Below are 72089 nucleotides of genomic sequence, written 5' to 3'. Positions count from 1 at the left end.
TAGAAAATCTTGTTAAAAATATATGGAAAAGTTTCAAACATTTGATCATTTTGGATAATTTGGATCACTTGGTCTTTGACTTGGAAGGATTAAGTAGTTGGAGAGAAGAAAAGATCGAAGATATAGAGGTCAAACATATGAACTAGAACAAGTTCCTCATCTTATGTGACTATTAATGACAAGATTCAACATAGGTGCCTTAGAATTTTAGGTAGAAGAAGCAATATAAGTGGTGCTAGAAGGAGCCCCCCTTAACATTCATAATAGAATAAAACAACTTACAATTTCAAAATTCTGCATTTTTTTATAAGTTCAATATTTTTTTCGAGCTTCTAAGCTTTTGAGGTACACTTCGTCAAAGGTGTGTCGAAAGTTTTTGAAGAATTTAGAGATGCACCGATAGTTAATTGCCAATTCCAAATTTAAAACTTTCCATGCACTAAAAATGCATTCTAATCATAGTTTAACTCCTACAAACATCCAAAGAAGGTTGAGATTCTATTGTTTGGCCTCTCCAAAGACTCCTACATCATCTAGTGGCTTTCTTCTTCTTATATTCTCATGCTTTCTTTGTTTTAAGACATGTAAAGTCTCATGCATCCATTAAGTGATATAAATAAGGATGGAGTCCTACTTAGCACCTATTAGAGAGTTATTTTGTACATAAATAGATTTTTTTTATTAGTTTAGAAGCATATATTTGCATAAAGAGATCTCTCACTCTCAACACAAATTGAGGAGATGATTTCCTATAAATTTAGTAATGTTATATGTATTCCAAGCCATCATTATTTTGATGCAATAATATATGCTATTGATGCTCACATTTGGAGTGTAGTGATTCTTGCCTAAGTGTCTTATATTTTGTGGATGTATGTTCATGGAATGCAATTGAGCTAATAGTTTTATTGCATTATTCTAGTTGTGTGATATTTTAATTCTTGTGTTTGCTACATGTTTACAAATTTTGTTGAAGTACTTGGTTTGAGAAGAGATCACCCTATTGTTCTTGAATAGCTTTTCATCTCACATGAGCAAACTTTTTGTGTCCTTGCAATTTGATGAAAAGTGAAACATCTTACAGTTACTAAATTTGCATCAATGATTGCATTAATGGAAATAAGGAAGTGTTGCTCCTATTTTCATTGGTTACCCACCAATCTTTTCAAAGACTTAACTTGTAGACGCTTTATTTTCATCGCTTATGTCTATTAGGATTTTACTTTTCATGTGATGTGGTGCAAGGTAGGAGAATCCTCAAAGGATATGTCCTAGCCCCCATCAATTAACTACAAAGTGGAAAAATAATAATAGTGCAAGATCTGATACTGAATCACAACTCTTTATTCATAGAAATAACTAATTATATACAATATACTTGGCTATAAGGCCTTTCGAGTTAGGGCCAACTACCAACAAAAATTACAAAATCAATTCTGTTAGATCCAACAAGATCCAACCCATAAATCCCAGCTAGTCTAGATAAACAACTGGATAAGAACACCAAGAAGAATCCACAATTGTACCCTTAGCTCCACCAAGAAATCCTCTGGTTTCTAAGTCGCAGCCCTAGCTCTTCAAAATTTGCATCTACACTTCATCTCCTTCTCCATGCTAGAATGATCACACTTTTTTTTTAAAGACTCCAAAAAACCCCCTACTTATACCCAACTAAGCCACAAGTCGGCCCATCTCATTACAAACTAAATTAAATTCATTACATTAAATATAAGTTGAGTCACAAGTTGGCCACAACACAAATTAAATACCTATATATAAATTAAATGCCAAAAGTTGGATCACAAAGAACTCAACATGAATAGAACCAAAACCAATACTAGCACTTGATACATACACCTAAATACTTGACATCCACTAGCTACAATAAATCAACATCCACTAAGAGCTATAGGTACTCAATACCACTAGAGCCACAATAACTTCACATCCACTAGAACTACAGTAACTCGATATACACTAGAGCTATAGTAACTTGACACCCACTAAAGAAATAGGAACTCAACACCCAATAGAGCTACAATAACTCAACATCCACTAGAGCTATAGTAACTCAACACCCACTAGAGCTATAGTAACTCAACATCCACTAGATAGCTCAGCAACAACATAAAATTGAAATCCACTAGCACTCAGCTCTGACATGCAAGATTGCAAGAAAGCCTACGATGCTCCTACATCAAACACTCCAAGTTCAAAAGGATTTTCTAATAACTGGAAGAACATCTTTTGGGATTCAACACATAAATCCCAAACTGGTTCTTCACATACATATCCTCCAAATCTTCAACTTGTACACTATTTCCCTTGTTCTTCTTCTATTCTTCACATCCATCTAAGGTGTGCTATAGGTCTACTTTCCATACTTATCTCCAACATTCTTAGAATCTGCCAACTCAACTTGGCTGCCAATACTCAAGTTCCTCCTACTGAGCTCTTCATTTTGCAAAGGAATTAGGGAAAACTTTTTTCTACCTTTCTCAATAGTAAACACATTCTTGACACAATCATGCATAGCCCTACAATGATACTACCAAGGTCTACCAAGCAACACATGACAACTATTAATGTCCATAATATCACACAACACTTGATCCTTATACTGCCCAATCTAAAAATCAACAAAGCATTTCTCCCTCACTTCCAAAGCATGTTAATCTTGCAACCAACCAATCCTATAATGATGTCTCACTCTCTTCAAACCAAGTTTCTAAACCATCTCCTCAGCAACAAGGTTATCAATACTACCACCATCCACAATCACCTTGTAGACTTAACTAACAAACTTACAACAAGTCCTGAACAAACTAGTCCTCTGACAAGGATCCAATGTCCTCTCACAACCAGTACTTGCTAAGCCAACAAAATTTCTCCTTGCTTAGGCTGACTATCTTGAACTACAACATCATTCACAATAGAATTTGTCCTACCAGTTAGACATTAAAAAGATCTATGCCCTTCTTTACCACATCTAAAACAATTACCTCTAAACTCACCTCTACCTATCCTCCTTTTCTGATCAGTAGGTTTTGGTTCACCTTCAACTCTCAGTTTAGCTTGTATCAAGCAATCTTGTTTCTCCTTCCCTCTAACATTACTTTGACTTTTCCTTTTCAATTTAACCTCTACCTTTAGGGCATACTGATAAACATCCCCAACTGAATAAATATTCAACATACCAACCTCATCTTGGATATTTTATCTCAAACCATTAATGTACCGAGCTACCTTTTCCTTTGACAATTCTCTATGCCTAGACTAAATAGTCAACTTGTAGAACCCTGAGTATAATCCTTCACAGTCATATCCTTCTATTTTAGATTTTGCAATCTCTTAAATAACTCAAGTTCATAATCATTAGGAATGAATTTAGCCTTCAACTTTGTCACCATCAATCTCCATCTAGAGATATTTATTTCATCTTCCTCTTCTTTGTCCTTTTGTAGTTCTTTCCACCAAACAAAAGCATGTCCTTTCAAATTAGTTTGTGCCAACCTCACTCTAAGTGGATCCTCAATATCCTCAAGCTCAACGTAGTCTTCCAATTCACCAGTCCAATCAATCAAGTCTTTAGGAGTCAAAGTACTTAATAAATTAAAAACCTCCATCTTATGTTTCAGCTTCAACTGAGATCTAGGTCTAGGAAATTGTTCAGTCCTAGTTCCAATACATCTCTCCACATGATCAATTATGTCCTCTCCACTAGATCAAGCAACTTTAAAGTCTTCAACAACCTTCTCATAACTTCCTTTAGTTCTCACATGCCTAGGTACACCACCTAAAGTACTTACAATTTTAGCAATCATATCACTCTTCACTAATGCAATCTCATATTTGAACTCTACTCTAATATTTTCTGATATCCTTTCTTCCATAGCATCACTAAGATCATCAATTTCCCTTAGATCTAATAAGATTCAACTCACAAACCCAATCCAAACTAGTCCAGATACACAACTAGAAAAGAACACCAAGAAGAATCCACACTTGTACCCTCAAGTCCACCAAGAAATCTTTTGGTTTCTATGTTTCAGCCCTAGCTCTTCAAATTTGCATCCACACTTCATCCCCTTCTCCAAGCTAGAATGATCACACTTTTTTTTAAATACTCCACAAAACCCCTTACTTATACCCAACTAAGCCACAAGTTGGCCTAACTCATTACAAACTAAATTAAATCCATTGCATTAAATATAAGTCGAGCCACAAGTCAGTCACAACACAAATTAAATATCCGAACATAAATTAAATGCAAAAAGTTGGCTCATAGACAACTTGGCATGAACATAACCAAAATGAATATTGGTACTCGACACATACACCTAAACACTCGATATCCACTAGCTACAGTAACTCAACATCCACTAAGAGCTCCAAGAAATTGACACCTACTAAACCATAGTAACTTGGCACCCACTAGAACTACAGTAACTTGACATCCACTAGAGCTATAGTAACTCAGCACCCACTAGAGCTACAATAAATCAGCACCCACTAGAGCTACAGTAACTTGGCATCCACTAGAGCTATAGTAACTCGACACCCACTAGAGCTACAGTAACTTGACATCCACTAGACAGCTTGACAACAACATAAAATTGAAAACCATTGGCACTTGGCTTTGATATGAAGGGTTGCAAGAAAGCCTAGGATGCTCCTACATCATCATATTATTTTCTTAAATTTCTTGTTACCCTATCTTTGTTATTTTCTTTACTAACCCCTTGGTTAAATTAGGAGTTCATATAGTTGCATTGTTAGATTACATTTATTAAAAAATAGAAAAATAGAAAAATATATTTCTTTTTTTGTAGTTGTTATTTTGAAATAGCAAGTAGATTCAAAATTTTATCTGAATTGTTTAAAGAACTAGCAAAGGCCTCTTCATGAACACTCACATTTATCTTCTATTGAGTGGATTCTAGTAGGTGGCAAGATCACTTGGAACCTTGGAGTTGATCCTAGATTAATTTTTCAAGAGAGGAGTTTGAAAGGATTCTTGCCATTAATCATTGTTCAAAATGACATCTCAATAGTTATTAGTGTTGGAAATGATTGAAAACATCATGAATGAAGAGTGATGGAATTGGTAAAGAATGTTTTCAATCATTTTTTTGTCATTGATGTCAAACTTGCAACTTGTAGGAATGACAATTGCTTTAGTGATCCAAATACTATCAATTGGTTGATTGACAAAGAGGAGGCAATCAATAAGATGTAACTAGTGCACCTAGAGAAAGGTTGAAGTTATGATGTTATAATGAAGTAGAAGGATCAGCTAAGCCATTGATGAAATAGTGTATTGATGTCATATTCTAAGACACATAGAATGGACACACTAAAACACATCACAGATGTAAGGTTTAGCTAAGTCATTTTTAAAAGCCTAACTAAGTTCATTAGAGAGAGCCGAGCAAGCTAGTTAGTGCCGAACAAGTTCTCAGTTGAAGTCGAGAAAATTTTAACTTTAGTGAGTGCCAAGTGATCTTCAGGTGCCAAGAAGTCTTCAGGTGCTGAGTGAAGATTAGGTGTTGAGTGAAGAACAAGTGCCAAGTGATCTTCAAGTGCCGAGTAATGATCAGGTGCCAAGCATGATACAAGTGCCGAGTAACATAGAAGGAGCCAAGCATTAGTAAATCAATAATTTTGAGTTGCTACATTATTTTGAAAGTCAAAGATTCACTAGATCTGAGCCGACATGGTAGTTATCTAGAATTTTGTGAATTGAATAGAAGTTAAGAATGATGAGCTAGTGGCACAGAACACTATGTAAAACATTTTTGGCGAATACAACTAGATTCCGAACAAAGTTTCTAGATAAGAGAAAGATATGGGACAGATACATTATATCCTACCTAATATATTGAATACCTAAAGTGGGAAAGAAAGAATGAAGCAGGAAAGGTATTCCAAATTTCTATTTAAGGAGTCATAAGGTCACGAAGCAAAGTGTTGGTCAAGCATGAAAGCATGAAGTGCTCAAGCAGGTGCTAAGGAGAAAGAGAGCACAGATACTATGTTTCAATAGATGACCATAGATATGATTGCATTGGTATGATGAGCTAGAAGACTCAAGGAGACAAAGCTTGAGAAGAAGAAAAGCTGTCAAAGCTGCAGTGATTAAAGCCAAGCAAAGGATTGAACTGAAGTGTGATCTGTAATCTGCAAGATATGTTGTAAGTTGTATCAGATCAAAAGCCATTATTGTTACTCTCTAGCAATTGTAACAGCTAGTATAAATCCTATGGACTTAAGTTGGTTTAATAACCATGTTGTAAATCCTTTAACAGGGTGACATTCCAAGTGAATGTTCCAAAGTCCTTTGACCAGGCCCTTTCCTAATAGTATGGTGAAATCCTCTAACAAGGTCACATTTAACAGTGTGTTGTAAGCCTTTAATAGGGCATCACTTTAGAAGAGTGAGAATTGAGTAGCATGTTACTGGTGGTTTTTCCCAAATTGGGTTTCCATGTAAATCACTGTGTCATGTGTTGATCTTGTATGTTTTATTCCTGCATGTTGATTTGTTGTAACTTGCTAAGATGGGTGTTTTAAGCTTGGATAGATGAATAGTTTAATAGGCTCACTATAATTAGTGAAAAAGTATTATTAAGGAATTTAGACCTTGAATAACTGATTCACACCCCCCCTCCCCTCCCTCTCAGTTATTCTAAAGAATTCTAACAATTAGCAAGTATATGAGTCATCCAAGGATTGAACATTGGAATGCAATTAAATGGATTCTCATATATTTTAGAGGAACATTTAGTAAGTGTTTACATTTTGGGGGCTCTACTACTAATTTATAGGGCTATGTTGACTTAGATTTGGCAAGGAATATTAATACCAGGCAAAGTACTATAGGTTAGGTATTTACTATTGGTGGGACAACAGTGAGTTGGATTTCTCAGTTGTAGAAGGTTAATTTTTTATCCACTACAAAGGAATAGTATGTTGCTACTATAGAGGTAGCCAAGGAGATGATATGGCTTTATTTATTTTTGGAAGAATTAGGATATCCATAGAGGGATAATTATTTGTTCACAAATATCTAGAGTGCTATTCATCCTGCAAAGAATTTTACTCTCCATTCAAAGTAAAAAAATATACAATTGTGGTACCATTTCATTTAGTTAGTTTTGGATGATGGATAATTAAAGATGGAGAAGATACATATAGATGATAATCCAATAGATATGTTTACCAAGGTAGTAAAAAGAGACAAGCTAAAATCCTCTTCAACTTTGGTTGGTCTTATAGACTAAATGGAATAAAAGAATAATAGAGTCTAGGGTGGTTTGATATTCTAGTGGGAGTTGCAGGTTTAGCAATGTTATGACTAGTCTCCAAGTGGGAGGTTATTGATGTGGATTTTGATTAGTTTCGAAGTGGGAGATTGTTGTTATGTGGAGATTGATCAGACCTAGAGGTTTACTTGGCGGGATTTCCCCTTAGATTATTTCTATGAGGGTTTGGAGGTAGTGCCTCCAAGATGGGATCAAGGGTCACCACCCCTTGTAGGGTCCTAGAGAAGCACCCTAGGTGTGCTCCCTGGTGCAATACAAGGTGGGGTCGAGGGGCAATGCCCCTGTGGGGGTTTTTGGGGGTAGTGCCCCTGAAGCCAAAAATGACTCACTATTATAAAAGATGTCAATTTTTATTTTTACTATTGGACAACTTATTCCAACCATAATTTTTTAAGCAAAAAAAGATTGTATAAAATGGTTTAGGGTTAGGAATTTCATAATGTTTAATGAGATTGTAGCTTCTTGCGATAGTATTGAGTTGTAAGGGATTATAAATTTTAGTCATTGGATAATAATAATATTGGACTTTCTGTTCGTGGACGTAGTCTAGGGATTGGGTGAAGCATGTTAAATCCTTGTGCCTTGTGTTCTCTTATGTGCAATATATTATTTTCTAATATTGGTTAATTTTGTATGTAACTATTATTTATGTCTATGGTTAATCCTAACAATAAGGTACAATGGCTATGCCGATAGGTAGATATGAAAATAAAGTATAGAAAATGGAAATATATTTATTTGATCAATTGTATTTGAGTGCTTAACAAAATTAGTTTGAAGGAAAGGAAACAAGTGTATGAGAAAAAGAATAAACTAGTAATGTAGAGCACGTTTGTGTTCTTGGAGCATGCTTGTGATTATGTTTCTTCCTTAAGGCTTGACATTTTCTTTCTCACATACTGTCCAACAACTAAACCAATGCAGGAGCATCCAGTGGTGTAAGGGCAATCCAGTATCACCCAAAAATATGCTTAGAAATAGTTTCTATTTAATGTGTTTTCATTTGTGGATACCCACATGGGTCAAATAAAGGTTCCAACTCTCACAGTTCCACTATTAGTGTTCTAGGTTAGTGTTTTTAAACACCTTAGGATACGTGTAAATGCCAAAAAAGTAGGACTATGTAATTGAGCCATAATTATAGTGAGTTAGAGGGTACAAATTGGAGGTATGGTTATATTTGTAATTCAAAATACTTTGGAAAAAGAATTAGGTCAAAAGGCTTCACGGTTAGAAAGTTATTGCAATTTTTTGGTTCTTAGAGACCTCCTAAGATCACTCCAAAATCAGATATGGGGCACTAAAAGGCCTTGTATGGGTCCAAAAAATGGGTACCAGCAAAACTGGTCCATAGAGTTATAGAGTGCTTCAAGAGCTTTCTAGAAATGTAAACAATTTGTCAATTAGAGTTACGGTTCAAAAGTTATGCCTCCCGAAAGTTGGACTACCATTTCTGGATTCTTCTAATTTTACACTGACTTCTAACATGATTTTTGGAACCTTTTGAATTGGCGGTGGATGCCAAATAGCATATTCTAGAATGTATTCCTAACCCTAAACCATTTGGGGCTTATTTAAGAACATTTATAGCATTTTAAAGGCAACTCTTAGTGGAGTTAGAGAGAAGGTACTATGTGGAGGATTTCCTTCTCCAGAATCATACTGTTGTAAGCCCATAGGGACTTTTTCATTCATAATAATAATTCCCTTTTCTTGTGTGTTCATTCTGGTCTTTGGATGTGGCCTTGCATCATAAACTATAGAAAGGAACATAAAAATATTCAAAATTAAGTAATGTATTGGTCTATTTAATTAGTTTTTAGAGAGGAGTTTTGGGGATTACACTTTTTTTTATACGAGGTGTACTGAAAGGGTGATTTATGTAGATGTGATAATCAATACAACCACAATTCTTTTAAAATAGTGGAAGAGGGTAATGCATATTTGGTAGAAAATGTGTGTCACTTCTTAGGGTTTGCCACATTTCATTTTCTTTTTTCTATAAAATTTGTAGTCATGACAATTGATATCTACAAAGAAAGATTTGTTATTTAGATCAATGCTAAGCAATAGGTAGAAAAAATAGAGGTAATGCAATTAATTCTATAGTGAACTAAAAGAGTAAAATTCTCATTTATTCATTTTAGCAAAGTTAATGTGAAGTGGAATATTTGAATATGTATAGTATAGAATCTACTACCTCTATTTTTGGTACAGAGAAAGTTGTTGCAAGTGAGGCTCTTCTTTTTCTCTTAGAATTGTGCATGAATTTCCTAGCATTTTTCCATATTTTTCGTAACTAAAACTTGTTATGATATGAAGATTGTATATATATATCTAACTCTCGACATTACAATCAATGTTATCCCTTGTCTATCCACACTACCAATATGAATAGTTACTTTATCCAATGTTAGGCCTTGAGATTTATGTATGGTTATGTTGCATGCCATTGTGAGTGATATTTTCCTCTGAGTTCCCAATGAATTAGGCACTATAGGTACATTTCCAGGGTCATCTTTATTCCATGTTGGGTCATTATAATTGTCAAATCACCACAATGTACATTGGAATATCATGTGGTTTTAAAGTAGAAGTGTATACAATATTAATAACCTCAAATAAAGCACAATTGAAAAGTCTCATTTTAGTTCATATTTTTGTTGTAAGCATGACACATATTTCCTTTACATAGTAGCACATGATTCTTGAGTTATTCATGAATGCTCACATTTTCTGCTATATTTCTAGTGTTTTTTACCAAACTCAATGCAATAAGGTGGTTCAAAAATCTTAACATTTTGAGGTTATGGAGTTTAACTAAATCATTTGGGGAAAATAAATGAATTGAATTGTCAAAAATTTTCATTCTCCATGGAATTAATGTGTTTATCTATGTATGTCATTAGGATCTCCCAATCATCCAACTTTGGTTTGACATTTTGAATGTTTTGCAACATATTGAGATATTGTGCTTGTGTTGTAGACTATCCTTATTGACAGAAGATTAGTTGTAATGTGACTACTATTTTGAATTATTCCCACAACATTTTAGTAGTCAAACATGATGCATAAATAGGCCTGTCCATCACAAGAGGTGATTATGGAAGGTCTCCAATGAAACAAATAGAGGCACCACCGAAGCATAGGTGTTTCTTGTGGGGGTATGCTTCACAAAGTCTTCTATCAATTTTGAGATGCAACTTTGGTCCTATGAAACTCATTTCATCAATGAGAATATATTTGATCCCCTTTAAGTCTTCTTGGAATTTTTCCAATGCTTGTAGTTATTTGATATGAATATTGAGCACTAAATGCATTGTTGAAGCATTGATGTTGAAGGTTTAACTTTTGTAGGTACTAGTGTTAGGATCCTATGTTTTTGCTGGTCCAAGTTGTTGCTAAGTGCTTATTTGATGCAAGGTATCAAGTAAGATTCTCCTGTATTGATTATTCCTTGTATAGTCGTTTGTAGTTTTTTGTATAGGGGCATGCATTATAGTCTGTAATAATTTTAAGAAGTCACTTTTCCTCCTTTGATAATTTGTAGTTAGGTTGTGGAGAATTATGTGGCATGCGTTCGACTTGGTTTGATTTTTTTTCATGTTTATGTATTGTGTTACGATTTCATGCAACTCTTGAAGTACTGTGAAATGTTCCCATCTGTAAGTTCTATCAAACTCATGTCTACCAAGAAAGTCCAATTCATTTATGACTATTATTTATAGGGCCCATTATTCATTCATCTCTATTGACTTTGTCATATACATTTAATTTTCACCCTGGTCATCCTCTGAACATATCTCATCATGGGTGTTGTGAATAACATGCCACCCCCCATAATTGGTTTCTTTCATCAACTTCCAATTATCAATGATTGATTCCTTGTTAAGGTCAATAGTAGTTTGTAAATGACAAAAATGTTTGTTTAACAATAGCTCACTCCAACAAAATGTTTCCAATTAATCTCAATCCTCCTTTTGAATGGAATAAAACTTTGGGTACACATTGAAAATGTCTATTACATCTCTTTATTTTCATTTACATTTTCTATGGATTGCTGAATAGGAGTAAGATCTTGTAGATTCCAATAGTTCTAGTGTTTCCAGTTTAGGAGGTCACTCTATGTAGGCTCATGAGTAGATCTGATGGACGTGGGTCCCATTAACTATTCTATTTATGTGATGAAAAAATTTTCATCCAATACTTAGAGACATGAATGGTTGATTGCAAATGACAAGCAACAATGTGAGAAGCATGTGGCATGTTTCTTGTGCTCCTATGTTACATTCAGTCACAATATGAGCCATGAATTTTCAAAAAGCAAAGATAGATGGTTGGCTATGTTCATTCTTCTCTTTCATTTTTTCAAAAATCATGGGTCTAGGTACCTCAATGTATTCATTATCTAGGCAGTATGATGTAGAATCACCAATACTAGATAAGTGCAATCTCAACAAGCATTTCCATGCTAGGAAGTTCTCCTTGTTCAGCTTGGGTATCTTTCTCTTGTACATCTTGATCATTAACTTGAGTCTCTTCAAACTTTCCTTACAAGCACTAAAACTCTAATAACAATTTTTATAATGATTTAGAATAACTGAGAGAAGGGGTGAATCAATTATCCTTATGTCCAGGTGTATTGATTCAACTTTCAATAGCTTCAAACAATCTCATTAAATAGCTTGGTCCATTTAGCAATATATAAGCAATGTAACATTCTTTAAGTTTATTTTTTTGTCTATATGTGTGCCAAACTAAGAGTAAAATAAACAACTATAAAAATAGCATGCATAAAGTAACATCCACACATGTAACTAACACTTTGACACTAGGACTTAACTTTGAAACCCAATTTGGGAAAAACCACAAAGTAACATGTTACTAATTTTTCACTCTTCTAAAGTGAGCTTAGTTAAGAGCTAACCATGTTAAAGGTTATACAACACACTATTAAATGTGAACTTATTAAATTATTTAATCACCCTATTAGGAGTGGCCTTGTTAGAGGACTTTGGATAATCCATAAGAATGTCACCTTGATGAAAGGATTTAAAAAATGACTACTAGGTCAACCTTGATTATAGTATTTTGACTATCACAATGGCTAGAATGTAACAACAAGTTTGATCTATGAAAATAAAACTCACTTTGCAAATTTATATCTCCATTCCCACATCTACTTATTCATTGACTTGCATCTAGTATTATCTCCATCATGGATCTACTTGGCATCCCTTCAAGAAAACATAATTCACTAATCTCTTCACACTTCTCCTCTACTACTCTACTCCTCACAACTTCTCCTTATGATCACCAATAAACAATATTTAACCAAACTTAGAAAATATCTCTTGTGTCTCATTAAATAGGAAGTTTTGATATTTTTTTTCTTAAACATCATTGTAGATCTTACAGTTAGGTTAGATTCATCAAATCCTTCAATTATTTAGTTCTCCTTCTCCTTTCTTGATACTTCTAAAAACATCAGATCAAATCCTTGTCTTTCATCATATAAAAGAATCTCTTCATGCATTAACTAATCCATCTCATCAGTCCTTACCATCCACATTCTTTGACTCATCCAAAAAAATCAACCGAGTTGACCTCAAACTTGATTCTTTTACAAACTGTAACTCTCACTGTCACTCAAAAATCACTATGTTCTTCTCAGTCATCATTGTGTAGCTCAACATACACTGGAAATTTTCACTTGGCCATTACTATGCTCAATCACTACTAACCTTCCTTCATCAACATTCTCAGAAATAACTATCACTTAGCTTACATTGCTTGTTCGACTTCTACTTAAGTTACTTAATCCTCGTTGACTGACAGCATTGATACTCAGTCATGATTAGAATTTATCTCAACTCTTTTTAGTTCACTCATAATTTTTAAAAAAATTTCTTCTTCACTTCATGTAATGATTAAACAACATATTATCTTGTCAGTGACTAACTTATCAAGTGCCCATTGTATTTCCATTATACTTAACTTCTCTCATATTTGTTGGAAACAATTCTTCAAAGTGTATGTTGTCATTAATGTTACACAAATGTCAGTATTAATGAAGAAAATATCATTATTAATTGAGTAACATCAGTGTTAATTGAGTAGTTGGGCATCAAAGGAATCATAGTGTTAACCAAGTGGTAGGGAATCAAAGGAATCACAGTTTTAACTGAGTGGTTAATCCTAGTATTAAACGAGTATTGGTAGATTGCACTTATTAATTAATTGATTAAGTAAGACCAACTAGGGTATGTGCAGGATCATGGCCAATCAAACTATGGCCTTAAGTGGTAGTGAAAAACCAACAAATTAGGGTTATGTCAACTTGCCACATAATTTTAAAGTAGCTATGGAATTTATATCAAAAAGTTGTAACAAAAGAATCTATAGGAAACTGAATTTAGTTTCTAAACTACTAGGCCTTATTTGGAGAAAAAATTATTTGATTGGTCAAAATTTTGGATTTTGATGCAGTACTACAAAAATTATAGGGAGAAAATAAAAAGTATGTGTATGTTTGACCACCTTAATCAAAATCAAATGATAATATTTTTTAATATAATTATAGATATAAAAAATAGACTCGTGCCCAGATGTGATACATATCTTTGGGTATTTGTCAAATAAATAATTAAATATGAATTTTCTACTATATCTTTTTCAAAATTAAAAAACTCCTGTGTCTGACCACCTTAACTAATTGAAAAATTTACAATTTTTTTTCTTATACTAGGTAAAGCATAGAATGCAATGCATCTTTTGGATTTCAAAAATCTTATATGGTTTGAAAGATAAAGCTATTTTCAATAAGTATGTCAATCAACACTTTGTAGCTAACTCCATTAGAAAATAAGTAATAATTACTTACTAAACTCATAATTTAATAGAAATTATATCGATGGAAACCTGAGACAAGAAACCCTTTTTGTTTTATCAAATTTGGATGAAAAAATGTTGTTAGCTACGTGGTCAAAGTCAGAAGCACACAATAATAGGTCAAAAATGTAGTTTTGGGATGTTTTTGTAGTTGGCCATGGAGGGTTGGAATTTGAAGAAAAAACAAGCCTAATTAGGTACCTGAACATACTAGGTACCTGATTATATCAAGTACCCATTCCCAAATTGGATATCTATTCTCAAAATCAGAAATTTGACTTTTCCAAAAAAAAAAATTATAAATTTTTTTATAAAAAATGATTTTTTTTTCAATTTTTTTAATAGTATGAACCCTTTTTAGGATCCTTAGTATGTTTCTATAAAGGCTTTAGGACCCTTAACCATACATATAATGGTTCCAAAGGATCAAAATGGGTCACATTGTACCCTTTGACACTCTTTGACCCATTCAATCACAATATGTGTGGTTATGAGTCCTAAGACCCCTAACCACATAAATGATGTGATCTAATGCCTCAAAAGGGGTCTCAACATACCCTATGGCCCCTTTTGACCCATTCCATGACATTAAGTATGCTTAGGGTCACATGATACTCTGTTACCCCTTTTGACTCATTCAGACACATGATATATGTTCCTAGGACCCCTAGGAATATTTTTTTTTGTTTAATGGGTCAAAAGGAGTCATAGGGAAATTTATGACCCCATTCAACCGATTCAAACAATTAATGTATGTCCCTAGGGGTATTAGGACTCCCCAGAACATATTTTGTCCTATAATGTGTCGAAAGGGGCAATACAATACTCTATGACCCCTTTAAGCACATTTGAACACATGCTATATGTTCAGAGGGATCCTAAGACCCTTAGGTAACATATATTCACATTTAATGAGTCAAAAGGGGGCATAAGGCACCCTATGACCTGATTAGATCAATTCAAACACATGATATAGTCACTAGGGGTCCTAGTATCCCTAGGAATATATGTTGACGCATAATGCATCAAAAGGGGTTGTAGGGTATTCTATGACCCCTTTCAACTCATTTGAACACATGATATATGTTAGGGATCCTTGGATCTCTAGGAACATATGATATCATTTAATGGGTCAAAAGGGGTCATAGGGTATCCTATGACTTCATTTGACCCATTCAAACACACAATGTATCTCCCTATGGGTTTTAGGACCCCTAGAAGCATACATTGTCATATAATGGGTCAAGAGGGTTCACAGTGTACTCTATGACCCAATTTGATCCATTCAAACACATGATGCATATCCTTAGGGGTCCTAGTACCCATAGGAACATACACTATCATATAATGGGTCAAAAGAGATCATAGGGTACCTTATGACCCCCCTTGAATCCATTCAAACACATGATGTATGTCCTTAGGGGTCCTGGTACACCTATGAACATATTTTTTCATATAATAGGTTGAAAGGGATCATAGGGCACTCTTTGGCTCCTTCAACTTATTCAAACACATGATATTTATTCCAAGGGGTCCTAGGACCCTAAGGAACATATGTTCTCATTTAATGGGCCAAAAGGGGTCATAGATAACCCTATGACCCCATTGAACCTATTCAAACACATGATGTATGTCCCTAAGAGTCCTAGGACTCCAAGAACATTGTGTTGTCATATAATAGGTTGACAGGGGTTTCAGTCTACCCTATGACCCCTTTTCAGTCCATTCAAACACATCATGTATGCCCAAACATATGTTTCCATATAATGGGTTGAAAGAAGGTCCTATAGTACTCTATGACCCCTTTCAACTCATTTGAACATATGATATGTGTTCCTAGGGGTCCTAGGAGCCCTAGGAACATATGCTCTCATTTAATGGTTCAAAAGGGGTCATAGAATACTCTATGGCCCCTTTCGACTCATATGAACAATTATAATATGTCCCTAGGGTTATATGTTATCATGAAATGTGTTAAAATTGGTCATAGGTTATCCTATGACCCCATTCAATCCATTGTAATAAATAAAATAGGTTCCTAGGAGTCCTAGGACCCCTAGGGACATATATTGTCAAGAAATGTATGGAAAGGGGTCATCGGTTATCCTATCACCCCTTTTGACCCACATGAACAATTATAATATGTCCCTAGGGGTCCTAAGATCCTAGGTTAATGAAATGTGTCAAATGGGGTCATAGGTTATCCCGTGACCCCTTTCGACCCATTCAAACAAATAAAATAGGTCCCTTGGGTCTATATATTATCATAAAATGTATTGAAAGTGGTCATAGGTTATCCTATGATCCCTTTCAACTCACATGAATAATTACAAAATTTCCCTAGTGGTCCTTTGGGGACATAAGTTGTAATGAAATGTGTTGAAAGGGGTTGAAGGTTATCTTATGACCCATTTCAAGCCATTTGAACAAATGAAATAGGTCCCTAGTGGTCTTAGGAGCATATATTGTCATGAAATGTGTCAAAAGACCTATGACCTATTTTGACCCATATAAACAATTATAATACGTCTCTAGGGGTTCTAGGACCCCTAGGAACATATATTGTCATGAAATATAGTTAAAGAGGTCATAAGTTATCCTATGACCCATTCAAACAAATAAAATAAGTGCCTAGGGGTCCTAGGACCCCTAGAGACATATGTTGTCATGAAATGTATCGAAAGGGGTTATAGGTTATCTTATGACCCCTTTCAACCCATTCAAATAAATGAATAAGGTCCTTAGAGGTCCTAGGATCCCTAGAAACATATGTTATCATGAAATGTGTCGAAAGGGGTCACAAGTTATCCTATGACCCCTTTTGACCCATTTGAACAAATTTAATAGATCCCTAGGGGACGTAGGACCTCTAGAGACATATGTTGTAATGAAATGCATCAAAAGGGATCATAGGAAAACCCATGACCCCTTTCAATCCATTCAAACAAATGAAATAGGTTCCTAGGGGTCCTAAGACCCCTAAGTACATATGTTGTCATTAAATGCATTGAAAGGGGTCATAGGATTCAAAAAAATAAAATAGGTCAAGACATATGTTGCCATGAAATGTGTCAAAAGGGGTTATATTGTACTCTATGCCCCCTTTTGACTTATTTGAATACATTATATATGTTCTTAGGGGTACTAGGATCCTTAGGAACATATGTTATCATTTAATGGGTCAAACGAGGTCATAGGTTACCCTATTACCCCTTTTGATCCATTTAAACACATGATTTATGTCCTTAGGGATCCTAGGACCCCTAGTAACATATGTTTTCATATAATGTCTTCAAAGGGGTCATGTGGTACTCTATGAATCCTTTTGACACATTTGAACACATGATATATTTTCCTAGGGTTCCTAGGACCCATGTGAACATATGTTATCATTTAATGGGTCAAAAGGGGTCATAGGGAACCCTGTGACCCCTTTTGACCCATTCAAACATATGATGTATTCCCTAGGGGTCCTAGGACCCCTAGTGACATACATGATGTGTTGTAATGTTGGAAATATCCAGGATAAGATATGTTACTGAGAGGGGAGGGGTGAATCAGTAACTTATAAAAATTTTAAGCAATTCAACATTTTAACCATTCATCATTCATTTATCTAATCTACTACATAAATGAAAGATCAATCATTCATAACACATGAACACAATGATTTGGTGACCCATAAACCTTCCAATTAGAAAGTAAAATTGGGGTGGGGATGATGCCCACAAAACTTTGTTACTACAGTATGAAATTGGCTTGTTAAGGCTTACAATGATCACTTCTGGTGATCTTCCCTATTAGGAGCAAGTAGGACTACTAGATCCACCTTGTTAGAGGATTTATAAACATACAGTGAAGTATGCACTCTATTATGAGATTTACAAAAAGACTATTAAGTCTACCCTATTAAAGGATTTATAAACTAATTCACCTGTTAGGATGAAGCAGTGGATCTACTTACAACTGTTTGCTGATAAGATCCTTTTTGCATTGATCACCTGATGTGATAGATATAACTTTTTTGCTCCTATGTTGACCTTGCTATATTCCTTTTACTCTATTGCTGATTTGCTTTCACTTTTCTCAAAATATAACAATACCTTCTTCACATGTGAACATCAATCTCTTTTTATTTTTCATACATACCATACTGCAAATGATATCATACATTACATATATACCATTCCAATATCTACAATTGCAAGGTCGGCCAAAACACAAGTGAACAAAACATTACTAAGTCGGCTCAATAGTAAATAACTTGGGTTCATTGAACTGACTCGGTGACCTTCTGATACTCATCATCATGTGTGTTGTGTTTCGATACTTCAAAATCTTATGACCCCTTTTGACCCATTACATGATAACATATGTTCTTAGGGGTCTTAAGACCCCTAGGGCCATACATGTTGTATTCCAATGGGTCAAAAGGGGTCATCAGATATCCTATGACCCCATTTGGCCCATTACATGATAAAATATGTTCATAGAGGTCATAGGACCCCTATGAACATATGTTGTCATTTAATGGGGCGAAAGGGTCATAGGATACTCTATGACCTCTATCGACCCATTGGAACACAACATGTATGTCTAAAAGGGTCCTATGACCCTTAGGAACACATGTTATCATGCAATAGGTCGAAGAGGTGATAGAATACTCTATAACCCCTTTCTACCTATTGAAACACAAGATCTATGTCCCTAGGCATCCTATGACCCCTAGGAAGATATTTTGTCGTATAATGGGTCAAAAGGGGTCATAGGGTATCTCATGTTCCCTTTCAACTCATTGGAGCACATATATGTCCCTAGGGGGACATCTAGGAACTATATCATCATATAGTTTATTAACTTAGGTTACTAATATATATAATATATAATAATACTATATATGATATATAATTATATAATTGTATATAATAAGAACTAACTATATATTAAATAATTATAATAATTAATTAATACTATATAATTAATTTTAGTACCTATATATAATCCCCCCCCCCCCCTCCCCCCAATTATGCTATAATTATATTATACTATGACAATATAACTTAAAAAGTGGTCCCTCCTTTTGGTTTGGTAAATAAAAATCAATATTTATCTTAAAAATTGGTCCCCACTCCCTTTATATTTGGATTTGACACCATGATTTGGGTGCATAGATCGAGTACTCATTTTCAAATCGGATACCCATTCTCAAATCGAGTACCTGATAAGGCAAGGTGTTAAATGTTTGGTTTAGTATTAGGATGGGGGGGAAAAAAGTCAAAGCTAATCTTGAAACACTTTTAGACATTTCAAAACTACATATTTTTCACATTGCCACTTTTTGGTACACCATGATCCTATACATACCCAACAGTTGGATGTTTAATGATTTTTTGAAAAGTTATTCAGGCCTACTTGGAAAAGGTTATGATATATAAGAAAGGTCAAGAAGTGTAAGAAGTATGCAAGTGAAACAAGATGAATATGTGATTGAAGAAAAATGAAGAGAAGGAAAGTGTGGAAGATAAGCATCCAAGAATATTTCAATCATCAAGGATCTAGAGGTCAAGCCAAATAATGATCTAAATTTAGAAAAGAAGTTACTTCATAAATCAGGTCAAATTACTATTATCTTCTAACCATTGTAGTAGTGAAGAAATCTCCTAACATAGTTGACTTAATAGTTAGATTGTAAATCCTCTAAAAAGGTGATATTTCAAGATTGAAGTGATTTAAGACCTCTTACCATGCCACTCCTAACTGGGTGAACTATATCCTCTAACAAGGTCATACTTAATATTATGTATTGTAACCTTTAATAGGGTTGACTCCTAAAAGGGATCACTTTAGAAGAGTGAAAATATTGTAACTAGTTGCATAGTGGTTTTTCCAAGTTGGGTTTCCACATTAAATCTTGGTGTCATCTATGTTCATGTTATTTGCAACTAAGTTACCAAAGGTTAAAACATATTAATATTCATAAGATGTCTTTGGTAACCGAGTTATAGTAAGAAATTATTTTTAACTGAGATGCATAGATAATTGCATTATTAGTGAAAATTTTGATTTGACATCTAGGGACAAGGAATTGTTTTTGTGATAACCGATTCACCGCCTCCCTCTCACTTACTTTCTTCATTTCCAACAATTGGTATCAAAGCTTTTTATTGCTTGCTATAAAGGTTTCAAAGACCTAAGTTAAAGATCAAGATGTCATACAGAAGGGAGATTCCCAAGCTTAACAAAGAAAGTTTTTAAGCATGGTAGGAATTGATGAAACTACACCTATCAAGCATTGGAGATATTGTTCTATTCTATTTGGAAAACATATATGTGCCACCACCTAAACCTATGACTATGGAATAGATGAAGGAAGAAAAATATCACAATATAATGATGATTGATATAACATCCTCTCTCAACTATTCTGAATTTGATGAAGTTAAATATTTTCCAACTAAGTTTGAAATGTGGAAAAAATTACAAAAAGTCTATAGATGTGATAAAAATGTGCAAAGAGCCAAGGCATGAAACTTAAGAGACAATTTTGATCAAATGAAAATGAAAGAAGGTGAAAACATTGTCCTATTTATGCAATTAAAGTTAAAAAAATTCAAGAGATGAGATGCAATCCAAAAAATGATATAACCTTGGACGCACTTGTTGGAAGATTGACTACTTTTGAATTGGACACCTTTGACAACTATGCTCCTAATTCTAGCAAAATTGAATCTACATTCAAAGTCAAAATAACTCTTTGTAGAAAGGGAGGAAACTCAAAAGGTAAACAGGTTGATTGTGAAGAAGAATATGGTATTGATGATTAACCTGAAATCATTGAAGCCCTACTTGCACAAATATTACCAAAAGGGAAAGGTAAATTTAAAGGAAAAGTTCCATTGACTTATTTCTCATGTGAAGAGGTTGGTCATATAGATGCAAAAAATAAAGGAGATAAAGATGACAGAAAAAATAACAGGTTCAAATGCAAGAAATACTTCAAGAACTACAAGAACTACAAAGAAAAAGGTAAGACATATTGTTACATTGCCAAAGATTCTGATAGTGATGATAATGAAGAATAATTAGTTTATATTACTAATTAAGGATGAATCTGATCATGAGGAAAATGAAAATATGGCACTTATTTGTCATGTTATAAAAAATTATACTTGCATCATAGATAGTGGTTTTTCTCATCACATGAATGGTGACAAAACTTAGCTTGAACATTTAAAACACTATGGTGGTGGAAGTGTTAGGTTTGGAAATAATGAACCATGATATGTAAAAGGAAAAAGGATTCATAACATTAACTAAAGGAATCAAATGTGATAATGTCTATTGGGTTGAAGGACTAAGACATAATGTACTTAGTGTATCACAACTAAACAACATAGGATATAAGGTAGAATTCATGAATGGAAAAGCTAAGCTATTGGATGGTAAAGGAAACCTAGTTGGGACTTACAATCGGATAAAAGGTAACTTGTTTGACTTAGATCTTACTGAAACCACATGTTTATTGGAAAAAATAGAGGAAAGTTGGATAGGGAATAAAAGAATGTTTCATGTTAATTTTCATAACCTAGTTACCATAAGAAACAATGAAAGAGTACAAGGAATACCAAATCTGAAGAAACCTATGATGGCCAAACTAAACATCATCAATATTAGTCTTTTTATTTAGAGTAACTAATCCTATTCCATTTATGTGATAGGCTATGTCAAATTGGAAAGATGAGTAAAAGAAGTTTTGGAAGTAAAACTTTCAATTCTGAAGAATTTTCAGAACTAGTTCATATAGACCTTTGTAGACCAATAGGTATAGAAAGCTACTGTAGAGACATATACTTCATTCTATTTTTTGATGACTATTTTAAGAAGATGACTATAATGTTCTTAAAAGATAAAACTGGTGTTTTTGAAAAATTCAAATGGTATTTGGATAGAGTTGAGAAGGAAACAAGAAAGAATCTGAAATATCTGAGATTGGGTAGAGGAGGTAAATTCATCTCAAATGAATTCAATGAGTTCTACAATGAAAGAGAAATCAAAAGAGACTTATAAACACCTAGAACACCAGAGTAGAATGGTATAACATAAAGAAGGAATAGATCCATCATGGAGTGTGGAAGAACACTAATGATTGAGAAAAATATTGCACTGGAAATTACTGGAGAGAAGCAATCAACACAATAGTTCATACACTAAACCAAGTTCAATTGAAGAAAGGTATAGATAAAACATCTTATGAATTATGGTATGGGTATAAGCCTAATATTTTTTATTTCAAAGCATTTGGAAGTAAATTTTATATCTTGAAATATGTAAGGAAAGGAATGACTGATGAAAAAAGTGATGAGGCATATTCCTAGGTTACTCCAATAAGAGTAAGACATACAAATTTTTGAATCTCTCTACTCACAAAGTTATAAAAAGTGCACATGTGAAGATTGATGAGTTTGCAGAAAGAAGTGAAGAATAGAGAATTAAGGAACTTCAAGACTACAAATAGTTTACTATGAGGAGGAACCTGATAATTTACCCAACTTACCTATAATTGAAGTTAGGCAACAAAAAAATGAACTTACCTAGTCATAGACAATGTAACCTAAGTTACAACTAGTTTAGATGGGGGGAACCCACGTCACAGATAAAGGAACCCAAGTCAAAACTAGAGGAGCTTGAGAAAAAGGAAGAAGATCACAAGCATGGAGAACCAAGTGAACCTAGTTTACAAATAAGAAGGAAAGAGCCTAAAATTACAAAATATGTTAGAAGACATCATGCATTTGAACTAATAATTGGAGGAGAGACAAATGACATACTGACAGGAAACACATTAGAAGGTCCATTCTTGCTTATTGAATTTGATCCTAGATCTACAAAAGATGCTTTATAAAATGAAGATTGGGAAGGAAGAATTGATACAAAAAGAGCACTAGTGGAGGAGTATTCTATCTTGGAAAGATATTAGTATCTTGGACAAGCAAGAAGAAAAATTGTATTTCTCAATCAACAACAAAGGTAGAGTATGTTGTTGCAACAGTTAACTATTCTAACATAATATCGATCAAGCAACTATTGTTAGGATTGAAGGGGAAATCAAGGAACCAACCAATATCTATTGTGATAATACAAGTGCAATAAATATATCAAAAAACCTTGTGATGCAAACAAAGACAAAACACATTGTAATCAAGTATCATTGCCTAAGGGAATTAGTTCGAGACAAAGAGGTGAGATTGGTATGTGTGAACACCAAGGAGAAGACATCAAACATATTCACTAAAGAATTACCTAAGGATACATTTATGTATCATAGAGGTAAATGAGTGGTTATTACCATATTTGATGCCCACTAAAGCACAAGATAGTGATGTATCAACCAAGTTTCATTGAAGATATATCAAGTTGATGTAGATTGTCCAACTTTAGGTATAAAATTCAAAACATATTGCATAAAAATTAGTACAAAAGATACACAGTAAATTTGAAGTATGTATCCTTTTGCATTTTATATCAAAGATGGAGAGTTTAGTATCTCAAGAGGGATAGTATGCAAATAATGAGAATATAAAACAAAGAGGGAGAATAATGACAAAAGAACAAGGCAAAGTGATGGCAGATGTAAGAGGAGAATTCATTTGAAGTTGCTGAGACAAATCCATGTAGAATCATAGAGGGAGTCAGTATGTATGTGAATCATAATCAAACTAAGGATATTATCTAATTGCTCATACTTTTATCATTGTATGTTGACATGTTATGTTGCCATCAATGCCCAAGAGGAAGATTGTTGGAAACAATTATTAAAATTGTATGTTGTCATTAATATTACACAAATGTCAGTATCAACCAATAAAATATCAGTATTAAATAATTAATGTCAGTGTTAATTGAGTGGTCAGCCATCAACAAAATCATAGTGTTAACTGAGAGGTCAGGCATGAAAGGAATCACAGTGTTAACTGAGTGGTTGGGCATCAAAGAATTCAAAATTTTAATCGATTGTTCAGGTATCAAAGGAATAATAGTGTTAACCAAGTGGTTAATCCTAGTATTAATCAAGTATCAACAAATTACCCATGTTAATTAATTGATTAATTAAGGCCAACTAGTTAGATGTTTAATGATTATTTGAAAACGTATTCAAGCCAACTTGGAAAATCTTATGATATATAATAAAGGTCAAGAAGTGTAATGAAGTATTCAAGTGAAACAAGATGGATATGTGATAGAAGAAAAAGGAAGAGTCAACAAGTGCAGAAGATAAGCAATAGAGAATATTTTGATCATCAAGGATTCAGAGGTCAAGCCAAATAGAGATATGAATCTACTAAAGAAGTTGCTTCATAAATCATATCAAATTATTGTTACCTTGTAACCATTATAGCAGCAAAGAAATCTCCTAATAGAGTTGATTTAATAGTCAAATTGTAAGGTCTCTAACAAAGTGACTTATTAAGATTGAAGTGTTTGAAGAACTCTAACTAGGCCACTCCTAATAGGGTTAACTAAATCCTATAACAAGGTCATGCTTACTAGTATGTATTGTAACCTTTAACAGGGTTAGATCCTAAGAGGGCCCACTTTAGGTGAGTGAAAATATTGTAACTAGTTGCATGGTGGTTTTCCCAAATTGGATTTCCATGTTAAATATTGGTGTCATTTGTGTTCATGTTATTTTCTTTATGCTTTATATTCCTAAAACTAAGTTACTAAAGGGTAAAATAGATTAATATTCATAACAATTCTTTTTAAAATGAGTTATACTAAGAACTTAGTTTTAACAGAGTTGGATAAAGAATTGCATTATCAGTGAAAAGTTTGACTTGACATCTAGGGATAGGAAATTTCTTTTGTGGTAACTAGTTCACCCCTCCCCTCTTAGTTACTCTCTTCATTTCTAACATTATCAACAATAGAACTAGCTCATCTTGCTATTTCTTCTTTTCAAATCCTCTTCATTAATCAACATATCTAAAACTCTACATTGTTAGTAAATATTTCTCTAGTAGGTTAGACAAAGTCTTACCAATAGGTTTAACATCAATGACAAAATAAAAATCATTCCAATTTTAGTTTTGAACACAAAGATGTTGATTTTGGGGCCTTGAATAACACAACCTATTATCAATTTTCAAAGGAATCTTTGGCCCAATCAAGCTCATCTCAGTGATGAGAACATATCTTATATTTTTCATCTCTTCTTGTAGAGTTGTTAATGTTTGTGCTTAAATAGGTTGCATGAAACTGATTGGAATCTTTAGGGCTACATGTATTGTTGAGGCTTGTATAATAAATGTAGCTATTCTCGTAGGTGAAAGAACAAGTAGTGGTTTTAGTCCTTTTTGTCCTTGATTTTGTAGTGTATTTCTTATGTAGTTAATGGGATAGTACTATTTCCTAGTTCTTGTTGTTCCTTATATAACCATATACAATGGTTGGTTGGAATTTTTTGACAACATATGATTGGTAGTGATAGTAAGTTCTTGTTGTTGTTCTAACATTATTAATTTTTTTTTTTACCATGCACATCTATTATTATTTTTGTATGTTGTTTGATGGTCTTGTTTGTGCTTATAAATTTAAGTGCAGTTGCTTGCAAAGGTAATGAGATATTGTTGTTATCTCTATCATGGTTGTTGTCAAATTTAAATCGACCTAGTATTAGAAGATTATTTAAGTTGACACTACTAGCAAGTCCCATTTAAGATAGTAGCTCCCATTCTTTCATTTGTACATTATCTTGATCATTAATTTCTTTATTAGATGATACATTAGCATCAACCTCTACCTCAATATCATATATTCTATGAACATTCCTTGCATTTCCATACACTTTCATTTCTTTCTAACTATTGATTGTTTCTTCTTTTGTTTTCTTGATGTTTTTTCCAATTTTTTGGAAAGGTTTATACAATAAAAACTCACTATGACAAAATATCTCAATTTTTTTTGAGTCTTCTTTTGGGATGGTATTAAATTGAAAAAACACTTGGACTATTGCATGTTATTTTATTTTTTATCATTTGGATTATTTTTGAGAGGTTAGATATGTGTAAGATCTCATTGATTCAATTAGTGTACCATTTCTAGTTGTTTAGGGTGTTTCATATAGGAATTGATATAGTTTGGTTGTATCTCACTGCCAACATTTGTTTTCTTTAGGTGGTAGAGAATATTTTTACCTACATTTAGTGATACAAATTGTTTATTACATATCCCAAGTGGTAATTTATAAAGCATATGATAGGTTCTTGTAATCCTATATCTCTCTCCATAATAACCTTTGACATGAACTTATGGAATGCTTTGAGGGATGGGTGTTGTAAATTTTCATGTGAGGAAATCCTTGCCAACATATTAACACAAGTCTTTGAATTTCATTTTTTCGTTGATGCATACTTGGCAATGTATTTGAGAACAACATGGCATGAGATTACAGGTTTTCAATCTATGTTATCTCTCCATATTAATAACATCTCATGATTACAAATGTTCAGCCTATCATCATTTCTTGATGGTTCATATTATATGTTAAGGTGCATTCAATACATTAATTCCTTGGAGTTTTATATCTATATTCTACTTGGTTCCATTTTTAATGGAGGGAAGTTCATTCTATGCATTTTGCATGTCTTTGGACATAGTCGACCAACTCCTCATAATCATTGATAAAGTGTTTTGAGAATATTTATTTTGTGTTAAGAATGCATGGGTCATCTATAGGAAATTTGTGTATCATGTATTCTCTTGATATTTTTGAGTGAGGGTTCCATGCAGTAATGAACTTGTCAAAGTAATCCTTCACTTTGATAACTTTGGATTTGTTTCCCTAATTGAGTGCATCCATGTATATATGCAGAGCCTCAATGTTTTCATTCATACTGATACCAATAATATGTTTCTTGTAAGTATTTTTAAACTACCTCTTTGTGAAATATTGTAAATTGATGATGTAGGTATAGAGTTGTGGTATGTCGGTTTTTAATCATGTTATCTGTGTGTTGTTTTTTATTTATAAGATTTCATATTTTCCTTCTTTATTATTCTATCATTGACTATAAATATACTATTAGAGGCCACAAATTACTACCCCTTGCCCATAAAATGTCTTGGAGTTTTAGTGGTGTTGGTCCAAAAATGGGGACATTACAAGCGTACTCCATCTTGGTTTATAATATTTCATAGTTTCCTTCTTTATTCCTCTATCATTGACTATAAATATACTATTAGAGGCCACAACATACTACCCCTTGCCCATAAAGTTTCTTGGATTTTTAGTGGTGTTAGTCCAAAAATGGGGACATTACAAGGGTACTCCATCTTGGTGAAGTTTCTAAACAAGGTTAATTGTTGTTTTGAAATCATGGGTGACCTCTCTAGTTATGGAAAGAGATCATGAATATTCTTTTGTGATAGGTATGCAATATTGAATAATATATTTGTTAAATTATTGGACAAAGGAATCAAGGATTGTCAGCTTGAATTTACTTCATCCCAATATATTTAATATTTCCATTTGTTGAGCACTCATCATTCAAAGGACTCATTTTTTCAAGGAGGGAGTTAAAGAGGGTTTGAAACAATCTAATTATAGAAAATAACAAGGAGTATAAATGAGCATGGATTCAAAAAAGTGAAAAATAGAAGGCAACACGAATGGACTGGGAGAAGAGGCAAGGGATTGATGCTGGCACTTCTTGCCAAATGATGGAGTTCTTCATGTGGAAGAGGCTTATGTATATTATTGTGAATACCTCTACAAGGAACATGGATATTGTAGAAAAAGTGTGGGACATCATAGATACTGACCCAACCTTTCAAACTATTTTTATCAAGAACCTGGGCTTCGATACCACCACTGAATCCTTCAAGGGTTTCTTTCTCAGTTTGGATAAATTGAGGACTTCTTGAAAAAGTTCTCAGTTAGATTGAAAAAATAGTATGGGCATGCTTAGTAGTCTGTGATAAAAAATCATTCTAACATACATAGGAGAATTGTGCAAAATTAAAGAAATTGTTTTGTAAAATTAAGATTGTTTTGTAGATTCAAAACATGTATTGAATGATGGGAAGAAGGGACAAAAATACATTTCTTTAGCAATCACATGAGAAGATGGTGATCACATTTAAATTATTTAAATGCATCCCATGTACAACTATTAGATAAGTTAAGAACTCTTTTGTATGTTTATTATTTGAATAATTAAAAAAAAAAATCCATTAGAGATTCTTTATTTTCTTATGGATTCAATAATATTCAACCATTAAAACTTAGTTGTTGAATAATGAAATCCCTTTTTGAAATAATTCAAATTGAATAGTGGAAAACATTTTGAGCAATATTTGAATGTGAGTATTCTAATTTTTATAAATCTATGCGTATATATTATCAGTAGAAGCATGCTAGCTATATGGACTCATCATAATATATATTGGAAAAGAAATAAATATTCTTTGCAATGAAGCTAGATATCAAGTTTTGAAGGGACCTTGGAACACTATACAAGACAAATTCATATTTGGAATATGGTAAAGGAATCTTGAAGTAAAGGGGAAAGGGGAAGCACTTAAAATAAATTAGTCTATTGTGAAAGTTCACTTGTTTGTAATATCCAACAAACTATGAGTTTCATTGAAAAGCACTAAATCATTTATGCAAACTTTGATGGGATTAGATTATCATAAAAGCTTGTAGAATGCAAAGTTAAGATCTTATGCATTGTCCATGTTGTAGTACTTTCCATAAGATAATTCTTGCAAGAGATCATAAAATGCTTTCAATTTCTCATATGTAATTTTAATTTCAATGTATTGAATATCATTTGCATCCTCACATATTTGAATGACATTGTCACATATATTAGCACAAGTTGCTAGAAGACTATTTGACAAATTCATAATATTGTTTTGGTCATTTCCCCTCTTATTCTCATATATTGACATTTCAAACATTGTTGGGACATCCTTATAATATTCATCACTTGAAATGTTTATAATTGGCTGAATTAGTTGATTGTTTTCCATAACCTAATTGTAAAAGATAGAGGATAAAGTAACAAATGTAAATATACCCTAGAAATAATGATTGCCTAATCTAAGTATACCAATTAAGGGATCTCAAATACTATTTTCACACCAACAAAATCATTGAAGGAATTCATTGAAAATAGTACAATATCAAAATAATTACACAAAATAAGAATTGAACAAAGAGAAATTTGAGAGCATTGGATAATAAACACATAAATACTTCATAACACATAAAGGATATCATTGAAATAACATAACAACAAAATAAACATTTTCTCAAAATATTGAATGACAAAAACACACCTCTTTGTGTCTATACCTCCTCTACTTTGAAATAATAAATGCAAACCATTTCTATAGGAAAACAAAGAAAGCCAATACTTAGTATATTGAATGGACAATTGATACTTAACACTATATAAAATAGACAACTACCAAAATACTGACAATGGAAATCCAATTTGAAGTTTATTCATATGAATTTGTCGAATATATTTTAGTATGTTTGTATTCTCATATCTATGGTTCTTTGAAATACTCTGACCCTATATTTATAGGTAGAAGTTCAAGACATGAAAAGTTTTATGTAGCTTATAAAAAGTATCAAAAAATTATAAATAAATAAATAAATATATATATATATATATATATATATATATATATATATATATATATACATATTATTAATTTCAAATATCAAATATCATCAATCCATATTTATAAATTTTAATCAATATAAAGAACATACAAACAACTAGTTGTCAAAGTAACGAGGAAGAAGTTACTTGAGTTGATTATAACATATGATTGATAATATTAAATTTATTAATTTGATATGATAAAGATAACCTATTGATTGGGAACAGACACACCTGAAGAGATATTGCCAATCAAAGCTATATAATCCAGGAGAGTGATGAGAATTAGGAGGATCAGAAAGGAAGATAATACAAGTAGGGAAAGAATAAACATAGACAATGCTCCAAAATCCACATTATTAGTACAAATCAGAGAAAGGAAATAAGACATCAAATCATAGTAGAGATCAATATCCAGAATAATGTTGGATGGGCGGAGGCACAGGAAAATGGAAACACTAAACACAATGTATTACAACACAATATAAATAGATTGTATTTCATTCACTGCGATTGTTCAAATGAATACATAGTGCCTCTTTTATAGGCAAGTGTACAATATTCTAGAAATATCTAGCATTAGCCGACAAGACAAAATATCTACATAGTTCTAGAAAGTACTACAACCGACACAACCAAAATACTTAAACCTAAACATCTAGAAATATATAACAACATAACGAACATGAGAAAATTAATTCTAAGTAGAAATTAATATTGCTAGCACTTCCTCCTAATTTCTACTATCTACTATTGCAAACTTCATTAATATTTGCAATTCCCAAAGCTTCCCTCAAAATCTCGAATTACCCTTGTGCTAAAGCCTCGGTGAAGATATCTACAAATTTATCCTATGATCTACAATACTATAGATTAATTTCTTTATTACTAACCAACTTTCTAATGAAGTGATGCCTTGTGTCAATGTGATTTATACTTTTGTGAAACACATGGTTCTTTGAAAGTGCATTAGAAGACTTGTTATTACAATAGATTGTAGTAGGTACCGATCTATCTGGAGCATGCATTAAGTCTTTCAAAATCCTTTGCATCCATGCTACTTGATATGTCATGTTTGTTCCCCCTACATACTCAAATTTAGCTGATGAAATTGTTACTACATGTTTCTTTTTTGATGTCTAAGCTACAAAACCTATCCCAAGATGAAATGTATATCCAGATTTTCTCCTTCTATCCTCAATATTCCTTGCAAAATCATTATCTATATATCCAACTAGCTAAAAATTATCTAAAGTAGAATACAATATGCCATGATTCATAGTTCCTAAAATATATCTCAATTTTCTTTCTCCTACTAGCCAATGTGAGTTCTTAGGTGAGTCCATGAATCTAGAGATTAAACTCCCTCCATACATAATATTTGGTCTAGTTGTTGTGAGATACAACAAACTACCAACCAATCTTCTGAATATAGTTGAGTCAAAACCTTTCTTAGCATCTTCTATAGTTAGATTGGTGTCGATTACCACAGGTGTAGAAACTGGAATGTAGTTTATCAATCTAAATATTTTTAAAACATCTTTTGCATATTTTGAGTAGCTTCAATGCTAAGAAAATATTTCATCAATCCTAGATCTATCATTTCAAATTCCCTTTTCATTGCTGATCTAAACATGGCAATAGATAGATTGCCTTTAAAGATCAAATCATCAACATATATACAAACAATAAAAATCTGACCCTATTTATTAATCTTGGTATATAATGTAGGTTCATTAGTGCTTCTTTTGAATCTACTCTCTATCATGTGTATGAATTTTTTCTGTTGTACTAAGCTCTTGGAGCTTTCTTCAATCCATAGAGTGCCTTCTTCAACTTATAAACTTTGTCTTCATATTCTCTTATTTCATATCCTAGTGGTTGCTCCACATAGACTTCTTCTTCCAAATATCCATTCAAAAATGATAATTTTCAATCCATTTGGTGAACCATCCATTTTTTTTGAGCTACAATAGCTAATACTATTCTGATAATAACACGTCTTGCTATAGGTGCAAAATGTCTCATTATAGTCAACCCTGTATTCTTGTGAAAATACCTTAGCAACTAACCTTTCCTTATATTTTTCTACATGTCCATCAGCTTTAAAATTAGTCTTATAAAGCCATTTTACACCTATGCAATCTTTTTTCTTAGGAAAATTAACTAATTTACATGTATCATTTCTCTCAATAGATTCAATTTCATCATTCATTGAATTAATCCAAAATCTTTCCTAATTGCATCTTCAAAACATATAGGATCTTGAGCAAATAAAGAAAAAATTGATTACAAATCTATTTTTCTTCCTTGATCATAAATCTCATTCAAGCTTCTAGTTTTCTTACTTGTAATCCTTGATCTCAATTGTGCAAGTATAGGGTTTGAATCATTACTTAGATGTGAACTTGAATATTCTCCATGTTCAACTTCATTTTCTAAGTGATCTCCTTGTGGAATCTGTGGTGGAGTTTCTTCTTGGTCACTTGGTTGATCCTCTTGATCTTCATGATTCTTTTTATCCTTATCATCATATGGTATTATTGTAGCACTTGTAACTATTTTATCTATATTTCCATCCCAAGATTAATCCTCTTTAAATACAACATACCTACTCACAATGATATTTTTGGTGATAGGATTAAACAACCTCTATGCCTTAGATTGATCATCATAGCCAATAAAAATGAATTTCTCATTCTTCTCATCTAATTTACTTCTAGTTTCTTTAGGAACATGTGCATATGCAATACAATGATGAAAGGTGCTCCCCTTAATACCATAACACACATAGAAACAAAGAAAGAATAACAAATGTGAGAAAAAAAATGGACTTCTTATTATCACTAAAAATGAAAAATTATAGAATTCACAAGTACAATATGCTAACCAACATGGGGGCCTTAATTATAGTAATCTACAAGATTAAGCTGCGAACTACCACCTAGTTTTGTTCTAGACAATGTTTAGGCCTTTCTTATATAGGCAATTTTATGCCACCCAAGAAGGTTCTAGACATTAAAACTTAATATTTAGGGCCAACATACCCTAACAATACATATAGAGTCAGCCAAATACATCTTTAACAATTATTTAAAAAAAAATCGATTAGCCCAACTTTGGAAGGCCATAACTCTTGAATTGTTGCTCCAATTGGCTATTATAACTACTTTTTAGAATGCCAACTTTGACCTATAGGCTTGGAATGTTATAAGCTCCCTTTTTTTGAGTTTCTAGACCTCATCCAGGGTCTCTAAGGCCTACAAAACCAAGTTCAAATATTTTTTCTCCAAAAATTTCCATCAAAAATCCTCAATAACTTCTCTGATACTTAAGCTAGAGAAATGAGATTTTTATGGTAGGCTTACAATTCTATTATGAACCTTCATGTAGAAAATGAGAACATTCAAGATCATATAACAAACTTACTAAAAATAGTAAGCTCCTAGAAATAGTAACCCCCTAGTCTATTCATCCTTATTAAAATAGAAAAGACTAAAAACAAATATATTTTTGGGTGATGCAAGATTGCTCTTACACCCAATATGCTCTTGCATCAGATGTTTGGGGTAAATTGAGAAGTAACTTTGTCAAGTCTCAAGTGTGCAGTGGAAAACCAAAATGGTTAACCTCCTCCCTTGCTAGCCATGATGATTCCTCTATTGGACTCCCTTTCCATTTGACTAGGTATTCCTCATAAGTTTTGTTCCTTGTATTTTTGCCAACATGACTATCCAATATTTCCTCAATCTCCTTCATAGTTGAACTAGCTACTGGAATACTCCACTGCACTTATGCAACTTCATCTCCATCACCTCCTCCATAATACTCTATCAAATCTGATATATTAAATACTAGTGAAATATTCAATTCAATAGGCAACTCTGCTTCATAAGCATTTATAAAATCATGCCTTTTCACTATCTTGCATGATCCAAACTTCTTCATCTTTAGCTTATTATATGTACCCACTGGAAAATGCTCCTTTCTCAAATGAACCATGACTTCATCTCCATTCTAAAATTCCTTATACATCCTTTTCACATCTACCTTAGTCTTGTATTGTGTATTCATCTTTATGATGTGCTTCCTCACCTCCTCACAAATGTTCTTCAAATGTGCAACAAATTCTTCTGCTTTAGCACTAGTTATCTCTCCTTATTCCAATTATCATAATTTAGAAGCACTTTTGGGACTACTCCCATATACAATCTAGAATGGTGATTTACAAGTACTCCTATTGAAAGAATTATTATATTCAAACTTTTCATGTGGTAAAATCAAATTCTATCCTTTTTGTTTGTCTCCAACCAAACATCTCAACAAATTTCCCAAACTACAATTCACAACTTCTTTTTCTCCATTAGTCTATGGATGACGCAATGAACTAAACTTCAAATCTATATTCAATTTCTTCCACATTGTATGCCATAAATACCCAACAAATTTGGTATCTTGATCATAAACTATACTCTTTGGTAGACCATGTAGTCTCATCACTTCTCTAAAAAACAACTCTGCCACATGAAAAACAACATTAGTCTTCTTGAAAGGAATAAAATGTGTCATCTTTTAAAATATTTCAACCACCACAAAAATATAATCATGCCCTCGCTAAGTCCTTGGTAAGACAAGAAGAAAAATCCATGCTAACATCCTCCCATGACTTCTCTGGTACAGGCAATGCCTAATACATCCTTGCATTCTACTTCACTCCTTTTTCCATTTGACATACTCTAAAACTTTGTACAAACTTCTTCACATCTCGCTACAACTATGGCCAGTAAAAATTCTCAACAACAAAAGAAATGGTTTTATCTCTACCAAAATATCCAACCAATCCTCTACTATGCTTCTCCTTGATGAGATTCTCTCTCATTGAACTTATAGGAAAGCACAATTGACTTCCTTTGAACAACATGCTATCTTGGATCATGAAATCCAACTACTTTGTCCTGTCAAGTGTAATAAGTTTTGTACAAGCCTTCCACACTTCACTAAAATGAAGATCATCTAGATACAAAGTATTGAGTTCCTTGAACCCAACCACCTCTATCTTCACATTTATTAGCAAAATTTTTCTTCTACTAAGAGCATCTATAACTCTTTTAGACTTTCCACTCCTTTATTTCAAAAAAAATGTATAACTCTACAAAAACTCAACCCACTTCAAATGCCTTTGGTTCAACTTTCCTTTACTATTCAAATATTGCAAAGCTTGATAATCAATATACAAAACAAACTCCTTAGGAAGAAGATAGTGTCTCCACTTCTCCAATGCTTGAACTATAGCATAAAATTCCTAATCATAAATATAATATTTTGTTTTTGTATCATTCAACTTCTCACTGGAATAAAAAATAGATCTACCTTCTTGGCTCAAAACAACTCCTATTGCAGTAGTACTAGCATCACAGTCTACTTGAAACACCTTGTTAAAATCAAGAAGTGCTAAAATAAGATTCTTAGTAACTTTTTGTTTCAACAGATTAAAACTCTTATCTTCTACTATAGTCCACTTAAATTCTTTCATATCCCCTCTCATTTTTTCAATCAAGGGTCCAAAAATACTGCTAAAACTTCTGATGAACTTTCTGTAAAAACTATCTAGTCCATGAAAAGATCTTACCTCTATCACACTCTTTGGAGTAGGCCATAAAAGGATAGCCTTCACTTTCTCCAGGTCCATTTTTAGACCTTCTGCCAAGACTACAAATCCTAAGTACACCAACTCCTTTACAAAACTGCACTTCTTTAGGTTTATCAATAACTTTTCTTCCCTCAACTTATTAAATAATTTGCGAATATGAATCAAATGTTCTTCCAATTTCTTACTAAAGATCAAAATATTTTCTAGGTAAAAAAAGAAAAACTTACCCAGAAAATCCTTTAGTACCTCATTCATGAGCCTCATGAAAGTGCTTGGTGCATTGGTTAGCCCAAAAGGCATATCTAACCACTCATGCAATCATTCCCTTGTCTTGAAAGCAATCTTCGACTCATCACCTTCTCTGATACAAATCTAATGGTACCCACTCTTTAGATATATCGTTGTGAAATACTTAGCTCCACTCAAAAAATCCATAATATCATCCATTTTTGGCAATGAAAATCTATACTTGATTGTGATCTTGTTGATAGTGTGAGAATTTGTGCAGATCCTCTAGTCTCCATTCTTTTTTGGTGCTAATATGGCTAGTGTAGCACATGGACTCATACTCTCCCGAATCGACCCCTTTTGCAACAACTCACAAAATTATCTGTTCAACTCTTTACTTTCTATTGACATCATTTTGGGCACTTCCTTGGTCAACAAAATGGCTCCTAGAACCAAATCTATCTAGTGATTGATCTTCCTCATTGGGGGAAATCCATTAGATACATTATCTAATACAATATCAAAACACTCTCCCAACATATCTCCAACTTATGTAGGTACCTCCTCTATTTATTCTTTACTATCTTTTGGAATTATAGAAAAACACATATGCTCATGCTTCATACCTTTGAGAAACACTTTTCCATCAACAAAACATTTTCTAGTAGCACTACATACCCTTTCTTCTTTCTCCTTCAATGACTTCAACTTATGTTTCATGCCATCCTTGGTTAGAGTGTAGGTATTTTCTCACCCATCATGTACAACATGCCTATCCATCTACCATGGCCTAGCTAGCAACATGTGACATATGTAAATAAGTATGATATCACAAAGTACCTCATCTTGGTAGCTTTCAATCTTGAAATTCACTGAGCATTGCTCATTGACCATGACCTTGTGGTCATCTTGCTCCTAAGCAATACAATATGGACATGGTTGTTTCAGTCTCTTCAACTTCCAATTTGTGACAATCATTTTTGACACCAAATTGTTAGTACTTCCACCATCAATGATCACATCACAACACTTATCTTCACATCTGCACCTCATGCAAAACAAGCTCCTTCTTTGATCAAGTTCATTCTCACCACTCAACAAGACTCTTTTGTTAACTAGGACTTCTTGTCTTTGAACATCTTTAGAATGTGATGATCTGGCATCTTCATCAACATGTGCAACTCTAGCCTAGCCTTCTATTCTTTGATATGTCCTTCTTTGGCTCTAGGAACATTCAAATTCTCTATCCACCTCTTCTCCACACTAAAAAAATTTCCCACAGAAGCCTCCTCTTCCATAGCTTTTTCCTTTGCCTCTTCCTCTCTGAACTATATTATTTTAATCATAGAAATGATTGGTATTGTTTCCCCTCTAGTTTTGACTACTACTTCTAGCCTCTTTCTTGTTCTTTGGATAATTATTACAACTAGCATAAGATCGTCTGCCAAATCTTCCGGTGCAACCTCTTCCACTATTCTTGTTGTCAAAAATTTTGCTTAGTTTCTCCTAAAACTAGTATGCCTCCTCAATATTGTTCAGTCAAACCAGACTTAGGTCTCGCTAAATACTTAACCCATTAAGATAACGAGCCATTTTCTCCTTATCAGCTTGTACACGACTGGATCTAATGAGAACTCGGTAGAACTCTTCGGTATACTCTTGAACAAATGTTTTTTCTTGCTTCAACCCTCTCATTTTCTTCAATAGATCAAGATCATAATCCATAAGAATGAATTGTAGCTTTAGTTTAGCTATCATATGATCCCATCTAGTGATTTTGTCCTTTCCCTTTCTATTTCACTCTAACTAGACCTCATGTCACTAGATCTTTGCATGTCCCTTTAGTTTTGCCTTTGCAAACTTGACCCTATCAGAATCCTCAATATCTTCATACTTAAAGTACTCCTCCAATTCATTATTCTAATTGATTGGCTTCTCTAGGTTAAGATTTCCCAAAAATTTGGGAACCTCAAACTTAGGTCCGTTTTCAATCTTGGAGATGGCCTTAAAAAGCCTCTCTTCCTCTGGGTTTAAAACTGCCTCTGGTTTGAATTTTTTCTTCTTCTTTATCCTCATCCTTGCTTTCATTTCATATAGTAAGATTTATTCCTCTACATATTTTTTCTTCCAATACTTGTATTTGTCTTTGGAAGGCTCTAAAACCCTTAGGTGTAACACCTACAACTCTTCCATCATGCTCTCTTTATGGAGGAATTTTCACCCTTTCGTTAAAACCCTAGTCCAAATAGTCTCACAATCGATGATTTGTCTACACACTCAATCCAAACCTCGGTCTTGGTGTAAACTACCTCACAGTCAGTGATCTGTCCACACACTTAAGAACTCTATCTCTGATACCACTTGATGAAGGGTGCTCCCCTAAATACCATAACACATACAAAAACAAATGTGAGAACACAATATGGACTTCTTATTGTTTTCACAAATGTGGAATCACAGAATTCACAAGTACAATATGCTATCAACATGGGCACCTTCATTATAGTAATCTATAAGACTAAGCTATGAACTAGCACCTAGAGCTATTCTAGACAATATTTGAGTCTTTCTTATATAGGCAATTTTATGCTACCTGGGAAGGTTATAGACATTCAAACTTAATATCTAAGGCTGACAGACCCTAAGAATACATATAGAGTTGAACAAATACATCTTTGACAATTATTTTATAAATTTTAGGTAGCCCAACTTTGGAAAGCCACAACTCTCGAACCATTGATCTGATTGGCTATCTTAACCACTTTTCAAAAATGCTAACTCCTGATCTATAGGCTTGGAATGGTGCAAGTACCCTTCCATCAAGTTTTCAAACCTCATCTAAGGCATCTAAGGCCTTCAAAACTGAGTTCAAATATTTTTCTCCAAAATTTTCCACCTAAAATCCACAATAACTTCTCTGATACTGAAGTTGAAGCAATGAGATTTTTATGGTAACCTTCATGTAGAAAATGAGAACATTCCAAGCTTGTATGACAAACTTACTTAAAATAGTAAGCTCCTAGAAATAATAACCCACTTGTCTACTATTCCTTAGTAAAATAGAAAAGACTAAAAACAAATTTTTTTTGGGTGATGCAAGATTGGTCTTACAGCCAAGATGCTTTTGCATCATACAACCAAATTACTTTGTGATGAGAAATAATATGAATCTTACCACTCCATTCTTGTTGTGGAATCATATCCCTCACAATCTTTGATAGGCTCCTATTCAATATTAAAAAAACACAAGAAATTTCATCAGCCCAATACTCATTAGGGAGATTCTTACCTTTCAACATGCTCCTTGCCATCTCCATTATTGTCCTATCCTTTCTCTCTGCAACACCATTTTGTTGTGGCATGTAACAAAGTATCTTAAACATAACAAAAAAAAGGCATTTTTTAGACTCATCATCTACCCCCTACTAAACTAACGCTTGTCCTCAAGCATTACACTTCTTTGTCAAAGATCTGAGCTCCCCAACTTCTGTCTTTCCCTTTTTGCTACTCTTAAAAGTGTAATAGAATCCTTTGGTCCTTTCCCATACTTCTCGCCTATGGTCTTCCTGCAACTTATCAAGTTTGTCAACATCAATATCATACAGGGGCCATAAAAGCATTGGAGGTTGCATGGTTAAAGGACACCATAGCTTTGGCCTTAGTTGCTTTCCTAGTTCTAAATATTTTGGAGCTCTATATAGTGCTGCTTCCAAATTAATAGGACTGTGCGGCTCTAATTTCTTGAGAGAATCAGGTAACCATGCCCATCTACTTCTTTCTCTGGTCATAGCTCTCTGGAATGCAAAGTAGGACAAGTTTTCATATTCGGCATACACTTTGGCTCTAGCAGCAAATACCTTCTTTCTAATGTCTGGATTACTCTTCCCATAGGTTAATGTAAACCGGTCTCGAAGCATTTCTTCTGGTTGTTTACTTTCTTCCCTCAAGGGTAAAGGTTTTGTTCTCTCCTCATCTCTATAATTAACCAGTTGTCTATCATAATTCACCTCATTAGACATCCATGACATTAAAGCTTTCAAATGCACATCTCCTATATAGAGAAAAGGATTCCACTCAGTTTCTTCAGGAATGAAAAAATTATGAATATACAACTCACACAATAGATTTTTCTACCATGGTGGTAAGCTTTGATACAGCCCATAAAACTCTTGTGCGATTTTGAATTCTGCATTTACATTTTTGAGGGTTAACATCAACTGAAACAAAAGATATTGTTCTTCCAAACAAAAAGCATATACTCAAGGAGGTGGTCTGCAAGCAAGAGCTTGATCAGCTAATTTAAGTGCATGTTCCATGCGCTGTTTCTGTCTTTCTAGCTATTCTTTTAATTCTTCAATCTCCTCATTTTGTGATGTTATGATCTTGCTCATTCTTTTCTTCTCCTCTTTCCATAGTGCTTCAGCAAATAAATGCTATCCATATAATTGGAAAAGGAGTTTTTGCAAGGTGACAGCATTGTTATCCTGTTCATAATCCTTTTTCTTTTTCTGTTCCTGCCATAGATGTTCTGCCAAACTATTGATCCATGTTTACTTATATGGCACTAAGGCAGTATTTGAATCATGACATTCAAGAACTACTTCATTCTCATGGCTTGAAACACCTGGTAAATCCATTAAGGTTTCGTTAATTTCTTACTCACATGCTGTAGGAGGATTACCAGAAGCTTCTGTCATCTCAGTGTGAAGGGGAGAATGGTCAGAAATTATCTGCACAAGAGACTCTGAAGTAGGTGCTTTAGACAATATAGGATTTTTAAAAATTTTCCCTCTCATTCTAGGGCTTCTTTGCAAAGGATTCTCTTCTTGTACTACTATCTTTTGCCTACTTTTCTGTTTCAGTATCACTACTGCAGGATTAGTTGTTGCAGGAACCTTCTTTGTTTTCTTCTGTTGCTTAATTGTAGGACTAGGTTTTTGTTGAATAGCGATTTCTTCTAGTGACTTTCGTTTCTTTTAGCTTTACTAGTAGTGGGTTTAGGGATGTCCTGTTTAGGTGGAGGCACATTCTCTTGAGTGGAAGCAAATTTTGATTCAATCCCTTGTGCATTTTCTGTTTCAGCTCTCTCAATATTTTGTTCTACAGGCTCACTATTGGGAACTATGTTTTCTTCACCCTGCCGTTCACTAGGGTCAACTTGAGGTTGTAGGGTTTTAAATTTCACAAAGTCATCCCATGTCAAAGAGGATACATCCCTAAGAGACCTTTCTATTAACAACTTAACCAAGGCATGGTGAGTGACAGAATTATCTTTCCCTTTTTCAGTCTCTTCCGCACTAATACAGAGCATATTATACAGAAAATTTGGAAGATTCATGGCAATATTCTGCCTTATACAACTAAGCAACTTAAAATGGTGTGCATGTACATGAGAAAATCTACCTTCACAAGTAAAATACCTAATGACATGCATTGCTAGGTCAGGGTATGGAGGTGGCAAAGAAAATCTCTTGCACCCCTGCTTTGTAACATCGAATGGAGGGTCATGTGGGGCAGTGAACTGGGCCCTTGCTAACCTAGCATCATGCGAGCTTGGATAATGCTCTCCAACAGGAGGTAACCCTGTTACTTCTACAATTTGTTCTTCTGTTGCAATTACTGTCAAACCCCACACAAAAGCTTCACCTTCATCAAATGTCCTGGTGAATTCTACAGCAACTTCTTCATCATATGCGGTTGAATTCAAACAATAACCTAACCACCGCATGCATTGAATTTTCTTACTACTTCCTCGTCAGAGAGCAACAAAATGTGCTCAACCAACTCTTTTCTCTATAAACCTCCTCCCATTTCTTGATACGTCTTCTGCTACTCTCTTTCCCTCTCCCTTTCAGAATGCAAACTTCAAAACTCTACATTATTTCTCAAATGCTTCACCGCTTCTTTTTGGGAACATTAATTGCCATAACCAATTGTTATGTGCCATAATTAAACTTTAGGTAAAAGTAAATCATGAATTTTCATGGGAATCATCCGAAAATATGGTTCAAATGCCAAAATTTTAAAAATAGGTCATATCATGGCTTAGCACGAAAAATTTGGCACGAACAAGGAAAATTCATTCAGAAAGTGGGAGTACAACACTTGACATGGCATCCTTATGACAAAAAGTTCTCATTAGTTAAAGAGTAATGCCAAGATTTTAGAAAATCATCGCAGTTAATTAGGCATATCATTAGATAGTATGACACTCCCCTGCCCCCTGCTAAGTTTACGACAAGTGTTCTTACTTGTCAGACTAGTATGGGTGAGGGACTGGAATATGCCGTAATTATGGAGACTATGCAATATTATATATAATTAACAAAATCTGCAAACTTATAAATGAATAATAGTTTGAAAATGTTTATACCTGCCAAGTGGATTGTCACATGCTCCAAAAAAAAGGTAGCGGAAATAATGTAAATGGCAGCATCCATCAGCATGTGCAGATTTGATTGAAAACACAAAAACTTAAGTATGTAGAAAGTGAGTGGATGGAAGATTAAGAAATGGAGTGGGGTGGGTGGATGGAAGATTAAGATATGAATGGAAAGAAATATCATGAAAAGAAAATGGACTTTATGCGAACATAAAGTTATTATTATGAACATGCAAATTAGAATTAATGTTGAAGAGGAGCAGGCGGAAGGTTTTCACCTTCTGCTACAGGAAGAGATACTTGAGTTGTTGTTGGATCCGGTTGTTCAAGCTGTTGCATGAATTCAAATTTTGTTTGAGGCTGTTTGTAAAGCTTAATTCGATGACCGTTGATCAACATTTTGAAAGGCACATCATCAATTGTGGTTAGTTGAACTGTTCCATTGTCAAAGACATGGATGATTTGATATGGTCCTAACCATCGCATCTGCAGCTTCCCGGGCATATCCTTAAAGCGATAATCATACAATAATGCCCAATCACCAGCATTGAACTGTTTATTGAGGATATGAGAATCATGCCAATGTTTTCTCTATTTTTACACCAATTCAATGTGTTCTAAAGTAGTCTTGCACATTTCATCCAAAGAATTAAGATGTAGGAGGCATTCTCTTTGTGCTGCAAGAAGATCAATATCTAAGGTCAAGGCTGTTCTTAAAGTCTTGTCTTCAAATTCAATTGGAAGCATTGCCACTTTCCCATACAAAATCTCAAATAGTGTGAATCCGATAGTGATTTTCCAAGTTTTTCTATAAGCCCAAACAACTTCTTGTAATCGGCTGGTCCAATTTTGATAATGCAAATGGACTGTTTTAGTTAGAATATTTTTCAGCTCACGGTTGGTAACTTCTGCTTGTCCATTGGCTTGTGGATGATAAGGACTGGATCTACGATTCTTGATGTTATACTGTTTCATCAATTTTGAAATTAGGTTGGAAGTAAACTGTGTGCCTTGATCAGTGACCAATTCTTTAGGAACTCCATAGTGTGTAAAAATCTCTTCATATAGGAATTCGACAACTTTTTCATCATGGGCATGCTTCATAGCCTTAACCTCAACCCATTTGGTTAGGTATTCAGTAAAAACCAGAATATAAGACTTCCCATTGGATGGAGGATCAATAGGACCGATAAAGTCCATTCCCCATTTGTCAAATGGTGTTAACACCACTTGAGGATTCAGAGGCATTTCATCTATTTTGGTTGGGTGACCCATTCTTTGGCATTGGTCACACTTCCTTGTATAATTGATTGCATCTTTATGAAGGGTAGGCCAATAGTAACCAGTGGCTAAGATTTTGAAAGCTATTCTTTTGGCTGCAAAATGTCCTCCACAGGGCTCATTATTACATGCATGCAAAATATCATATGTCTCATCTTCTCTTACACATCTGCGCATAACTTGATCAGGTCCAATATAGAACATAAAATTGTCTATTCATGAGAAATGGAAGCTTTTCTGTATGAGTAGCTTTCTCTCCTTATAAGAAAAATGCGTTGGTGTCTTATTAGCTGCAATGTAGTTAGCAATATCTACATACCATGGAACTTTAACAGCAATATGAAACAAATGTTCATCTGGAAATGCATCATCTACTGGGGTAGTGTCAGTATCATGATGATTGATTCTTGAAAAATAATCAGCTATGACATTTTTTTTCCAAGCTTATCCACTATGGTTATGTCAAATTCTTGTAGCAATAGTAACCATCTTGCTAACCTACTAGTTATAGCAGGTTTGTTCATGAGATATTTGATTGCTACTTGATTAGTATGAACATAGATAGGATAATCTGTGATGTAACGCCAAAATTTATTTAGAGCATAGACTACTACTAACAATTATTTTTTAGTCACTGTGTAATTTAGTTCTGGACCATGAAGACTCTTACCGATATAATAAATGGCATTCTCAAGATTTGAGTGTTTCTGTGCTAAAACTGCACCTATGGCATAATCAGAAGCATCTATATAGATGTGAAAAGGTAGGTTCCAATTAGGGCCTTGTAAAATTGGGGCTATGGTCAAAATTTGCTTAAGCTACAGGAAAGCTTTATCACACTCAGGTGTCAAATTGCATTCAGCTTCATTGGTGAGCAACTTGTACAAGGGACTGGCTATTTTACTGAAGTCTTTTATAAAACACCTATAAAATCTAGCATGTCCCAGAAAAGATTCGATATCTTTTAATTTAGTGGGTATGGATAATGTTTGAATTACCTCAATTTTAGCTGGGTCTACTTGTATACCTGCAGTAGATATGAAATGACCGAGTACCACACCCTCTTGCATGAGCATGAAACACTTTTCACTATTTAGTGCCAAATTATGTTCTTGACATATTACCAAACATTTTCAAGATTTATCATTGCTTCTTCAAACGTAACTCCAAATGTTGTAAAGTCATCCATATAGATTTCCATACAATCATGTGATATATCAGCAAAAATACTAATTACAACCCGTTGAAATGTTGCAGGAGCATTACAAAGACCAAATGGTAAAACAGAGTATGTAAAAGTACCCCATGGATAGGTAAATGTAGTTTTGTCTTGGTCCTCAGGAGCAATACTGATTTGATTATAGCCACTGTATCCATCTAAGAAGGAGAAGTACTTCTTTCCAGCTAGTGTATCCAAAACTTCATCTATGAAGGGTAAAGGAAAATGATCCTTTTTAGTAGCCTTATTCAACTCCCTATAATCTACACAAATTCTTCATTTTCCTCCTTTCTTAGGTACTATAACCATTGGTGATACCCATTTACTATCAGATATAGGATAGATAAAGCCAACATCAAGCAGTTTCTGCAATTCTGTTTTGACTATTTCTCTGAGGCTTGGATTTATCCTCCTCTGAGGTTGACGAAGTGGTAGACAACCTTCATTAATGTATATCCTATGGGTACACAGTGTAGGACTTAATCCTTTTATATCACCATAATTCCAAGAAAAAGTCTTCTCATGCTTTTGAAGCAATTCTTTTAATTGTTCCATCTGTACAGATGTCAATTTGGGGTTAACATGCAATTTATGGCCTTTACTCAGTTCAACAAGAATAGTGGATTCTACCATAGCAATTTTAGAGATTAGGCTTCCTTCTAATTCATAGGGAAGTAGTGAACAAAGATTTTTAGGTTCCTTAAGTAAAGTACAACTTGTATCACACTCGTCATATGTAATCAATTCTAATACAGAGCTTTCAGACACATCTTTTCCTACCACATAGGTGTTGGTAAGGATGCTTTGGATTACTGAATCTTCTTCTTGCAACTTTAGAAAAGATTGCCTATGTAACATCATAAGTTGTACTATGGAATTTATCTCTTCTTCTTCATCTCTTAAATTTGGCCAAAAAGATGTACTCAAATCTGGTAATGGTTGTGCAGGAGGATATAGATCAAATTGCTTGGTTGCTTGGCCATTTGATATGGTCATATTCCCTGATCTGCAATTTATGTTTGCACCAGCTGTGGCCAACCATGGTCTACCTAGAATGATAGGATAGCCAGATAGGTTTACTTTAGGGGACAAAATCATGAAGTCCGTAGGATATTCTAGGGAATCTAAGGTCACAACAATATTTTCTATCATTCCATCAGGAATGACAGTGGAACTATCTGCAAGCTACAGAATAGTTGGTGTGGGCCTTAATCCTTCTATTTGTAACTTCTTCATGGTTTCTTTAGTCATCACATTTATAGAAACTCCCAAATCTATTAAGGGATTTTTAACAAATTGACCATTTATGCTGAAACTTACTACTAGACTCCCTGGGTCAAAATATTTTGGTCAAATCACTCTTCCTAACATGATATCAGCTAAATGTCCAACAACATGAACTATGGTAGGATCCTTCTTCTTCCTTCCAGGTTTCTTTAGACAAGCTTCCTTTATAGCTTTTTCATAAGTAGGAATGTCCTTAATACCTTGAAACAAAGGTATTTGGACATGCATATTCTTCAACTAATTAACAATGTCAAAGGGTTGTTCCTTTCTTTGTTCAGGTTCCTTTTGTATTAGTTGGTCTGGAAAAGGAGGTTCTACTACTAGTTGAACTGGTATTGGTATGGTAACATTAGTTGGGTCAACAGGTTCATCAACCAAAGGTTCTGATGCTACAGGAGAGTCTGATACTTCAGTTATAAGAGGTGGCTCTGGTGCTAGTAAGGTCATTCCAGATCTCAAATGTATATCTGTGACATCTAGGGAATAAGTAGGGTACTACTGGGTATCAGCACTATGCATGGGCTGCTGTGGTTTGCTATTTGGATTTGGCTGAGGCTGTGTAGGTAGCTGTGTTTGCTTTTGAGGTCCACTATTTGCAGGTGGTGGCATTAAATAAAGTTGTTGAGCTGGAGGGGGTAATTGTGGAGCACCAGTATTTTGGTTAGGCCATTGTTGAGATCCCTTCCATTGGTCTAGAGATTGCCAATTCCATTGGTTTGGAAATTGTCAATTCCCTTGGGGTGGTTGCCATTGGTTCTGCTGCTTCTGGGGCCATTGGTTATTCTGCTGGTTAGGCCAAGGTTGTTGGAAATTTTGAGACCATTAAGACTGTTGTGGGTTATTTTGCCCAGCATTATTCCAATTGGGTTGGTTTTGTGGAGGACCTTGGGTATTGCAGTTTTGCCATTGATTACAATATGAATTTAAATTTTGCAAGGGGTATTGAGGCATACCTTGACGTTGAGCCCATGGTCGGCATTGAGCAACAAAGAATACTTGCTCATCATCCCCATCTATCTTTACATATTTAGTTGGAAGATGTTGGTTCTCCATGCTTGCAACCAATTTACAGTGGCAATCCTTCTTTTGCTTTCGGCAATGAGGATAGTACTCAGCTAGTTGTAACTCAGTCTCTGCTTGCTTCTTCTTTGTAGTCATTGTATCCAACTATGTATCAACATCATTACTGATGTCTTGTTTGAAATCTGACAACAAATTGGATATTTCAAGTTTTGAAATGCCTTGACTAATTCCTTTTGTAACCGTAGAATGGGGTCCTCGACCTTTTTTCATGGTTGACCTTGAGTAGTTCTGACATATCTTTTTGAGGTCATCCTATTGAGCTTGATATACATCTCCACCGACCATCAGGTCCAATGCTTCCAAATAGTCTTCATTCACTCCTCTTAGAAAGACTAGTTTTTGGAAATCTTCAGATAATGTGTGCTGAGGATTCTGTTGTAGTGTATATAAAAATTGAGAAACATAGTCTTCTAATGTCTCTTCCTCCTTCTGTGATATCCTAAAGATATCATCTCCTCTTGTGCCAGATGCTTTGCAATATTCTTTATATTTTTCCAAAAACAAGGCTTGCATTTCATCCCAATTCACAGCTGCATTGGCTCCTAAGCCCATGAACCATTGTAAAGCTGATTCTTTCAATGTGGCTAGAAATAATTTAAGCTTATGGGCATTAGTGTTGTAGTTGAAACTATGACAAAGGATGTCAAACTCAAACAAGAAGGTATTAGGGTCTTCAGTTGCAAGGCCATAGAACTTCGGAAGAGTAGTGGGAGGTATATTCTTGAGATTGGCATTGGTTATGAGACTTGAACGTGGAAATGGAAAAGTGGGTTGTGCCATGACTGGTGGGACTGGATTATGAGGTTGCTGCTGAAAAGGAATGTTAGGCACTGGATGATTAACAACTGGTGAATTCAAGGTAGTATTATCAAGAAGATTGGTCAATATTTCAGTGAAAGGTTGGAGACCAGATATATCTAGGGATTCAGCTATTGATGATGATACTATGGGAAAAAAAAGACTTGCGTCTTCAAAGGGCAACTCAACTTCTTCATTCAAATTAACAGATCCTTGTGGAAGAAATCTGCTATATTCATCTCGTCATCTTCCTCTTCGATGCATGAAACTAAAATTTTCACACTGGTAAAAAGAACTTAATCTAAAAACTATGACTCAAAAATGCTCCTAGCTTGATACCATCCCCGACAACGGCACCAAAATTGAACTTCCTCACAATAGGTGTTCCATAGTCATGCACTAGGCCTGGCTTAGGAATAATCTATTCAAGCTAAGGACTACTTTTCCCCTACCATGAGCTGTATTTAGATTGTCAACCCAAGGATGTATACTTGAAATGGTCGGCACAGTATGTGCACTAGGTACCTTGATGAGTCATTATGCTTGTGCTGCAGGAAAGTAAAAATGCAAAGGAAGAAAACTACACTACTGCTATGGAAAGGAAACTACTGAATCTATGAATGTTGAAAACACAATGACAAGATAACAGAGATTCCATGTTGACTCATCCATTAGACTATTCTTGCAGATGCTACAGGAACGTTCATGAAGTGTGATGCTACAAGAAGGAATTAACTAGCTACGTCTTACTTAAAATACTGCTAATGCTAGTAAAATGAATCTATTCTATCCTAATCTAATCCATCTTCCAAGTGGTCCCCCTTGGTTGGCTTCTCTAATCTACCAACACAAGATAGAAGCTAAAGAGAACTAATTCATTTCATTAATCAGTCATTACATGATTCAGATTTGTAAAACACAACTGCAACAAACTGTAAATCAATGTTTTCTCTTACTTGATAAAACTTACCAAAAACCAAAAATTAAAAACTCCTTCACACAGGAGTTGATCCCGACATATAGAGGGAATCTACTCTTTATTACATAACAAAAAAGCAACTATCCTAAGTTAAGTCCGCAGGAGAGAATATAGGAGAACAACTGAAAACGGAAAGGAAGGATAACAGAATTGAGGAGGGAGCAATGAAGTCTTAGCATCCACTTGTTACAACGTAAATGTAGAGAAGGTAATGGCTCGTAAAAGCTCCTCCTTATTCGCTGCCATGTTTCCTGGAGTGGTTATAACTTCCATTTCGTGGTTGTTCCTTGATGCTCATTTCTCCTTGAATGCTGTCGGCAACCAACTTCTAGATTCTTCTGCTCATCCTTTAATCCTTATCATTAGGTTAGTTATGATATAAGACATATTTGCAAATGAACATCCATCAAACTAAATTCAAGCATAAGAACACACATTTGGATATTTATATGAAATACTGCATATTATATATAATTTAGGCAAAAGATGACATAGTTTTTGTACCCCATAAATCATCAAAGGTTTATCAAACATAGGCTTATAAGTGTTAAAACAAGGATAAACAGAGTATCACAAAGTATCTTAAACATAACAAAATAAAGACATTTTTTAGACTCATTACTAATGATGCTTCAATTGGGGTAAGCCTCTTATCATATAATTTCTTTGCAATAAAGATAATGTTTTGAGATTTAGATGATCATACCTCAAGTTTCATATCCATGTTTGATCTTGATTTGTTTCCTTGAAAATTTTTGCAATTTCATCAAGTATATTGTTCTTAATCTAAAGTGGAAATATTCTGTTAAATATTTTTCATTTCTACCCTTGCAATTACCAAGTTACTAGGAAGCATATCAAATATTGTGCACATAATTTTCTAAAAAATAACTCCATAACCTTTTTGACTAAGTTTCCCCACACTTATAAGATTATGTTTCAAACCAAATACAAATTATACATCAGAAATGGATTTCTTACCATACTCTATTATAACATTGATTGTACCTTTTCCACTTACTTCCACTATTTCATTATTTCCCAACTTCACTTCTGATTTAATTGATCTATCCAAGGTTTCAAAAATATCATTATTTCTTGTTATATGGTTGTTGCAACCACTATCTAGAAACCAAAAATCATTTGAACTCTCTTGAGCTACATTGAAAGTAATGAACAATGTGTCATAACTACTATTAGACAAAATTTCATTTTTCTTACTCATATCAGCTTGTTTCTCTCCACACTTATTTGCATAATGTCTAGAATTCTTACAGTAATAACATTAAATTTTTTTTTTATCATAACTCTCTAATGTCAAGTTGTCATTGCATCCCCTTGAGTTGAAGTATTGATTTCTCCTTCCTCTTGGACCTGGACTCTTTCCTTCTTCTTTTTGAAAATTATATCTGCCTCTTCCTGTTCCTCTAAATCCATAATTTCCTCTTCATCTACCTCTACCAAATGTCATATATGTTTTTAATGCATTCTACAGTGAATTACCATTATGCCTATTCAATCTATCTTCATTATTAAACAAGGATCCAAACACCTCATCTATAGATAACATTGTTAAATCCTTAGATTTTTCAATTGCAACCATAATATTATCAAATTTAGGAGAAAAAATTCTTAAAATCTTCTTTACAACCTTCAGATCACTAAGATCATCACTATTCATCCTCATTTGATTAACCACATTCATAACATGATTTGAAAATGCTCTACACAATTAGAATCCTTCATTTGTAAATTCTAAAATTCTCTTCTAAGTGCTTGCAATTTAACAATTTATACCTTACTTGTACCTTGATACGCTGTCTAAAGAATGTCTCAAGCTTGCTTGGCTATAATAGTTGGCTTAATTTTTCCAAGAATTGAGTCATCCAGTGCTTGTCCAATAATCTACAAAGCTTTTTTATTCTTTTGCCTATTTTCATCAAGCTTTTTCTTTTGATTAGCATTTCAAGTAGAATCATCTATAGGTTCATCATAACAATTTAAAATTATAGCTGATAACTCATAGCTTCATTTTTAAATCCCAATCATCATAATTCATTCGAGAAAACATTGGAATTGAAGGTTGAAAACTCCCTAAAGCCATGCTTGATAGAAACTCATAAAAAATATATAGATCTATCAAATCCTAAATAGAACAAAAATAAATTTACATATCTCATAGTGAAATGGTTTATATGACTTTCTACCCCCTTCTCTACTACAATCCTCCTTATGCACTATCCTTCAAACTCCTCTTTTTAACCTTGCTCTGATACCAATTTGATAGATGGCTAGAGACACAAGAAGATGGAAACACTAAACATAATGTGTTGCAGCACAATATAAATAGATTATATTTCATTAACCATGATTGTTCAAATGAATACATAGTGCACATTTTATAGGCAAGTGTACAATATTCTAGAAATATCTAGCATTAGCTAATAAGACAAAATATCTACATAGTTTTGGAAAGTACTACAACTTACACACTCAAAATACCTAAACCTAAAAATCTAGAAACATTTAATGAAATGACGGACATGAGAAAATTAATTCTAAGTGAAAATTAATATTTCTAATGCAAGAGCATCCTAGGTGTAAGAGCAATCTTGCATTAGCCAAAAATGTTTTTGTTTTCAACCTTTTCTATTTTAGTAAGAACTACTAGATAGGGGGCTTACTATTTCTAGGAACTTGCTATTTTTAGTAAGTTTTTCATATGAACTCGGATTATTTTCCTTTTCTAAATGAAGGTTCATTTTAGAAGTATAAGCCTACCATAAAAATCTCATTGCTCCAGCTTAAGTATCAAAGAATTTATTGCAGATTTTCGGTGGAAAAATTTGGAGGAAAATCTTTGAACTCAGTTTTGAAGGCCTTAGAGGATCCAGACGAGGTCCGAAAACTTGATGGAACGGTGCTTGCATCATTTTGAGCTTATAAATCAGGTACTGGCATTTTTTAAAAGTGGTTATAATAGCCAATTGAAGCAATAGTTCGAGTGTTATGGCCTTCCAAAGTTGGGCTACCTAAAATTTCTAAAATAATTGTCAAAGATGTATTTAGTAGAATCTATATGTATTGTTAGGGTTTGTCGGCCCTAGGTATTAAATTTGAATGTCTAGAACTTTCCTAGGTGACATAAAATTAATTATTTAAGAAAGGTTTGAACATTATCTAGAATAAATCTAGGTGATAGTTCATAGCATTCTCTTGCAAATTACTGTAATGAAGGCGCCCATGTGGGTTAGCATATTGTACTTGTTAATTTTGTAATTCCACATTTGTGGCAATAATAAAAAGTCCATATTTTTGTTCTAACATTTGTTATTATTTCTTTGTTTCTGTAAATGTTATGGTATTAAGGGGAGTACCTTCATCAAGTGGTATCAAAGCTAGAGTTCTTGAGTGTGTAGATAGATCACTGATTGTGAGGTAGCTCACACTAGGACCATGGTTTGGATTGAGTGTGTAGACAGATCACTTATTGTGAGGTAGTTTGCACAAGGGTTTCAACAAAAGTGCAAAAATGCCTCCATAAAGAGAGCATGGATAAAGAGTTGTAGGTGTTACACTTGAGGGTTTTTAGAGTGCTCTAAAGACAACTACAAGCATTGGAAGAAAAAATGTGCAGAGGAATAAATATTGTTGTAAGAGATGAAAACAAGGATGAGGATAAAGAAGAAGAAAATATCAAACCAAAGGCAGTTCTAAACCCAGAGGAAGAGAGGCTTTTTAAGGCCATCTCCAAGATTGGAAAAAGACCTAAGTTTGAGGTTCTCACATTTTTGAGAAATCTTAACCTAGAGGAGTTGATCAATTGGATCAATGAATTAGAGGCATACTTTAAGTATGAATATATTGAGGATCCTGATAGGGTCAAGTTTGTGAAGGAGAAACTAAAGGGACATGCAAAGATCTAGTGGTAGGAGGTTTAGTTGGAGTAAAATAGAAGGGGAAAGGAAAAAATCATGAGATGGGATCAGATGATAGCTAAACTAAAGTGACAATTCATTTCTATGGATTATGAGCTTGATCTGTTGAAGAAAATGTAAGGGTTGGAGCAAGTTGGAAAATCTGTTCAAGAGTATATCAAAGAGTTCTACTGAGTTCTCATTAGAATTAACCATGTAGAAGCTAAAAAGGAGAAAATGGCCTATTATCTTAATAGGTTTAGGTCAAGTATTTAGGATGAGCTGAGTCTAGTTCAAATGAACAGTATCAAGGAGACATAATAGTTTTACCTAAGAGATGAGGAGAAACTGAACAATAAGTTCGACAACAAGAATAATGGAAGAGGTTGTAGTGGAAGATTTGGTAGATGACCTGATGGAGGCTATAATGAGGATTAGAAGAACAAGGATGAGGCTGGAAGTAGTAGTCAAAACTAGAGGGGAAACAATTCTAATTGTTTCTATGATCAAAACAATAGAGATCAAAGAGGAAGAGGCAGAGGCCAAGGATCTAGAAGAGGAGGCTTCCATGGGAAATCTTTTCACTGTAGACAAGAAGGGCATAGAGAATTTGATTATTCCCAGTGCCAAGGAAGGATAGATAAAAGAATAGAAGGCTAGGCCAGAGTTGCATATGTTGATGAATAAACTAGATTATCACATTTTGAAGACGTCGAAAGATGAGAAGTCCTAGTTAACATAAGAGTCCTACTGAGTGGTGAGAATGAACTTGATCAAAGAAGGAGCTTGTTTCACACAAGGTACATATGGCAAGATTAGTGTTGTGATGAGATCATTGATGGTGGAAGTAATGAAAATTTGGTGTTAGAATGATGGTCACAAAGTTGAACCTAAAGAGATAGAAACAATCGTGTCCATACTATATTGCTTGGGTGCAAGATGACCACAAGGTCATGGTCAATGGGCAAAGCTTAGTGAAATTCAAGATTGGAAGCTACTAGGACAAGGTAGTTTTTGATATCATACCTATGGATAGATGGAATATGTTGCTAGGTAGGCCATGGAAGTTTGATAGGAATGCTATATACGATGAGCAACCAAATGCCTGCACTCTAACCAAGGATGGAGTGAAGCATAAGTTGAAGCCATTGAAGGAGAAATAAGAAAAGGTATGCAGTGTTACCAGAATATGTTTTGTTGATGGAAAAGGGTTCCTCAAAGGTATGAAGCATAAGCATATGTGTTTTTCTGTAATTCCAAAAGATAGTAAAGAAGAAGTAGAGGAGGTATCTATAGAAGTTGCAGATATATTGTGAGAGCTTTTTGATATTATATTAGATAATGTACCTGATGGATTGCCTCCAATGAGGAAGATCAGTCACCAAATGGATTTGGTTCCAAGAGTCAATTTTCCAAACAAGGAAGTGCACAGAGTGACACTAGAAGAAAGTGAAGAGTGGAACAAACAAGTTCATTTGTTGTTGCAAAAGCGATTGATTCAAGAGAGTCTGAGTCAATGTGATGTATCAACTATATTAGCACCAAAGAAGAATGAATAATGGAGGATGTGCATAGATTTTTGTGCTATCAACAAGATCACAATCAAATATAGATTTCCATTGCCAAGGATGGATGATATTATGGACTATTTGAGTGGGGTTGAGTATTTCAGAAAGATAGATATGAAGAGTGGGTACCATCAGATTCATATCAAAGAAGGTGATGAGTGGAAGGTGGCTTTCAAGAAAAAAAAAGGACTGTATGAGTGGTTAGTCATGCCTTTTGGGCTAACCAATGCACTGAGCACTTTCATGAGGCTCATTAATGAGGTACTGAAGGAGTTTCTGGGTAAGTTTGTCATTGTTTACCTAGATGATATTTTTATCTTTAGTAAGACATTGGAGGAGCATTTGTTTCATATTCGCAAGGTGTTTGATAAGTTGAGGGAAGAAAAGTGGTCAATAAACTTGAAGAAGTGTAGTTTTGTCAAAAAGTTGGTGTACCTAGGATTTGTAGTCTCAGTAGAAGGTTTGAAAATGGACCCAGAGAAAGTAAAGGCTATCCTTGAATGAACTATGAAATCAATAGCTTTATAGAAAATTCATAAGAGGTTTTAGCAATATTTGTGAACCCCTAACTAAAACAATGAGAGGGGATAAGAAAGAATTTAAGTGGACTATAGGAGTAGATAAGAGTTTTAATTTCTTGAAACAGAAAGTTACTTAGTAGCCTATTTCAATAATTCTAGATTTTAACAAGGTATTTCAAGTAAACTATGATGTTAGTGGTACTACAATAGGAGTTGTTTTGAGCCAATAAGGTAGACTTGTTGTTTATTTTAGTGAGAAGTTGAATGATGCAAAAAGAAAATATTCTTTTTATGATCAAGAATTTTATGCCATTGTTCAAGAATTGAAGAATTGGAGATACTATCTTCTTCCTAAGGAGTTTGTTTTGTATGCTGATCATCAAGCTTTGCAATATTTGAATAATCAAGGAAAATTAAACCAAAGACATTTGAAGTGGGTTCAGTTTTTATAAAGTTATACATTTGTTTTGAAATACAAGAGTGGGAAGTCTAACTAAGTTGTAGATGCTCTTAGTAGAACACAACTTTTACTGATAGAAATGCAGATAAATGTGGTTGGGTTCAAGGAACTTAGTACTTTGTATATAGATGATCCTAATTTTTGTGAAGCATGGAAGCCTTGTACATAACTTGTTACACTTGACATGACAAAGTGGTTGGATTTCATGATCCAGGTTAGTATGTTGTTCAAAGGAAGCCAGTTGCGCATTCCTAGAAGTTCAATGAGATACAATCTCATCAAAGAGAAGTGTAGTGGAGGATTGGCTAGAAATTTTTGCAGAGATAAGACCATTGCTTTGGTTGTTGAGAATTATTATTGGCCATAGTTGCATCAAGATGTGAAGAAGTTTTTACAAAGTTGCATAGTATGTCAGATGGTAGAGTAAAGTAGAATACATGGCTGTATTAGCCATTACCTATACTAGAGAAGTCATGGGAGGATGTTAGAATGGATTTTGTTCTTGAATTACCTAGGACTCAATGATGGCATGAATCTATTTTTGTGGTGGTTGAAAAGTTTTCAAAGATGGCTCATTTTATTTCTTGCAAAAAGACTAGTGATGTTGTTCATGTGGCAAAGTTGTTTTTGATAAAAGTGGTGAGACTACATAGTCTGCCAAAGAGTATAGTTTCTGATTGAGATACCAAACTTTGAGAGTTTTTTTGGTGTACATTGTAGAAGAAATTGAAGATGGAGTTGAAGTTCAGTTCATCACATCGTCCACTGACAAATGGAGAAACAGAAGTTGTGAATCATTGTTTGGGAAATTTGTTGAGATGTTTGGTTGGAGACAAACCAAAAGGATGTTATCTAATTTTACCATAGATATAATTTTCATATAATAATTGTGTCAATGGGAGTACTCGTAAATCACCATTCCAGATTGTATATGGGAGTAGTACTAGAAATGCTTATGAATTGTGACAGTTGGATAAAGGAGAGATAAGTAGTGCTGAAGCAAAAGATTTTTCTGAATATTTGAAGAACATCCATGAGGAGGTGAGGAAGCACATCATAAAAATGAATATACAATACAAGGCTAAGGCAGATGTGAAAAGGAGGTATAAGGAATTTTAGATTGGAGATGAAGTAATGGTTTATTTGAGAAAGGAGTATTTTCTAGTGGGTACATGTATATTAAGTTGAAGATGATGAAGTTTGGACCATGCAAGATAGTGAAAAGGCATGATTCTAGAAATTCTTATGAAGTGGAGTTTTCTTCTAAATTGAATATTTCACTAGTATTTAATATTTCATATTTTATAGAGTATTATGAAGGAGGTGTTGGAGATAAAGTTATAGAAGTGCAATGGATTATTCTAGCAGCTAGTTCGGCTACAAAGGAGATTGAGGAGATACTGGACAATTGTGTTGGCAAAAGTACAAGGAACATAAGTTATGAGGAATGCCTAGCCAAATGGAAAGGGAGGCAAGTAGATGATTCATCATGGCTAGCAAGGGAGAAGGTTAGCCATTTTGGTTTTCCTCTAAACACATGAGACGTGATAGAGTCACTTCTTAAATTATCGTAGATATCTAATGTAGGAGCATCCTAGGTGTAAGAGCAATCTTGCATCACCCAAAAATATTTTTGTTTTCACCATTTTCTATTTTAATAAGGACTAGTAGATAGATGGGTTATTATTTCTGAGAACTTCCTATTTTTAGTAAGTTTTTCATACAAGACCATAATTTTCTCATTTTCTACATGAAGGTTCATTTTAGAAGTATAAGCCTACCATAAAAAAGCTCATTGCTCTAGCTTAAGTATCAGAGAAGTTATTGTAGATTTTTTAGTTGAAAATTTTAGAGAAATAAATTTGAACTTAGTTTTGAAGGCCTTAGAGGCCCCAGATGAAGTCCAAAAAATTGATAGAAAGGCACTTGTGATGTTTTGAGCCTATAGATTAGGAGTTGACATTTTTGAAAAATGATTATAATAGCCAATCAGAGCAACGATTCAAGAGTTATGGCCTTCTATAGTTGGAGTACCTAAAATTTCTAAAAGAATTGTCAAAGATGTATTTTGATGATTCTATATGTATTGTTAGGGTTTGTTGGTACTATGTATTAAGTTTGAATGTCTAGAACCTTCCCAGGTGGTATAAAATTGCCTATTTAAGAAAGGCTCGAACATTGTCTAGAACAACTCTAGGTGATAGTTCACAACATTGTCTTGAAGATTATAGTAATGAAGGCTCCCATGTGGGTTAGCATTTTGTATTTGTAAATTCTGTAATTTTGCATTTACAATGATAATAAGAAGTCCAAATTCTCGTTCTCACATTATTTATTGTTTATTTGTTTTTGTATGTGTTATGGTATTAAGGGGATCCCCCTTCATCGATTTCTAATAAATAAAATATTGAAGAGCTGGAAATCATAAATACATCAACTAAATGAAGAAGACCAAGACTATCCACCATGAGAATCAATTACATCAGCAAGTAAGACAAAGATATTCATGTTAGATGGAATCCATAGGTATTATAAATGAAGAGGGATTGAGAGTTTAATTTATTCGATTAGTAGTGTAGATCGAAGAATCTCTTAGATTTACAGATATGAACAAAATGGATAATGCATTCACTCCCATCCAAGAGTACACTCCGTAGGAAGAAAATGCATGTGTATGTTAATAAAATATGATAATGAACAATAATGAATTAATTCTATTTGAATCCTAAGCTAGTGAAAGGATTCTATTTTTGATAGATTATTGGGTGAGAATATATTTATTAAGGCAATGCAAAAATATGAGGACAAGAGGACATAAGAATAGGTAATATTAGTAGATATAAGTTCATTTAGAATACATGATAATAAGTATATTTTTGGTCAAGAATGGGACTGAATGGACATTTCCACTAAATATAGTGAAGTCTTAGACATAAGCAAAGACATTGTCTCTTTAAAAACTTATCACAACCAATCCACATTGATATTACATCCAGGTCAGTAGTAAAGAATGATAAGAAGATGATATACATAAGTATTGTTAAAAGGAGGCCAATAAGAATATAAATGTATGATTTGGAATTAAGAGTTTCAAGTGAGGAATTAATTATTAAGTCTAGTTTGAATCTACTAAATTAAACAATAATAATCAACTTTTAAAAGATGGTTACTTGGTTTATATAATATAGCGTGTTAATTATTTTTTCATTGGGGTGAGATAGCGAAGTATTCATAAAAGAGGATATTAGAAATAACAATGATTTTAGGGACTAAGGCCAATACATAGTGAATAAAGGAAGTACATTGATAACTAGTGAGAACCAAAGACATTGATGTGTAAAGCCCAAGTAGGAAGCACATGATAGATAACAATAGAGAGATAAAAATATGTCTTTCAAACAATAAAAAATGACAAGGATTTGACTTGTAAGAATGAAAAACAAAATGGAATTTAAATCAATATTACTAAAATAGACAAAGATTGCAGAGAGTAGCATAGCAAACAATGAAAGAATATAATTTGGGAGTACTAAGATATTATAATAAGGAAGTAGAAGTGAATGATTTGACAGTTCATAGAGCTCATAAAAAATTATAACAAAGATAGAAAACATAAAAAAATAATAAATATAATAAGAAGAACTAGACACAACATTTTGCGAAAGACATAAGAACTTATAGAGAAGAGGTATGAAAAATTTATAATTAATATAAGTCATCATTCATTATCATTCACTATTAGTAGGATTTGAGATTGTTCAGAAAATAAGATAGTTGTGTTTGTAGGATTTGATATTTTTCAAAAACTAAGGTAATTGTGGTAGAGGCCATCCATCATGAATGTTGAGTTTCTTTAACAGAGAACTCAGAGATTAGAAGATATCCAAAATGAATGTTGAGTTTCTCTAAAGGATAACTCAAAGAGTAGAAGACATTCAAAATGATTATTGAGTTTCTTTTTGGGAGAACTCAAAGATTAGGGGGAATTCTACCAGAATGTCAAGATTCCAAACTTGAAATCCAAAGAGAGATTCATTATGGATCTTTAGAGATATCATATATTGTAAAGGTTAAACAAATGCATGTGTTAGAGATAAGAGACTTGGTTTTTAGGTGGGATCTCTACCAAGTAAGTGATTAGAGATCCAAGAGGGCTTAAAGGGAGGCATTCTTCATATGATGATTGCCTAATCAAGAATTATTTATCATCAGAGAGTTAGGTGATTTGAGAAGAACTCATTTCAAAGGATTAGGAGGGGTTAGTAAGGGTGACATTTAGTTAAATATTTAATTAGCTTAGTGTTTCTAAAATATAATTGGATTTTTAAAATATACATTTTCTATGATGTTCTACTGACATATTGTAGGTTTCAAAAGTCATTTCTTAATCCAAAATGGGGGACATTATAGTGGTACTAGACCATGATCTTGCCATCTTGCAAGGTAATACATAAAATAGCGAATCAATCTAGTCAACAAAGAGGGATATAACTGAGCATTATGTATATACATTATGCATTGTGTCTTTATTCATCATTGTGTATAATTTGTTTCTTCATCTATTAACTTCATATGTCATGTCAATAATTTAACATAGAATGATAGAAAATTCAGATTTTGAACACTTAACTAACTCATTGTTCCAAAATGACCCCCTCTACAGCTACTTACCAAGTGTTGAATCAAAAAATACATTATCCCATAAATAAAATCTAGAAGTCAGCCAGACCAAACAAAGGCATTTCTTCAAAAAATTGTATCTACCAACATACCTTCACCTATCTCATATTCTAGATTAAATCACATTTACCATTTATGATTTATTATTTAAAAAATATATAAAATAAATAGTTCATTTCCAATTGCTAGGTCAACATCACCACCTCCAAGGCCCAATTCTATTTTTGATATTTGCGCAGAATGTATGGGGTCTCTACTTGAAGAAGATGTTCTTGTTGTATATGGCCCCGCCCCAAAAAATACAACAATACACCAAACAAAACTAAAATTGTTCATGTTTATCTCATTGATAGCAATGGGCAAATGACCAGAGTAGTTAACATAAGCAACAATTTAATAAACATATTTTTTCCATGAATGTTAGTTGGCTCTAGGATACACAACCAATTTCAACATAAAAAATAAAACACCATATGAAAGAGGGGATACAAACTATTATCTTTTCCTCAGTCCTCAAGCCATCATTGAAACAATACTACTTGTTTGCAAAAAATAAAGATTAATCCCAAACATGAAGGTCTCAGAAATCATAGAAGTAGATTGCATCCTTTTAGTTGGCTCTTTGGGAATAATTACTACAAGTTACCACATGAACAAAAATAATTTTGAAGTACACATAAAAGATGGAGATCTTTTTTAGAGGACATGGAAATTGTACATTTCTAACCATTAACTAATTTTATTTATTGCTTAACATATTATCACAATGTAGCATTATATCTAACAATTTCCTTTTCACAGTTCATTATTCTCAATACCAATACAAAATTGTGTGAAAAATTGCAACAATATTTCTCCAACATAGACATGCCATTATTATTGTTCAAAAATGTTGTCCAAAAGGGACCAAAAGACACAATTTCCATTTTCCCTTCTACCTCCACTTTCATTGATGACCTAAATGATGAATATAATAAAGAACACTTGCAAACTTTTGGAAGATGCAACATGGAGGCAAGAAATAAAAAACCTTTCAAATTTGATTGTTGAGTATAGTACAAACTTCAAGTTATATTTTATAATTTCATTACAAAAAACTTATCCAAGTTCTTGTTTGCGGGTTCTGGGCACACTTAAGGGAAAAAAATGTTCATTTCCCTCCATTTGAAGCATTTTGCAAAATGTGCTACCACACAATGCCTCTAGACAACAATGTTGCTAGCACACTACAAAAGTTTGATGACAATATTGATTGGTCCTTGCATAGAAATCTATTGAAAGAATCTTTTGCAAACCTTACACAAATCACATATGAAAGTTACAAAGAAAATGTTTCACAAACACTTTTCCTATTAACGACATTCAAGCTACATAGAAATTTTATATTGTTAGTAAACAATTCAATCATTAACATTATGAAGCAGTGATTGTTGATACTTTCATGAAGTTTCCTTTCACTGTTGAACATATTTAGTCACTTTTTTTATTTACCAATAGTTTGGGACTAGTACCTACCTCTCTTCGAGGACAAACACTCTACTTCCACAATTTCAGTCAATCTTATTTTTAATAGTTCATTGAATGATATAATTCTGGCTTGCTAATAATTTTATGTTGAAAAACTCGCTATATATGGTGGATCTTCTTCTTTCTTCATTTCTTCTAATTTTACTATTGATATATATTTTCATTCTCATACAGTTCTTAGTATTGTTATTTTTTCAATTTTACTGCTGAAATACTTTCATACAACATGGTCAAGTTTTTAGCAATCATTTGGCTTTCCAATTAGTAGAAGAAAAACATTTGCTCCTGGTTATTCTTGGTGTTGAATAAATAATTTTGGCTTCCATTTTCCAATCAAATAATCCTATTCAAAAATCACTACATTGTATTACCATTGCCGACAAATATTGTTGGAACAAATGATGTCTCATGATGCTCAACAATTTCCCCTAAATAATTAGGTGATAGAATGTGAAAACATGTGCATGAATGCTACTTCCAAAATGGATTCATCAATCTAGAAATAAGTAAATTAAGATTATTTCATATTTTTTGTTGTTCATCACATGAGGAAATGTAACACTATGTTAGGACACCTTACAAAGCTCAATAGCTCTGGATGAGACATATTTAAATTTGGTGATGAATAATCTTTTCTTTATGCTGTGACTTATTCTTTGTGAGAAATATATTACTCACAACCCTAAACCTAAAATTTTACTCGACACTGAAAAATTTCTCGGCACATGAAGGTGTTGAGTGATAGATTTCTCGGCACTTGATGGTGCCAAGTGGCAGGTTGCTCGGCACTTGATGGTGCCGAGTGACAAGCAACAGATACCGAGTTAGCTCGGCACTCAAAGAAATAATACTCGACAATAATGGATGCCGAGTAAGCTTGGCTCCAAAAGAAATGCTTTGCAACAATACATGTCGAGTGAGCTCAGCTCCAACTGAGAAAGAGGATGCTAAGTGTTTTGTTCAATTGAAAAATTATAACTTAAGAAATTCCAACATGAATGCTTTCACCATTAAAACTAGAGAGCCAAAGCTTTAAGCTTTCAAAAAAATTGCTCAAATGCAACATACAAGAGAAGAGAAATGGATTCAATTATGCCTTCTTGCCTTCTATTCAAACTTTGATTTAAACTATTACAAAATCTGGGAGCATTTGGCTTCAACCAGAAAACCCTAAAACAACCCTAAACTGGTAAAACTTCAAACTTCAATAAACTTTTAAACTTGCAACTCTAATGGCTGCATACAATGGTGCCTGGAACAATCACTACTTCAACTGGACAAGTTCTAAAATAATAAACTTACAGAGAGAATAGGAGAAACACGTGCAACTGTAGGCACAAACTTCTTTTCTTCTTCCTTCTTCTGCTTTACTCTCCTCTGCAACTTTTGATCTGCTTGAACTCTACAAATGAATGAATAAACATTCCTTTTTGTCACATTCCATTTTCCCCCTCTTTTCAAAATTTTTAAATCTCATCTACCCATATTAATTTTTCTGTCTATTCTGGATGTCAGGGGGGGGTAGGTGAGCATTTGGCTCTAGGGGCAAACGTCAACTGCTGCATTAAATATTCCAACACTCCCCCTTTGTCCCGAGCCAAACAAATAAGGATCATTGTTGATCCAAATACATTACACCAAGACACTCTCTTAGGTGTACAAAAGTTCCAATGCCTAATGGCTTGGTGAAAATATCTGCTAGCTGCTGCTCTGACTTGCAGAATTTCATCTTGATATCCCCATTCTCCACCTGCTCTCTGATGAAGTGATATCTGATCTCTATGTGTTTGCTTCTCCCATGGAAGACTGGATTATTGGACAATGCAATTGATGAGATGTTGTCACAATAAATTTTGGTTCCATCCTCTTACCTTTCATTTAAATCTGTTAAGATCCTTTTTAACCAAATAGCTTGACATGCTACTGCATTTGCTGCTATGTATTCAGCTTCTACTGTAGATTGAACAACAATAGGTTGCTTCTTGGATGCCCATGAAATTGCACCCGATCCCATATGAAACATGTATCCGAAAGTGCTCTTCCTATCATCGAAACTTCCAGCCCAATCACTATCAGTGTAACCAACCAACTTGAAACCATCATTTGCAGTATATAAAATCCCAAATCCTTTGGTACCTTTCACGTACCTTAGGATCCTCTTTCTCGCTTGCCAATGGGAATCCTTTAGTGTTTCCATAAATTTGGAAATTAGACTTACTGCATGCATTAGGTCTGGCTGAGTTGCAGTCAAATACATTAGACTTCCAACCATACTCTTGTATAATGTTGGATCCACTCTCTTGCTAGAGTCTTCCTTGCTCAACTTTAGACCTACTGCTGTTGGTGTGGGGGCTGCCTTACTATTCTGCATTTTAAATCTCTCTAAGATCTACCCTGCATACTTTTCTTGAGAGATGAAGATGCCACCATGCATTTTTTTTACTTCTATGCCTAGAAAGTATTTCAAGAAACTTAGGTCTATCATTTCAAATTCACTTTTCATGGCCTCTTTAAACTCACCAATTAGAACTTTGTCATTACCAATAAAAATCAAGTCATTTACATACAAGACAATAATCAATACATTACCATCTGCTGCCTTGATGTAAAGAGTGGGCTCACCATTGCTTTGCTAAAGCCATTGCTCATCAAATATGAGTCAATCCTACTGTACCATGCCCTTAGAGCTTGCTTGAGCCCATAAAGAGCTCTCTTCAATCTATATACTTTATTCTCTTCACCTGCAACTTCATAACCAGGTGGCTGCTCCACATATACTTCTTCTTTCAATACACTATTTAGGAAGGTGGACTTCACATCCATTTGAAATACCTTCCACTTATACTGGGCTGCAATTGCTATGATAGCATGCACGGTTTCCATTCTTGCAATAGGGGCATATGTCTCATCATAGTCTCTTCCATACTGCTATTTGTAGCCTTTGAATACCGGCCTTGCCTTTTGCCTATCAATCTTGCCTTCAGCATTGCATTTGGTCTTGTAGACCCATTTCACTCCAATCACATGCTTTTTGGGAGAAAATTTAGTTAGCTCCCATGTCTCATTTCTTTCTATAGCATCTATTTCCTCATCCATGGCCTTACACCATTTCTTCTCCTTAATAGCTTCTTCAAAATATATTGGATCACTATGAGAAAATAATGCAAAATTAACACTCTCATCATAATCTTCATACCTTTCATCTTGGTATATCTCCCTAAGACTCTTGGTCTTTTTTGGTAACAGGGAGGAGAGTGTGGGATCAAAATCTTCACTGCTGCTACATTGCCGACCAGCTTAGTCTTCACTAGTACTCGACACTGACACTCGGTCATGCCTAGAGAAGCTTAGCAGTGACTAAACCTGCTTGCCTTTTCTTCTATTTTCTCCTTCTTCTTGGAGTTCATTAGCATCTTCTTCACTCATAATTGACACTTTACTTGATGTGCTCAGTGACTCATCAGTTGAACCATACCAAGACTGATTTTCAAGAAATTTCACATCTCTCGAAAGCATCATCTTGTTGTTCAATGGGTCATACAATCTGTATGCCTTTGATTCTAAGCTGTACCCTGTGAAGATGCACTTCACTCCTTTGTCATTCAATTTTTGCCTTTGCTCTTTAGGCACATGAGCATATGCAACACATCCAAACACCCTTAGGTGTTCAACTGTCCATCTTCCTCGTGACCATGCTTCCATTGGAATTCTATCACGGACTACCTTTGTAGGACACCTATTAATTAGGTAAACTGGTGTTGCCATAGCTTCTCCCCAAAATTCAGTTCGGAGACTTTTCTCTTTCATCATGCTCCTTGCCATTTCAACAATGGTCATGTTCTTTCTTTTAGCCACTCCATTCTGCTGTGGTGTGTAGCTAGCTGTGAGCTCTTTCTTTATGTCATGTTTCCTGCAAAAATTTACAAAAGAATTAGAGGTATACTCCCCTCCTCTATCTGATCTTAGGACTTTAATATAATGTCCACATTCTCTTTCAGCCTGGGCTTTAAATTCTAGAAATTTTTCAAATGCTTCAGATTTATTCTTTTAGAAATACACCCATGTCCTACGACTAAAATTATCAATAAATGTCATGAAATAAGTACTCCCCCCAATGGAGGTAACTTGCATAGGATTGACTAGGTCAGTATGCACTAACTCTAATGGATATCTAGCCCTCCTAGAGTTTCCAGAATTAAAGGGAAGCCTATGTTGCTTACCCAAAATACAAGCCTTTCACTTGTCACATGAATTTCCTATGCGTGGAAAACTTTCTACCATTCTTTTATTTGACAATAAATTTAAACCAGCATAGCCTAGATGACCATACCTGAGGTACCATAGCCATGAGGGGTCTTCAATCACACTCCTTAGAGCTGATTGTGTGGGAGGTGCAACACCAACTTTAGATGAGAAACATGTCTCTATCTTTAAGGGAAACATTCTGTTCTTTTTCATTTGAACTACTGCAAGTAAGTTCTTGCTCCCATCCTTTTCATGAATGACACACTTGTCATTCTCCATCAGCACTTTGTATCCATTTTGAATGAGCTAATCAATGCTCATCAAATTGTGCTTCATACCAAGGGCAAAATACACATTTTGTATTTCCTTCTTCTCACCTTTCTTGGTGCGGACCATAATAGATCCTTTGCCCACAACTGGTAGGGTTCCATTGTTACCCATCTTAATTTTTGATTTGAAACTCTTGTCAATGAATGAAAACAAGGTTTCATTACCACTCATGTGGTTGCTACATCCACTATCGAGGTACCAAACCTCAGGGCTTCCTTCTTCACCAACATTACACATGATGAAGGCAGTGGCATTCTTTCCACTTCCCATGTTCACATTAACCACATTTACTTGTCCTGATTGATCATTTTGCTTCTTCCAGCATTCACTTGCATAATTCCCATATTTATGATAGAAGTAGCATTCTACATTACTCTTATTTGAGTTGTAGTTTTTCTTACCTCCTCTTAAAGTATTTTGTGAGCTACTTGCTCCATCTTCTCTTCCTGAGCTTTCTACTGTAGCATTTATTTGTCCTCCATTACCTCAACCTCTACCTCTGGAGTTTTTGCTTGAGCCATTTCTTTCTCTCCCCCTTCCTCTTGAATTTTTTTAAGCCTTGAATGCTTACTCTTGGGAAGATGAAGAAGTAGATCTATTGATCCTATGCTCATGGGTTTTAAGTGTACCCATCAACTCATCCATTGTCAAAACAATGAGGTCTTTTGCCTCTTCTATGGTCATGACCAAATTGTCATATTTATGAGGTAAACTCCTCAATATCTTTTCCACTATCCTCTACTCTTGATAGTTTTCTCCATTGGACTTTAGTTGGTTAATCACATTGGAGGTTCTTGAACTAAAGTCTGCAACTGATTCATTTTTCTTCATCTGAAGGTTCTCAAACTCCCTCCTTATGTTCTGTAGCTTTACTGTACAGACTCTATTAGTCCCCTTGAAGTTCATCTCAAGGATATCCCATGCTTCCTTTGCATAATTTTCTACTGCAATCTTTGGGAATACTGTCTCTGTCATTGCTGCTCCAATCAAACTTAATGCCTTAGCATCCTTCCTCCTTGACTCTTTCAATTGAGTCTTCTGTGCATTTGTGAGGGCAACATACTGAGTTGGATTAGTCACATCATTAATCCATTTACCACAAACTCCCACAAATCATTTGCAACCATAATGGTCTTCATCTTCTTTGCCCATATATCATAATTTTCCCATTAAAGGATGGTGGCTGGTGCCATATCTTTCCTACATCTCCTGCCATGTCAAATATCTCAAGAAAACAAATGCCCTAACTCACTGTAGATGTGGGGCCTCAAAGCTCTAATACCATGTGAGAAATATATTATTCACAACCCTAAACTTAAAATTTTACTCAGCACTTAAAAATTGCTCGGCACTTGATGGTGCTGAATGGCAGGTTGCTCGACACTTGATGGTGCCGAGTGACAGGCACCAGATGCCAAGTTAGCTCGGCACTCAAAGAAATAATACTCAACAACAATGGATGCCGAGTAAGCTTAGCTCCAAAGGAAATGCTCGGCAATAATAGATGCCGAGTGAGCTTGGCTCCAACTGAGAAAGAGGATGCCGAATGTTCTGTTCAACTGAAAAATTATAACTTAAAAAATTTCAACATGAATGCTTTCACCATTAAAACCAGAGAGCCAAAGTTTTAAGCTTTCAAACAAATTACTCAAATGCAACATATAAGAGAAGAGCAATGGATTCAAATATGCCTGCTTGCCTTCTATTCAATCTTTGATTTAAACTATTATAAAATCTAAGAGCATTCGACTTCAACCAGAAAACTCTAAAACAACCCTAAACTGGTAAAACTTCAAACTTCAATAAACTTTTAAACTTGCAACTCTAATGGCTGCATACAATGGTGCCTGGAGCAATCACTGCTTCAAGAGGACAAGTTCTACAATAATAAACTTATAGAGAGAACAGGAGAAACACGTGCAACTGCAGGCACAGATTTCTTTTCTTCTTTCTTCTTCTGCTCTGTTCTCCTCTGCAACTTCTAATCTACTTGATCTGCTTGAACTCTACAAATGAATGAATAAACATTCTTTTTTGTCACATTCCATTTTTCCCCTCTTTTCAGAATTTGAAAACCTCACCTACCCGTATTAATTTTTCTGTCTGTTTTGGACATCAAGGGGGGGGTAGGTGAGCGTTTGGCTCTAGGGGCAAATGTCAACTGCTGCATTAAATATTCCAACATTCTTTTCGGCTCTACATGCATTTCTTTTTCTTTTTCTTAAAGATCCCTATGACCGCCTCTTAACTTGAACCAAAATCAACATGCGTGCTTCAATAGATAGTGTTCTAGAATTGACTTTTCTTTGAAGTGGAAGTTTATTTATTTGACCCTCAAAGATCTTATGCACAGGTATAAGTGTGTTATGCAGATTGATATTATAAACGATAATTTTTCTTCCCACAAACATGATTATGCTGATCTGTTTGATGTTTAATTTTGATTTCGTTCTGCTGAATATGCATTATTTAGACTGTTTCTTTATTACAGTTTCTAATTTACACAATGCTAAGACTAAAAACCCATTAACTACATTGGCCATCATGATATCTTCTCTTGATTTTGTTTGTAGAGAATTATTCTTATAGTTAAGAAATTAGTCTTTTACATGAATTTCATAACTATGAACAAATGCAAATGTAATGGACAGAATCATCATCAACTGTTTTTATTTTTACAAACTATTCTCATACTATTTCAATAAATTTATTACAAATTTTAATTTAATAAATTGTGAAACATAAACGTCATTTTCAATGCTCTCCAAGATTAAGTTTGCACGGGATCTCCGTTGCCCTGCAGCCTTGTTTTTAAAGAGTAGTTTATGTTAATAGTAGGAACTTTTGATAGATGTCAAAATAATGCCAAAATCATATCATTTTCTTCAGGTTAGATCGACAATAAAGGAAGAGACCACACCTTATTTATAGAAAAAAAATTTAAAAAGTCTAAAAGATTGAATAAAATTGGCGACCACACAATTTAGATGGAATTTACTACCGAATGAAACTAACGCTTAACCAAAGTAGGGCCACGATATATATGGAAAAAATGCTCAAATCAAAATACCATACTGATATGTAAAAGTGAATTCTTAAAAACCCATAGCAAGATGTCTCCCTTTATGCATGAAAATAGTAGCAACATAGAGGGTAGCTTCAACATGGAAATATGGTATTCATACTATGCTAAAGATGTCCATCACAGATGAAACATGAACAACGCCATTACCCTGAAAAATAGGGAAAAAAGATTGCAAGTCTCTGAAGAGAATAAACTGATGACTTAAAAATGCCAAGATTAATAATAAGAAAAAATACAATACATCCAATGTCAAAAGAAAGAAAATTTTACAATAAAAAGTATATAGATTTAAAAAATTAGAATCTCGACATAGAATTGAAACCACACAATACGTCACTTACGACAATTCAAAAATGAAAGAAAAAAAAACGTTTACATAAATAACGAGACATGATATATGTTGTTTAAAACATGGAGAGATAGAAGGGAAAAGAAGATCTGATTTTCGTAATGAAGGTTATTATAGACAAATTTTTAAAATGAAACATTGCATCTAAAATGTGAAGTCTTTCATGTCTCATATTTGCAAAGAATTCCAGAGATCAAAAGAACAAGGTGGACAAATCCAAAGGATCAGAATTCCCAACTCCAATTTTAATAAAATACAAAACCATCGAAAGCTATAATTCAACAATCAATCCCATAAATTCTCAAGACATTTACACAAAATTAAAATTCGTTAGCATTAACATGTTCTCACCTCGGTGTTTCCCAAGAAATTTTTTCCTAGACCGACATGTCCTTTGAAGGTAGAAAAATAAAATGAGATCGATGGGGTTTAGGATTTTTTATTTTCCTTAAAGGAGAAGAGTATACTTTTCTGTCAAGCCACTTCACTAAACACGGAAGATAGAGTTCATTCCAAACATAAATGCACATAAATGTTCAAGTGTACCCTAGGATATGACTAGGTTCCAAAAAAATAAACTAACAAATAGAATATTTTCTTGAGGAAGATCCATACAACTTGCAAAACCACAACATCAATAGTTTTCATTATTTGTCTTTGACCAAGGCAACCCACATTTAGCTTTTTAAAGCAATTATTTGTCAAGTGTATCTTAAAAGTTACGGAAAACATCAAATTTGAAATTGAAACCTTGTACAAAACACAATTAGCATCATAAAAAGCTACTAAAGATCACTAAAAATTTGAAAGATTAAAAAAAAAACAAAAGAATTGCATCTTAATGGTGAATAATACTTTACTTGTAGAATGTGACAACAGAGAGGTGTGATGCTTCACCAAATTATTGTATGATGCAACCTATAAAGTCATGATAAAACATGTAGAGGTGATACAAGGCTAGAAGGAGTACAATGAAACTCTATGAGCGACATGATAGAACTCTACAACCCACACAATAAACTACATACCAATTTTATGACACTATGTACATGTGCATTTGAAGCATAATTTAAAAATCCAAAAAGGTTAATCTAGAAACTAGTTCTAGCCCCATGGCAGGTAACAAAAATGTATCAATAAAAGTGTGTATGCTAGTTTAAGTTATTGACACTTTTATAAACCATTATTTCCAGATTATAAAAAATCAAACTAAAATCCAAAAGTTGGCTTATTGCTCCCTATCATAAAGTATAAGATCTATGCTACTCATCTCTCTTAGATTTCTAGCAATAAGACCTTATAAGGTGCATTACAAAATAAAATACTCAAAGAGAAGTAATGCGATGAATAATGTAAAACCCTAAAGAACTTCATGATGTAAATGTAGATTAAGCTAAATGAAAGGCTAAAATGAGATCAAGTTTGAACCATTTAAAGTTAATCTATGTGAGATAAATCTAGTATGCAAGTGTAAATTAACCAAATAATTCAAGAAAAATTATAGATTGCTAAAGAATTAAAAACTCAAAGAAGCAACATAACATTGTGTGAAAGAATAAGATTTTCTATGAATTCTTTTCAGGATGGAAGAAATAGTACCTTTGATTTAACATTTTTAGTAGTAGAAGTAAGGGTGAGGTTGTTAATTTTCTTCACTTTCATTAGAAACTTAAAGTTCGTGCTTGGCATCTTATTATTTATCAAGGTTAATTTTTGTTATAATTTTTCAAATATTTTAATACCTCATAAGATTTAGATTCTTTTACTTTTTGTTGATGCATGCTACAAGGGAGTTGTGTTTTGATGAAAATGTTATACTTTTCATGTTACCAACCAATATCAATATGGTCTAAAATCATTGTCCAAATCTTTTGTTTGCATATGTGTTATAAATGTTTGGTTTATTATGCTTTTCCCTACCATGTAAATAATTATTTTGCACCATATCTCTTTGTGTTATGAAAGCCCCAAGGAATCTCTTCCCATTATAAAGAACGCAAAGGAGTTAATCATTCCATGGTTGGCAGTAAATTTTTAGACCATACTCTCATCTCATGATAGAAAATGGACAACTATTCTAGATGCTTATGGGATAAATATTACTCACTCATGTTATGAGATAAAGAGTGAATAGTTTATGTGAGAGCTCATGAGATTAGGTTATTGTAGATGGACAACTATCTAAGGGAAGTTCTATAGTGATGGACCATTTTAATGCACTTTTATGTACACTATTTACAATTTTACTATTGTTATGATCATTATTCATGATGTACTCCATATGTATAGTTGTAATCCTCATCATGTACATCATATGAATAGATTATTTCCATGAACATTGCATTCACTTTATCAATTACACTAATTAAAACTTAGTAATAGGTACTTTTCTAAATCATTTATGTATAATTATTGTAGCATTTTTTCATTTTAATATATATCTTTCTGTTGTAACAAGATGGGCATGAGAGCCTAGGTCATATGAATGGGAAAAGTGGATCTTCAAATCTTTAAAGGTGATTGGCCAACATGCTTGGATGATTGACTTTCTTAGTTAGCCTTCCATAAACTAGATGATACATATGACTAATGTTTTTACTACTT

Source organism: Cupressus sempervirens, chromosome 5 (genome assembly GCF_028749045.1).
Source record: "Cupressus sempervirens isolate cs-2001-9-10 chromosome 5, ASM2874904v1, whole genome shotgun sequence".
NCBI lineage: Eukaryota > Viridiplantae > Streptophyta > Pinopsida > Cupressales > Cupressaceae > Cupressus > Cupressus sempervirens.
This window is presented reverse-complemented; position numbering follows the sequence as displayed.